A 69,053-nucleotide genomic window follows, 5' to 3' on the forward strand; every position below is an offset into this window, starting at 1 on the left:
TTGAAAGTGATATGCCAATCTGTGTCCTTGTCCTGCTGGACACGAACCTACCGAACGGGCGTTCTCCCATGTGGGCGTAACGCATGCCACTGTGTGCAAGACGAACGGACAGATCGGCAGGAAAAGATATCCTAAACGCGTCATGGTAACACTACAACACTCCAATCTCGCAAAACTAGTGGGGTGATGATGTCCTTGCCATCGGGAGGTGGCTTTTAGCCCCGTCTCTATGCTACGATTCGTTGGCTCGAACAAAATTCATAAACAGGAGGGAGAAAGAAGCGAAGAACTACTCGGTAAACATCAGGAACCCGTGTTACTTGCATGTCTCTTAATCACCGGTGGATCATGTTATCGCTATAATGCACAGTACACCGCTTAATTTTTTATTTTACAATAATCTATCATATATAATAGTTCATGTAACATCTTTAATCAAACAAATAGAACACTCAAACTCCCAAAAAAATTCTATGCAGCACTGCTGCAAACTCCCCTTCATGCAGCACCTCACCGATTCACACCACGTGTCCAGAGTTGGAATCTCAAAGAAACTTTCTTCCCACCCCACAACTGAGCTCGGCTCGGGCCATTCCCGAACGGCTCAGAGCCGTAATCGTTGTCATTGGTTTCCTTCTCCCGAATCGAGATTAGTGGCAATGGCGGGGCAGGCCGACAACTTCTTCGACCAGATGCTCTCCACGCTACCCTCTGTGTGGGCCGATCTGGGCACCGGCGGCAAGTCACCCTGGAGCTCGCCGCGGGCACTGCTGCCAAAAATCCGATCACGCAAGCCTTCAGTGATGAGTCGGTGCTGCTCGTGTCCCGCCTCCAGCAGCACCAGATCGACGGGGATAAGTCCTCCACAATCATGCTGCAGCTCAGCGACCTGCACTGCCACGACCTAGCTGGGGGGATCGGTGCCTGCCCCCTACACGGCTGTTGTTTCCCCCATTGCAAATTCATAGAAACAACAACGGCAACAAGTTGGTAGCTTGATCGCCTCTCGCCGCTGCTAGCTGTATCAGCCCCTCGCCTTCCCCATCCACACAAGCTAGAAGCGGAGAGATGGCAGGGCAGTTGAAGGCCAAGATCCTCGCCACGCCCGCAATCGCCGCGGTCGTCTCTTCGTCTCTGGTGGCCACAACCTCTGCGGCCGACGAGCCCATCCCGACGCCAACGTTGCCGTGCCGGCCTTCGTCGCCATGTTGGTTGTCGCTGGTGCCCTCGGTTACCTCTTCTACACAGCGATTACGGCTCTGAGCCGTTCGGGAATGGCCCGAACCGAGCTCAGTTGTGGGGTGGGAAGAAAGTTTCTTCTGAGATTCCAACTCTGGACACGTGGTGTGAATCGGTGAGGTGCTGCACGAAGGAGAGTTTGCAGCAGTGCTGCATAGAATTTTTTTCCCAAACTCCTAACAAACCAGTTTAGAACATCCGCTCCTAACAAATAGTCGGCGAGTGTGTAAACAATGCCGACTCTTCATACAAACAGAACTGCTGCGACTGCGAACATCCACGTCACCAGAACGGGCCCCACCGTAGTCTGGTGGGACCCGCCGAAGAAGAGCCCAGGCATGCCCGCGTCGTCGGTGCTGGGCCCGGGGGCGGCCACAGGGTTCGCCTGCGGAGCCCCGGCCGGCGCCGGCGGCAGGTTGACCAGCACGTGCAGCTTCATCCCGCCGAGGCAGTACAGCTGGTTGCCGCAGATGAAGTACCGATCGCCGGGCGCCGTCAGCGGCACCGTCGTGTTGCCATCGCTCCTGGAGAGGAGCGCGTTGGCGGCGCTGCAGTTCCCGAACCCCGCCTCGTCGACCTCGTCCAGGGTGTTGTACTTGGAGTACTGGAACACTGGATCACAGAGCGCGCGCAACGTGATTAGCCCGTGACTGGTGTTGCAACAAGTAACCAAAGCGTGCAATTTCGAAGAAGCGATCAGGTATGAAAAAAAACACACATGGATACGCGTGTATTTTCGCTTCTACGAGACAGGGTCTGCTGCCATGGTTCGTACCTAGAACGTCGCCGACGTAGAAGGTTTTGCCGTCGACCCATGACGGGATGTCGGCGCTGAGATCCCACCCCGCGCTGTTCCCGACGTTGTACGAGACCGCCTCGGCTCTCCGGGCCACGCCGTGGACGAGCAGGACGCACAGCGCGAGCGCAACGCGAGCTTGAGCCATGGAGGACGGGCAGTGCACCCTGATACGCGCTCTGCGCAGAGGCAAGGATCCAAGGGATCCATGCGTGCCAAAAAGCTGGGATATATACGAAAACGCAAGCTGTTGTTGAAGATTGGTTACCTAATCAGCTAATCTTTCGAGCGCGTTGAAAAAGGAGCTAGCTAGCTCGGATGCCTGTTGAAGGTTTTTGGAGGGTGCTGCACGCGAGCGACGCACACAAGTTAGCGACTGGTAGGGTTCTGAATTGGAAGGTGATGCCGGGAGGAATTCGGGGTTGTTTGGTGAGGTTTGGTGATGCAGTTTCTTCTGTGTTGTTGGTACTAGGTGTTGGCGGTTAAGCAGCTTCCTGCTCCGAATTGTGGCTGGGAGCTGATGTCATGCTCGTGTTCCTTGCTCGAGTAGGTAGTCTCCTTCGTGTTTCTGCTCGTGATTGAAACTGGCTGTTACTCCAATCGGGGCTCGATGAAAAAGCGCGTGGTAGAATCTTGTTGAGCAGGTGCGGCCTGTGCAGAGAATAGAATCTGCCAAAAAAAATATTTGGAGCACGTGCATGCATTGGTCCTACTATATGCACACCATAATCAGAAAAATAATTAATTAACTATGCTTTCTTTTCATTTAAGGAAAAGTGATTAATTAACCAACCACCAGCACGCTCTTCACCTCCCCATTCTTGGCGCTTCACTCGTGCAGATGGAAAGGCCATCTATTCTTCCCAATTCACCGAGATATATAAAAGCATTTTTTTTAAAAAAAATATAGACAAATCAGGCTAGAGTTAGAAAGCAAATTAGAATCCATGTTAAGAAAAAAAAAATCAGATCAATATGCTCCATGTTTTAAAGCAAAAAATTAGACTAGAATTTGTGTCTCCCTTACCCGCTCACGCACTCGAATAAATAGAGTAATATAAACAAAAATCAGCATCAAATACATTGAATTTCTTGAAAGCAAATCAAGAGTTTTGGAGCAAACAAATATAAAGATTCTGAAAAGCAAATAAGCGTAATTTGAAAAGTAAATCGGCTTGATTTGAAACGACAAATTAGAATGATTCTGAGAAGCAAACAAGGATAACTGCAGACAAATTATAAAACAATTTGAGACAAATTTGAAGCATTATATAGGCAAATTCATATGAATACATAGCAAATTGGCAGATCACAGAAGAGAGCAAATATATTTAACGTTGCGGTAAAAAGCTATTTGAAGTAGAAGGTAGGCACATTTAAAACATTATATGGGCAAATTCATACGAATACAAAAGCAAATCCGCAGATCAGTGAAAGAGAGCCATGGATTTGGGGTTGTGTCAAACGTGGCAACCTTGTAGCTTTCCTACTTGCCCGGTGGATGCCCTATGCTTGCGGGGACAACCGAATCGGGCAGTTGAACGCCTGATGGTGTGGTAGAGAAGCAACGTCACATCAGGATGTCAACCAAATAGAGGTGGAGAAGCGGCGCCACCCCTGGGGATGGCTAGATCCAATAGCCCCATGCCCTTCACTGCCTCCCCGACCACCACTATTATCGTCATCATCTACAACAATGTCCGCACAATCCGAGGCCTCTGTAGCCACGACAACTAACTATACTCGCTGTGAGCAGCATGAATTGAAGCTGACTAGCACGAATCGAGACCCTGCTGCACAAATCCAATAAAGACACTGCATGAATCATGGCCTCCACACCCACGGCAAATGGGAGGTGGCGACGAATAATCAGATTAGGTGGAGACGATGGCAACGGCGATGCTTACGCGAACCTAGGTCTTGTAGAGGTCGGTCTCGTCGAAGCCAGAGATGACCTCCTTGATGAAGTAGCGCGTGGGGTTGAATCAGCAGTGCTCCTAGAGCATCAGCGATGACTTGTCCAGCTTCTCCTTGGCCACCACCTCGCCCCCACATGGCGTGGCGCTGCCCGCGTCGAGGATGACCACTAGGTAGCTATTGATCCAGTCAATCACCTTCATCTTCTCAGACCCCCCATCGAGCTCAGACTCTAGCGCACACGCCCCCCCCCCTCCCTCTACGATGCGATGATATTAGGAGTTGAGGGGATTTGAGTGGAAGAGTTCTGGAAGGTGCGGAAGTTGTGCCTACTGCTACTAGCACTAATGATGATTCGTGATTTCGTGGTGCTTATCGTACACACCAGATCGAGTGGCGTGCGGGCCGAAACGTCTTAGCACGTACGACTAGAAACTAGTATTTTCTAAAAAAATTAATAAATAAAGTTTTATTGACTCTTATCATTACAGCAACATAATACAAACATATAAGAAATCATTTTCTACTTTTGCATATCTCAGATGCACACGACAAAAAAATGAGAAAAAAACAACAAACACAAATAATGAAGAATAAGTAATCCAGCTAGCGGCCTAGGGCGGTGCACCAATCCAAAATCTAGATTGATACCCAATTGTTCTGCAGGACGTTTGGTTGGCCACGAGTTTTGAGTGCCAGTTTACCCACGGAAAGGACACATCAATTTGCTTGTTAATTTCACCGCAAGCAGTGCGGTGATCGAACGAGCAGTTGTTAGTTCCAAGTAATATTGTTTTCGGTGTAGCAGGAGAGTAGTAGCATTGTGTTTTCATTACACATGTTAGCAGCCATCACACTCAAACAGCGAACTTAACGACACCTAACGAAGCGACCATCTTGACACGCTCGTGCTTAGCCGTGCTCCGATGGCGGCCTCGGTGCTTTTGCGTGCACGGCCCAGTGACGCACCGCCGTGGCCCCGGTATATTTTATAGGGATAATTTTGTTATTGTCATTAGCAGGATTCTAGTTTTGCTTTAATCATCATGTTTTATCACTTTTTATTTTTGCCAATGGTTTTATGATTTGTTGTTCGTTTTTGCCATTTATTTTTTGTTTTTTCCATTGATTTTGCAATTTGGTGTTGGCCTTTGTCATCACTTTTGCAATTTTTTTTTTGTTTTTATCACTGGAAAAACACTTGGAAGTGACAAAAACGAATGACAAATCACAAAACGATGACAAACACAAAAGTTGATAAAACACGATGACTGAAGGGAAACTAGATGTTTGCTAATGGCAAAAAACAGAATTATCCCTATTTTATATGGCCTGCTGGCCGTGCGCCGTAGGCGTAGCAAGTCCTCCGCCCAACCCCATGATCATAGCGAGTTTTTTATTTTTATATTTTCTATTATTAATATTTAAATAAATAGATTTTTAAGATAATATTTATATAAATAAGCGTCTACCGTTTTCTGAAAGAGCTGCAACTCTTTCAGAAGACGGTAAGGATATTATGGTGGTAGCATCATCTCTTACCACTTCTCACTTGATGGATACTCGGGTACTCTTACCGCTTTTTGAGAGGGCGGGTAGGCCCCACCTCCGCACCCGCCGACTGTACCGTATCTTACTGCTCACTGATAGGGCAGGTAGTCTTCATTGCCGCCTTCTCAAGGGACGGTTAGCCCCTCACCCCACTACTCTCACGCTATAAAAAATTGAAAATCAGCTAAAATAACCATTTAAATCTAGAAAAAGAAAAGAAAAAGAGGGTGAGGAGAGGAGAGGGAGGCAGCGTAGCGAAGTTCTACTATTTTTGATATGTGGATTTTGGATCTCAGTTTTCGGTAATTTTCTTAGACTTATGCTTTTATTAGTAATTAAAGTATCACTGGATATAGGGTTTAGCGATATAATAATAGTTATATTATATGAGATATAGGGTTTAGAAAAGTAATCAGAAAATTATAATTTTTTGTCTTTTATATTATATTGTAAAGATCAATTTCAACATGGTAGGATAGTCATCAGATATATAATAGTATTTAAAGTACGGTATTTTTGATTATCTAGATTTTACAAAAATAATGATGTAGGTAATAAGTATAGATATTTAGAAACTTTATTAAGTAGATGGATGATTAATTAGTTTAAATTGGCTAGTTTGCTTAGGAGCAATATTGATTGTAGTGAACTAAACGTATTGTTAGGTGATCATCGGTCATGGTAATTTTGTTAGAGTTTCAATAATCGGAAGTATAGTTTTTTGGTATTAACATTGAACATATTTTCGGATGTTTCCATAGATATCGATAAATTATATTTTTAAATGTATTATGGTAAAGGTCATATTGGTTATGATTATAGCTGTGTAGATCTCTTTGGATTTTAGCATATCGTCAAGGGACTCAGTAGAGCAAATAAGAGGACCATAGTGGACGTGTGCAAGTAGCTGATGCGCCATTTTCAACTAGATCCCTAACAATATGAGCTTAAACTGAGAGCTATATTAAGCCATGCTACTTAGAGGTACTTCAGGGAGCTCGTCCTGATTAATTAGACATCTACTTGGAGGCAATACGTAGATATATAATGTGAACGTGGTCTTCCTCTTGTGCTGCTAGCTGAGGCGTACCAAAAGGATTCAATAAAGATAAACATTACGAAAACAATAGTAGGAACAAGTCAGACAGTGGTGGATGAAGCAAACCTGGTAACTGTGAGGGATGAACAATACGTTGGGGATGTGTGGGAGATGCAGCCGAGAGGTATAGCCGATGAGAGGGAGCACATCCCTAACATAATTTAAGAGATGGAGAGGGAGGATCAAGAGCTGGAGGAGACCATTGCCGATGAGGATTCATCTGACGAGGAGGAAAATGCTCTTGTTCCTGCAGAGTGGAGGAATCAAGAATTTTCAAAAGTAGTGATAAGTGAGGGTCATCAGTCACCTTGAAAATGTCATGAGAATGAGATGTCCCTGGGTGCTATATATCATAGTAAGGAGATTGTTATTGATGCAATGAAATTCTGATCGTTGTCCCTTCGGAAGTAGTTCAAGGTTGTGAAGTCGAGCAAAATGGAGTACAACGTCAAGTGTTTGGTGCATGATTGTTCATGGTGGGTGCACGCATTTACAAGGAAGTGAATTGACTACTGAGAGTGCTCAATAGTTAATGAGCAAAACTGTCACATTGAAGAAATAGAGTTTTTTACTGGAATATGCCATCTGCTTTTGTTTTCAATATTATGTATGAAGAGATTATGGATAATCTAAAGTATGAGCCACGATCAATAATCCATGCTATTGATAAAAGTTTTTAGTACACAATAAACTACGCAAAGACATGATGAGCGAAACAGAAGGTTATTGAAGTAAGTTTTGAGACATACAAAGATTCATATGACAACTTACCACATCAATTAGCCACAATATATACGAGAAATTCTAAAAATTACTTTGATATCAAGTATTACTTCCCAACTGATGTAAAATGTAGAGAGGAGCAAGTATTACAACATGTTTTCTTTACGTTTGAGACAACCATCAACATAAAACTAAAAAATTCTCAGCCTAGCAACCTGGCGCAAAGCTGGTGGTCGGATCGGATGGCTTCGGTCGTCGGGGAACGGGTCTACGAGGACCGTTCGGTGACGCTCCGGTCCACGAGGCTCTATGCACGCGTCGGCCGCTGGCCACATTCAGGACGCTTTTTTGCGCCAACCGAACCAACGATTAGTTCACCTACCACTTGTAAAATTTACGGATTTTACCTCAAAGATGGTTGAGGGTGTCTCGACAGTGCCACTGTCAAGAATGAAGCTTTATTGTCCGTAAGCAACAATAAGGAGACAGTCGATGAGTAAGCCGAAAATCACAACTGCAACTCGGCAAACATACACACACACACCCAGACACTGTTGCAAGCAAACTATGGTGGAAGTACTGTAGTAGAGGCGTAGAGCTTAGAAGGGAGTTAGACACTACAAATGTGAATGCGTGAAGGGATCGAGACGAAACATGAATGCAGGAAACCCCAGCACTGCCTTTTCCCTGGCGACCTTCAGCCCATCAGGGCAGCAAGGCCCACGGCCCCGAACAGCAGGCCCGTCGCAAGGCGGGCCCCGCTGCCGGCTGCACCGTTCGTGCTCGAGTTCGACCTGGACGAGGACACGGGCGCCGCAGTCGTCGCGTCGTCCGCCGGCGTTGTGTTCGACCGCACGACGGGACCCGACGTCGCCGGGGAACCTCCGCCGGAGACGGTGACGGTGAGCTTCATGCCCGAGGCGCAGTGGCCGGTGGTGCCGCAGATGAAGTAGCGGGTGCCCGTCTTGGTGAGCGGGATGCTGGTGCTCTGGTCCCTGTACGACCGCAGCGGGTTGCTCGCCGAGCACGCGCCGTAGTCCGCCGCGCTCACCTCCTCCACCGAGTGCACCGCGTTGTACTGGAACGCTGCATGCCCCGGCACGCACTCACAAGATCACCAACGAGTTAATCAGCCCGGTCGAGGAAGCCGCGGTTAATTTTCATGCATGGTTCTGACGACGAGCTTTTTGGTGCTTACAGAGGGTGTCGCCGACGCTGAACGTCTTGCCTTTGGCCCAGGCGGTGTAGTCCACCCCGGTCCTCCACCCAGACGAGTCGCCCACCGCGTAGTCTTTCGCGGACGCCGGCACGACGGTGACGAGGAGAACGGCCAGAAGCAGGGCGCGCAGTGTGCCCGCCATCGGACGAGGCTGCTGTATTGAACGACGCGAAGATTATAGGAGAGTGAGCTGATCAGGACAGTGATCAATGGACAAGACTGCAGGGGCGTTGAGACCGGTGGTTGTTATATAGGCCAATCGGCTATGAGCTCTGTTTGTTCTGTCTTTGTGGACACTGATGTACGCATTTTGGGGTGGCCAAATGTCCAATTGCGCAACAACTTTTCTCGTCACTTTAGTCTTCGCACAAATGCGTACTACGAATGTATTTAGTGCCTTCCTTTTCCCCCAGGAAGAGAGAAGAAAAGGCCTAGAAACGATTAATGGTATACCAAATACAAAGGCACAGTAGGTGTCGTAGTACGTACTTAGCAAATGATGATGGTTGAACAAACCAATAATTTGATCCTGAGTTTTAATTTGATGGTGCAACATCGCCATTGAATATTTTGCTTTGCTTATTGAACAGGTAATATGGACAGCAACATGGCGCCATGCATAACTACCAGTATTGCGACGATAGAGGAAAATTCAAGAAATACTAGCACATAAAAGAAGAACAATTTTCGTTTCACCGCTGGGAGGTAATATAGCATTCGAAAGCCATTTAGATCTGCTATTTCTGACACTCCTTTTGGCCTCTTTAATCATATTTTTAGGGCGCAGCTACCTAGGATCGGCCACAAATTTTGCCTTCCGATTGGACTAGCGTGGGCATCTCCGTACCATAAAAAAAAGAAAAACTCGTACCACAACAAATGGATACGTTTAACGTAATATTCAACTTGAATCCTCCTTTCTCAAGGCAAAAAAACCGGTCCTGAATCCTCCTTCCTCGAGCTCGGCAAGTCCGATTTCCTTGGCCACCCCAAGGCAAAACTTGTGGCAAGATATCAACAAAATCAAGAGTTCACACACTAAATTTCCATGTCTGAGTGGTTTCAAATAGACAATACATCCCTTTCCTTTTGCAAGGATAACATTTGATGGTTCAATAAAAATAGCCATTTGCAACAAACTGAAAAGCTAAGCCAAAACCAAAAAGAAATTGCTACAAATAGGAAAGAGAATATTTCTGCAACAGTCCAAAATAGACAATGCAAGATACGAGCAACACTGATGCAACGTATTGATAATATATATGCAACCAAGATGATATCGTGTCATACCAATAGAGGTCCCCGTTCACCAATTTCGAAACTACATGTAGTTCGGCAGAGTTGCACTGATCAAGAGCTCGGTACCACCTGCCGGCATCACAACCACGAGCCCCTCGTCGGCACACGGCGAGACGCAGTATGAGACATGCACGGGCTTGCTCCCCTCCAGCGCCAGCTCCTCGAGACCGGCCTCGCGCCAGTTCGCAACACGAAGCGCATGGCCATGCCCATGACACGGCGTCTGAGCATCCGCCGTGCACGCCTGGACGTTCAGCCCGCCAGAGCCATCGCGGCCAAGTGGTCCAACAACCGTGAACCGCCGCGGGGGCTCCTTGGCGCCGAGTTTCTCGCAGGCCTTGCCGACGCAGGCCGCCGCAAGCCCGCGGTGGTCGGACACGTTGGCCGCCCAGAAGAGCACGGTTGTTGTGGCGTCAGCCGCGGCGGCGGCGGCGGATCCCAGGTCCAGGGGAACGGACTTGAGGCGCTTGGCGGCGCCTGGGTTTTGCAGGTAGCGCGTGTATTGGATCACCGGGTTGGCGACGAGCTTGTTCTGCGCTTGCAGCTGCGCGTGCTTGCGAGCCCACGACTTGAGGAAGCTGATGAGGGACAGCGGGTCGGCTAGGAGCAGGCTGGAGCTGGCGCCGATGGCGTAGCCGCCGTCCTGGAATCGTGTCAGCTGCAAAGAGGGACACGAAAATCGCAGTGCTCTTGAGTTCGTATCTCACTTTGCGGTTCGATGTGATCTATCTGTGACTGATTAGTGGGTCCAGGGCCCCAACTATCACTGTAATTGCCGACGTGTCAATAACGACCTTGAGAAAAGCAAGAGTCCTTGAGTACCTGCATGAAGAACGGGGCACAAATGTCGGGCTCGTCTACGTCCACGTCGGTCCACCACGCCAGCGCGGTCTCCTTCCTCTCCCGGTCCTTGCCCGTCGCCTCCAAGAACGCCGCCATGGTCGTCTCCGCCGAGGCCTGGACCAGCCTCACGCCGGTGTCCCTGAGCTTCACCTCCCACAGGCGCCCGTCGTCGCCGTCGCCGCGGCGGCGCAGCCGCCCGGCCATCTCCGGGTGGTCGACCAGCGCCGCGCTGAGCGACTCATTCACCCACGCTGCCCGCTCCCTCGCCGCGGCCTCCGGCTCGCGGACGCCCGCGCCGCGGTAGTATAGCACCGCGCGGAACCGGCGTTGCAGCTCCGCGGCAGACAGCGGCGGCCCGGACACGGTGATGGGCAGCGACAGCCCCGCCCCGGCGACGCGCGAAGGTACGGCCGTCCGGATGGACTCGACGTGGATGAGTGCTGGCGTTGCCGCCATTTCAGCGTGCTCGCTAACTAGCTGCCTGGCCTACTCGCCTATGGCCGCGTGAGACAAGATTACAAGAGCGTATCGGAGTCTTGGAGTGATGCTCAATTTATACGTGTTCTTGCTCATGCATTGTGCATTGATGCTTGTATGTGGGCTAGATAATATGCGTACTTCTGTGAATTAGATGAGTTAGTAGACTAACATATATCTTATACGATCAAACGGTCTACAATTAAAGTTGGTTCTCTCTCATCTTTTAATTATTTGGGAACTTCTAATCAATTTGTAAACTTGCAATTAATAGGCGTATCAGTATTAAAAAATATTAATACATTATTATTTCTTTTTGTCTATAGAGGTGCATTCTCAACTTTTTATTTTTCAATTATTTTGTCCCATTGATTTTTTTACCCCGCTATAATATTATAGATTTTACGTGTGTTCCACGTACCTGGTTACTAGTTTGGACTTGTGTTTGACTTGTGCGCTAGATATCAGTAGTTGGTGCTGGTGGAAATGGCAAAGTTTTGTCTTGTTTGGACGATGCAATTTGGACTTGGCCAGCTACTCATGGCAATTTGATGGTTTACTAGTGCATGGGCGGTTTAGGTCACGCATATATTATGTGCTGATTGCTAAGAGTTGGTTTTCCATGGACTTCCGATTGGCACAAGTTGCCAAGTTGGTGCCAGAAATTGGGGTGCATAATGTTGTCAAGGAAATCCTGAACTCTGAAGCGCAAGAGGGAGGAAAACACCATCTCAGCCGGTTTTGATCCGGATGGCCAGGGGAAGGATGGATGACATGCTGCAATCCGAGGATCGAGTCACGATCAACCTAACAAATCGCTGCGCATTTTTGTACGTAAATTACAAGCAAGGTCTCCCGGTTTAGCGTGAGGGTGCTCCGAGTTGTTCGGCTCAACCAGGGTCATAATGTAATGAACTATTAATTTTCTTGATATAATGATATATAGCTCTTCTATGTATTAAAAAAAATTAGACACTTGCCTTCTAAAATTTGAGGATAGGTTGTTGTGGTGCCTGTTTCTGGGAAGACACAATGACTTTTTAACATTTTAGCTTTTCGAATTGCATTCTTTCAACTTGTGTGATTCCTTAGTCGAGACTGCATACAGAATTGCTTATACTCCATTCATTTCCAAATACTTGGCACTATTGACAATAATTTCTTCCCCAAGTACTCGTCACTTCTATTGATCTCGATGCACAATTTCCTGGCTGCAGGGGCGGGCCCAACTTAGGGCGTGTTTGGATATCCTGCTGAGCGCGTGTATGCACCGGCGGATGCAGAGCGGAGCGGTGTGCGCGTGTTTGGTTGGCGCTCGTGATTGCACCCGCTCGTGCAGCTGCATCCGCCCAACCAAGCTCAGGGAAACGCCGGAATCGGTCGTTTCTGTCGGATTTGGCTGGGGAGGTTTAAAAATACTGTGTGTACGAATTTCTTTATTTAACTTTTGATTTTATTTAGAGGTCCAAAAATTCTAAATGTTTTCATGAGCAAATAGAGCCTATTAATAACCCATTTTAATTAGGTTGAACCCAAAAAGCCTAAGTCAATATTTAATTAAAATTCTTTAAAAATCATAAAAAAAATTACTAATATTTTTATGCAGTGATGTACTAATTTATAAAAATATTTTCAACTCTAGGTTATTTGGTAAAAAGTGAGTTTCTTTATAATACAACATATGCACATACAGACAACCAAACACAATCTCTTATCAATCAGACTAAATACATGCAACCAACAAAACAGACTCTACTGTATCTCCTCAACCTATCTCAACTCCGACTGTATGACTCATACGAGTCAGGCTGAGGGCATGCGAACAACCAAACAGGCTCTTAGATGCAATGTCATGGTATTGGCAGAAGGTTAAATATATGATTTGTATATGAAACATGTAATGTATGTATAATGTAAACTCGGCTAAAATTACTTTAAGCTCCTCCGTAAACAGCCTTCTGGCATCAATTTGTGTAAGTTCTCGTCTTAAATATTTTGTAACTTCTCTTAATTACTCGAGTTAGTCCCTAGTGTGGACAATTTGAGTGGCTTTTGCTATTAAGACCATCTACCCTTTTTATTGGACACTTTTCATTACAGGGTAATTATGTTCTTACCACTATTTTAAAGTGCAATTATGATCTTACCTTTATTTTTTTGACTTCGTAAATTTGCCTCTCTTTTTTCAAACGAAGAGCCGTTTACCTCTTGTTTCAATTCCCATTTGAGACAACACGATTAAAGGAATTAAAAAAGAAAAAACTGTAGAAAATAGCTATATAACCGTAGTGCCCTCCCTCATTCCCTTCTCTGTCCCGTGACCATCCTTGCCTTCCCTCTCTCACTCTCGTCCCTCTCCATTGGTAGTCGGGCGAGCTCGGCGCGCGAGCGGGCGACGGGCAAGTGGCACGCGGGTGGGCGAGTAGGGAGGGGCGGAGGCGCATCTAAGGCGAGCAAGGCAGCGCAGCTTGGGGCCGTCGTCGTGCACTCCTCCATCCTCGTGACGTTTCTCCACGCGGGCCACCCCCGGCGCGCTCTCCTCTACCCGAAGTCCATGGTCGCCGGCACAGACGACGTCTCCCCCAGCGCCCACGAGCTCTCCGCCGCTGCCAAGGCCTGCGCCGTGCTCCGCGACCTCCGCGCAGGCGCCTGCATCCACGGGAGCGTCGTTGTTCGCGGGTATGGCGACGACGGCGTCGTGCTGAGCGCGCTCGTGGACATGCATAGCCACGTGGCTGCGCCCGGCGCGCGGAAGGCGTTCGAGGAAATGCGCGTCCCAGACGGGATGAGAGGCTGTAGAGACGTCGTTGTCGAATCTGCACTCGTGGACCTGTACGCGAGCCATCGATTTGTTCAATGAGATGATCAGGGGAAGGGTCAGACCAGATTACATCAGTTTCGTTGGTGTTCTTTTTGCCTGTAGTCATACTGGGATGGTTGAACAAGGAAGGAACTACTTCAACTCGATGGGCGAGGAGTATGGCATTGCCCCTGGTATTGAACACTACAATTGCATGGTCGACCTCCTTAGAACACTGCTTATGTTGGTGACTCTGAGATATGACATACTGCCCTATGTTTATGAACTGCCATTGCAAATTGACACCGGCTAGCATCTTGTAATATTCAGGTCATCGATTGATAGAAATCATGCTCAATCGAAATTCGATCAGATTTAAAATATATGCCAATTCAATCGAGTTTTCTTGTCAAAATTCTTTCAAAATACTTGATGTTAAAACAGGGGCAAATCACAAAATAACAAGAAAAGTAGAGGCAATAGTGTAAGGGCATATATGTCATTTTATAGCTGAATTCATACCGTTAAGTGCCCTTAACGGAATGGGAGCAAGTGCAAGTTTCAGTTTAAAAAAATTAGAGTAAAATTAAAAAGTCAAAAAAAGTAATATCACAATTGCAATTCAAAACAGGGGCAACCATACAATTACCCCTTTCATTATCTCCTATTCGCACACACATCCTGATCTGCCAGTTCCTAATTGCTCTGTCACAGACATGGGCTACAATGGGCTGGGGGTGGACAGTGGACTGGACATAACTACAGGGTGGCCCCTCACTGGTGTTGGCATATATGTGAGTAGGTCACCGTCCAGAGGGATCATCGAAGAACCAAAACACCAACGACGTTCTTTCTCACGTCTGTCTTCCTCCTCTAAGCTTCTCTTTTAGATCCCCTCCTCCTGCTGCTGATCTCCATTTCCCAATCCCCTTTCTCTCTGTTGAGGGGCACTATTAGGGACCTCCGGCACCCCTAGCTTCGCTGGCATTAGCTCATGAGCACCAAACCCATGAAGCCTCCAAAGCCCCTAGGCTCCAGAGTTACCTTAGAGCCTGCGGCCTCCGGAAACGACCACCCCCGAAGCATGGGAGGACGCAGAGTCGCCAAGTCTTCATAAAGGTCAGCCCGAGGGAGTTCGATCGCCTTTTGCCTGCCATAGTGACCAACATTAAGTGTCAGTCACCTCAGCAGCCAGTCTGGCAGACGAGACAAGGTTAGCGCCGCATCGACGACCAAAAATGGTCACCGCCACTTGATATCCCTGGGCCGACTATGGTAGATAATATCTAGAGCGCGACGGGCGCAAATCTTGGTACACACGCGCGCGCGAGCGCATAGAGGTTGATGCACAAACACATGTGATGCGCAAACACATGTGATGCGGAGGGAGAAGGGAAGTTCTGTGTGCACGAACGCACCTTCCTCGTTGTGGTCATTGTCCTTCTTCACGATGAGCCGTTGTGCCATAGCCACAGGTTGGGTGACGCGCGCGGGGGAGGGTGCCCGTGCCAGCGGCGACTTGGTGGGGGAGCAGGGTGGCAACAAGAGGGGTCCCGCGAGTGGTTGCCTTGCTGGATTCGGAGGAGGAGGTGGAAGGGAGAGAGAGGGAGGAGGATGAGGAGGAGGCGGGGCTTATAAGAGAGGAGAAACGAGGTACATATACTGATAAAGGGTTTGGGGATCAGAGGCAACAGAGAAGAACGGCATGTTAGGATGGGTTAAAACCATCTATCAGGAATAAAGATATCAGGAATAAAGAGAGATAATAGTCGTAGAAAACACTATATATATTTTTTTAAGTAGAAGGTTCAAAGTCCAAACTGACACCAAAGCAAACACGCGTTACACCACAGGTGGCCGACTACCAGACTACACGTGAACAGGGACAATTCCGTAATTTGGCCCCGCACGGAACACCCTCCCATAGTCCTATACGACTCGTCGTTCCCGTCGCCTTCAAAATTTCCCCGTTTCCAATCCCGTCGCATCCTGCCTGCCCCCGCGATCGACACCCCCGCCCGATCCGCTCGTCGAAACCGCAGGACGAGAAGGCGCGAAGCAGGCAGGCAGGCCGGCGATTCGCCCCGCGGGCTCGATTCGATATGAATCCCGAGTAGTAAGACCCCCACACTCCTCCTTTTTCACCGCCGGATCCGCGTGCTTTTGTTCCGAGGTTTCTATCTGTTCGTATCGCTGTATCGCAACTGTTTGGTGATGGAGGTCGTTGCATGTTTCGATTCGCTAGAGATGCGTGTTGAGATGTTGCAAGGACGCGATCAGGCTTGCGTAATTTGGCCTTTCCAGGATTTTTGGATCTAGATCTGATGAGCGCACCTGGGGTTGTTCTGTTCGAATCTGATTGCTTTGCTAATCATGGTGTTGGTATGGTCATGATGCGATCTGCACCCACGCCATTACGATACACGATTCGTTATGTGTGCAGATCTATCTTATTTTTTCGGCCTTGGCTGCTCGTTATTGTCGCTGCTCATTGAAGAATTGCAGGAAAATAGCTAAAGTTTCGGAAACTTTTAGGGAATTGAATCGTCATTAGACAGTTTGATATGGTTTCCTCCTTGAGTACGTATCTGGGCAGGATCGTACATGGCAACTTACTGTGCATTTTGTCAAGCGTGCGTTGCATTATTCATTTGGAGTTGTTCAATTGACTTTGTGCCAACGCGTGCAATACGTTGTGCATTTGCCTCGTTGAGTAGTATGATCGAGGCTCAATCATGCAATTCCAAGGCGTGGTTGAAGTGTGTTCAATGACTTTAGCCCTTGTACATCCAAAAAAATTATACTAGAGGAGTAGAGGTTATTAAAACTAGTGTGACACAAATAGGATGTTGGGCCTCTTTCACATTCACTAGATAGAGGTCATGCCATGTGCTCTTTGAGTTAGTGTACGTAATCGGATTCAATGCAAAATTTGGACTTTTGCCACTAATACAGCGTTCTTCTTCTCTGTTAGTATTTTTAGCCTTACATGTTATTGATTTCACCTTGGACTGTAATCATGCAATTCCAAGGTGTAGTTGAAGTGACTTCAGTGAATTTAGCCCTTGTATAGCAAAATAAATTTACACTAGCGGTTATTAAAACTAGTGTGACACAAACAGTATTTTGGGCCCCATTCGCATTCACTAGAGATCATGCCATTTGCTCTTGAGTTTGTGTATGGAATTGGATCCAATGCAAAATTTGGACTTTTGCAACTTATAGGGCGTTCTTCTCTATTAGTTTGTTTAGCCTTATATGTTATTGACTTCATCTTGGACTGTACAAGTAGTTTTATGTGGGAAAAGAAATGGTTGGGCTGTGAAGTGACAAATATCATATGAGGTGCCACTAAATTAATCAATTTGTTGCCATTGTTGACCTAGTAACATTACTTTGTGTTTTTATCGATTTTCAGCGATTACCTCTTCAAGCTTCTGCTTATTGGTGATTCTGGTGTTGGGAAGTCATGCTTACTCCTGAGATTTGCGGTACGGATTTTATGTCCTTCTCGTAGATGTGAATTTACTTCTGCATGTTATGGCCCAAAATTACATCGCACTGTCAGCATGAAACTTGTAAACGTGTGATTTTTTGGAAGTCTGTAATATGCCACTTCAGTACTGACATTCAAGCCAAAATTTACTGGAGGCATGCTCAGAACAGATGGAACCTTCACATGTCTTATAAACTCAAAACTATAATGATGCTTTTTACGGTATCATGCTTGCAAGTTTCTGCACTGTTTCCTCCATCACAAGTGTATTATGGTGTTTTTAACATATGCCCTTGTTTTCCATAGGATGACTCGTACCTGGACAGTTATATCAGCACAATTGGAGTTGACTTTGTGAGTATATTTCTGTTTGGTTCCCTCTGGATATAAAGTTCATGCTATGCACAATAGTAATTTCATGATTGCTTTGCAGAAAATACGCACAGTTGAGCAGGATGAGAAGACCATCAAGCTTCAGATTGTAAGTCCTAACATGTTAACTTCTATCATTGTCCTATTCCCCAGCTTCCAGATGTATAGGTGACATTACAAATTTGTGGCTCTTTGCCACATGACACTGTAACCATTAGAATAGTATTTTCTTGGATTTCATGTGAGAGAGTGTTGATGAAAAGACCATTTTGCCCTTTTGCAGCAGTTTTGGCTTGGCGGGACTATTTTTAATTTGGTTATTCCGAAAAAAAATATCAAATTTGAGAATTTCGTTTCCATTTTTATTCATTCACCGGTGGATTTCAGAATTTTAAATTTTTCAAAATTTCAGTATTTCAAATTTCAGAATTTTCGTATAGATATTCTGTATGTAGTGAGATTCGAGGATTTTCAAATTTTTAGAATTTCACATTTTCAAAATCGAATGTCAGAATTTCGAATTTCAGATTTTTCCTATAGATATTCTATATGTATGAAATTTCTGAAATCCGCCAGGAATGAAAAAAAATGGAAAACAAAATACTCCAATTTGAAATTTTTTCGGAATAACCAAATTGAAAAATGATCCCACCAAGCCAAAACTGCTGATACAAACCCGAAGTGCAAAATGGTCTTTTCATCAACACTCACATGAAATCCAAGGAAATATTATTCTAATGGTTATAGTGTCATGCGACAAAGAGCCACAATTTGTAATGTCTTGTGGCTAAATACTGAAAGTTCAGTGTGAAATGGCAAATACCAGCAAAGTTCAGTTCCCGTAGCAAATTTCGCCATTAAATAACCGTGGGCTCAAAATCTACGAAGCTGTTTTATATCCTCATAAGTCATGCCTACTTTGCTGTCTTTTTGTAATAACTCCTGTTTAATCATTGCCAGTGGGATACTGCTGGGCAAGAACGTTTCAGGACAATTACCAGCAGCTACTACAGAGGAGCTCATGGCATTATCGTAAGTTGTCCGCCAGAGCTAATCAGTATTCTTCAATGTCCTATGACGCTTTTATTTATAGAACCCATTTGTATTTTACTTGTGCACACGCAGATTGTGTATGACGTGACAGACCAAGAAAGCTTCAACAATGTAAAGCAATGGTTGAACGAAATTGACCGCTACGCCAGCGACAATGTAAACAAGCTCCTTGTTGGGAACAAATGCGACTTGACTGCAAACAAAGTTGTGTCATACGAAGCAGGCAAGGTGAGTTTTAGGATAAACTAGCAGATTCATGGTTGGAATGGAGGGAACATAGTGTAATACTACTTGTCAATTAAAAGAGTAGTCATGGAAATTGGATTTTGTGATAAGGTTTGGCTAGGTTATATTCAGAAAAAGAAATGGAAGTTGGAACTGTGGCTTAACTCTTCTCGATTGTTCACTTTCAATACATAGGTTTGATCTTAGTTTGCTCATATATCTTTTAGGCGCTTGCTGACGAGATGGGCATCCCGTTCATGGAGACCAGTGCCAAGAACGCTACTAATGTGGAGCAGGCTTTCATGGCTATGGCTGCATCCATCAAGACTAGGTACTTTATCACAACTCAAGAGAGTACTCTCGAGTAACGCTGCTAATATCCTAGAGTATTGAGATCATAACCAAGTTCTTTATGATCTCAGGATGGCCAGCCAACCGGCTGCATCTAATGCCAGGCCGCCGACGGTGCAGATTCGTGGCCAGCCCGTCAACCAGAAGACATCCTGCTGCTCGTCCTAGATTTTTCATTTCTTTCAATTCGTGTAAACTTTGATGCACTGTTACTGCTGTTTGCTTGCGTTGCGTTTGTATTATTCCCTGTTAATCGCCTAAATAGCATTTTCATATAATTCAAATGATTACTTGTCTCGACCGACCAGTTCAGTATCCCTTTATGTTCTCACATCCAAATTTTACCCTACTGCCGGCACCACTATGTCAGCCCCCTCGTGGAGTTTTGATCTCAGACAATTGTTAACTCAGTTCTGCCCCGCAGAGTTTGACTCGGCCACAAAGAAGCAGATTGCATGCACAGGCCGCTGGGCACGCTACACGTGAAGCCATCGAATCAAGTGGCTTCAAACTTCACCAAGGCGACTCGCTACTTCGTGTGGGAAAGTGCAAGTTTAGACACCTAATCTAAGGTATTATCACAGACAAGTTCACCGTTCCTATCATCCTATGGGATCCAGAAATAGGAGCACCGTGAGATCAATCCCACGAAAAGAAAGGCTAGACAACACATTCAAATTTAGAAATCTTGCCAAATGGTCTACGAGAACATATTTGTAGTGCAAAAGGAAACGGGTATGGAGAGTGCAAAAGATTATTGCAGGACAAAGCTCTCCTCACACTGCACAATCGTAAAAGGTACTATGCAGATATATAAAGTCGAGCGTCCCATGAAACGGCGACAGAAGATAGATATTATCACAAACATGAAAGTGGCCACACATTCCGTAACAGCTGAACAAAACTAGTTTGAAACATGTCTTGAAATATATCCTGTTACTTCTAGTGGTCATCATTAGTAAACTAGCTAGATCTAGCTGATAGAAGTGGTCAACGCTGTGAGATTCAAATTTCTTTCACACAAAACGAATGGAACAGAGCTAACATTCTTCACTGTTCATAGTTCATACCTTTGTTCTGACGATGGATCGTGTAAAAGTAATCAAACAAAGCCATCCCTTTGTTCTGACGATGGATCAGATCCTCCATTCTTACACATGACATAAATACATTGATAATTAGAAGCAGGGAATACAAAGACAACTAGTTGATCATAAAATTGAAAGAAGCATATGTTTCATACATACACGGCAGATGCACTGCTCAAATAAATCTTTTGCCTATTGTACTGAATTCTATACATTAAATACTAACAATGAAAGTGGCCACAGCAACAAGTTTATAGTAAAGTGCAACAATAACCGTGCAAAAGAACAAAACAAACTGTGCACTGGCTTGTACCAGAATGATCTGATATGATGCAATAGGAAGGAGATCAATGCCAATGAACCTAAAACTATATTTCACATTCTTGCTAGCCATAAATCATCAAGTAACTAAGCTAAATTATGGCCAACTCTGCAACATGCCCACTATATCAAAATTCTGCACTAACTTAGCATAAAGCGACAAAAAAAAAACATTATGTGTTGCACAAAAACACATAGCGATCTCAAATCTGTACATTTTCCCTGTTTAACTTCTCTGCGGATCTTCCACAATTCAAACTACCACACGAGTGCAAAAGTAAAACTATGGACACATTCTTATTCTGATGACTGGTCAAACAACACAAAACTGCAGTGACAACCCAAAAGTGGAATCGAGCTAACTACTTTGCAGAAGTTCATCTCCATAGCAGAAAACAAATAAATTACTCAGATATTAGAAAGAAGTCGGATCACAACCTAAAGCTCTATTTCACATGCTGCTATCCACAAATCACCAAGTAACTAAGCTCAAATTATAGCCAATAACGTCCAGTCGTCCACTATTCAAAGTTTTGCACTAACTTAGCATACATAGACCAACTAACCATTATGTGTTGCACATAAACACACCGTGATCTCAATTTTATACACTTTCTCTGTTTAATTTCTCTGTGGATCATCCCCAAATTCAAAATGCCGCACAGACGCAGAAGCAAAATTGGGAATACATTCTCACTCAGATGAGAGATCAAACAACACGACGCTGTAGTGACAATCCAAAAGTGAAATCCAACTACTGCAAAAAAAGTTCAGCTCCACGGCAGTAAACAAATAAAACATAGCATCACTCGAGGCTAGAATGCTAGATTGAGCAGGATCACAAACCTTACGGCCCTTCTACTCCTGGACCTCGTCCTCCCAGTCATAGCTGTCATCGAAATCACCAAATGCAGCCTCCTCACTGCAGCAAACACCAGAACAACAGACCGCAACATCAGCAACAACGCTAGAATCACACGATCGCCGACACAAACCGAAACGAACAAATCAAGTGGCACGCACCATTGCCGCATGTAGTCAGGCCTGTTGCTCCCGACGAGGCGGAGGGTGCGCTTCCGCTCGTTCTTCCTGCACGCGGACAACGAACACCACGGATCAAACCCATCCAAATTGCGAAATTAATCCCACCAAATTCACCGTCGCGCGCGCGCATACCAAACAAAACAACAAGGAGCAAACTAGGAGCGCAGAGCAACAGGGTACCTGAGGCGTGGACGGCGGCCGACGAGGGGGCGGCGGTCGAAGGGCGACTTGAAGCGGTTGTTGCGGAGCTCCTCGTCGTCGTAGTCCACCGCCCTGTCCATGTTCGCGAGATAGCGCTTGACGTTCTTCACGGCGACGCCGCCTCCCCCTCTCGCCTCGGATTTGGGGATCCCGCGCGGGTGGAAGCCCTGCGTGATCTCCAGGAAACGGTTGCTCCCGTACCCATCTGTAGAGCACGCCGATCGAGACAACCAACCCAAATTTGTGAGAGACGAAGCAACAAAGCCAAATCCGCGAGAGACGAAACAGCCAAGCCAAATCCGCGAAGCAACCAAACCAAATCCGCGAGAAACGAAACAACCAAACTAAATCGAAAGCATTAGCATGATCAGATACGATCGGGCAGCGTACGCACATCTGTAGTACAGCACCATGGGTAAGGGGAGGGGAGGAGCGGGCTCGGTGCGGAAGCCCTAGCCTTCTGACGCGGGGAGGCCGAAGCCTGAGACGATGGGGTGGGCGGTTGCGGAAGTGGTCGGCGAGGAGGGCGAGGTAGGATGGGTCGCAAGACGATGGAGGGGGTTTTATAGCAGAGCCCTCCACCCCCTCTTTCTCTCTCCGTGCGTTTGCAAGGAGGTCACGTGATCTGTACGGATCAAGAAGACAGGAGCTCGCCCTGGGTTGGGCACTTGGGCTTCGAGTTCTTTCTTCTCAAACAAGACAGCTGAATGCGTGCGAACTTTGGTGGTATTAGGGCCCGTTTGGATGGTTAGGCCAACTCCAACAAACCTTTCAAATTTGCAGATTTAGGTGCTACAGTATTTTACAGGTTACTGTAGTTTACTGTCGTCGTTCTCAGTTATGATTAACAAAATAATCAGTTACGACAGTACAAATAGTTAAGTTACGATTACATGATAAAAAAACCAGTTACGATAGTAACTATATTGCTTTTTGATCGTAACTCGGGTGTGCACAAAGATGACACAGTTGCGATCACAGTTACGACTAAGAAAATAATCAGTTACGACAGCGCAGATAGTTGAATTACGATCACATGGCAAAAAAGTTAGTTATGATAGCAACTATACTATTTTTTTATCGTAACTGGGGGTGTGCGTAGAGATAACCCAGTTGCGATCACATGATAAAAAATGTATAATTACGACTAGATAAGGTATCCAGTTATGATCATATATGTTTGTAGTAACTGACCTATCTTTTAAGTCGCAGCTATACTATTTTTTATCGTAATTATAGGATGACACAATAGTAAACTACATTACATCTATACACATAATAGATATACAGTGTGTATAACAAGTATAATATGTAGCTAGCTATAATATAGGTTATTCTGTAGCCAGGGTACGTGAGGCGTTCCGCGCCATTGTCCATGGCGCGGACCTCAGGAATGACGCGCCCCGGGCTCAGGGGTCCGCGCCATGGACAATGGCGCGGGTGTTGGCCGTGTTCGCGCTACAATATCCGCGCCATTGTCCATGGCGCGGACCCCAAAGGCTCGGTACTGGAGGTGATGCTAGGGGTCCGCGCCATGGACAATGGCGCGGGTGTTGGCCGTGTTCGCGCTACAATATCCGCGCCATTGTCCATGGCGCGGACCCCACAGGCTCGGTAGTGGAGGTGACGGGAGGGTCCGCGCCATGAAAAATGGCGCGGGTGTTAGCCGTGTCCGCGCTACAATATCCGCGTCATTGTCCATGGCGCGGACCCACTGCAGATCAAAATAGGAAAAAAAAACTCACAATTTGAGCAAATGGGTTGGGTCGGGTCATTCGGGTTGGGTCGGATGTGTGAGTTGAGTCCGGCCATAGAATAAGATATTCTATAGCTAGTTATATATAAATTATATATATATATATATATATATATATATATATATATATATATATATATATATATATATATATATATATATATATATATATATATATATATATATATATATATATAGTTCTATAACTACTGAAAGAGACAGGCCTGCTGCAAAGGATATTGATGCCTATCAAAACAATATATGGCCCAGTGTTCCACTTACAGTCCTATAACTACCTGAAAGAGACAGGCCTGCTGCAAAGGATATTGATGCCCAACTGTCAAAACAATACATTATCCTAGAAATCTTTATGACTAATTAGAGATAAAGGCTATTGTCATGAAAATTTCCCAGTCTTCTTCTTCTTCTTCTTTGGAAGAATTGGCTATGTGAAAGATGAGAACATGCAACCGAACATAGTGCTCTTACTTGTCCCTGCAGAATTGCCATGGGTTTGCAATTGTTTCGAGGTAACTGTAGCTGCAACTTTCTAATGGCGGCCGATTTGCACATCCTCATGATAGAAATCCATCCACCACAGAAGCATTTCTGCCATGAACAGAGAAGGATCAGCTGAATTTTTTGAAGGGCGGCAGCTGCAACAGACTTCAGCAAGTCAGTGAAACAACTGATACATTGCTCTAAATCCTCAGCATATCAGACCTCAAGTTACTCACCTCTGCAGCGATGGTCTTCGAAGAAAGCACAGGTCCAGCCTGCGCCTTCGCATGCCGCCACTGCAAATGTCGGGTGTAGAGTAGCCTATGGAGGAACGAGACTGACGATTAGAGGGATGAACAGGCGTCTCAATAAAAATTTTATGAAATCGATAGTCATTTCCTATTTGGATCATCTAACGCACCTCAAACTTAAACGGAAACAAAAATAGAGAGAAGTTTTAACGAAAGAAAATCGAGGTAACACGATTCCATGAATAATATATAAACCATAGGTTACATTTAAGATCAATTAATGTGTCTTAGCACTCAAAAAATCATAACTTGCAAAGAAACAAGAAAATATGAGTACCGAGCAACGAAACTCTCTAAGTTGATTGTATAAAGACGAGAATTCAAGATCCTATCACATAAGCGTGCGTATGTAAATTTTATACATCTAGCAATAAGAAGAATGACCTCACAAGGTGCTGAATTTCAACCCAAAAATTAAAGCGAAAATCAAAAACAAGAATCGAAAAACTTACAAACTTACAAGTGAACTAATAAAGGGAAACAAGAATGAGTGAAATTCAAGTATATGCAAAAATATAAACTTCATTACTCAAATAGATCAGTCTTATTTTAAATGGATTACAAAAAGTTATCTTAAAAAACTCTCACCTATTATATAGGCTAAGCACTCATCTTCCTCTCATCTGAAACCCTAGCACAAGGCTCTCATGTAGATGGCTCAAGGGACATAAATTTGACCCCTAAGTTTCATTGACTGTTCCTAAAATACCCCTATTTTGTAGTACATTTCTACCTACTATCAGGGATATTTTGATTCATTTTCTCCTTCATCTATCGGACGATCATGACGCCTTGACGACTTAGCTTCACCTTGACGCAAGCTTCACGATGATGTCATGTGCATTCCATCTGCTCGTGATTTTATGGCCAAACCATGAAACCAACTTGCACACTTCTCAAGGCGTAACTCATAGCTGCTTGTTTTGACCTCAAGCAAATCTTCCAATATTTTTGCATATCTTTCATCTTATGATCTTGATCGACAGCAAGTCTTTTCCGCTCCTGATCCCTCGGGTAGTCTTGTTACTTGCACTAGCATCCTATTCACTTGACTTTGTCAACATGTCATCTTTATCCTTTACCTCATGCTTTGCTTGACCTTCATGTGTATAGCTAGGATCACCCTTGACTCTGCACGACCTCCTTGATCGTCTGGCACCAAGCACCTCGCTTGTCCTTGATAACCCGCCATCGACCGTCAAGTTGCATACAATACCTGCACATCATTATATAAGCAAACATGCATATCCAAAACCATATAACATCATCACATGTTAGTCCAAATAAAAATCAAGGTTAAAAAGATCAGACGTAACAAAAATATGAACACCAGATGGTCCAGCATTCACACCAGTGCAACACCAGATCATCCGGTGAGTACAATTCTACTGGAGCCTTATTTGCATTCCTCTCTAGAAAAATTAGTCTTGTGACCACTTCTGGTGCTCATACTGCTAACATCGGACCATCCGGTGCCTTCAACTTGCCCTCTGCGCTGAAATTTTTTTGGTGTTTAACATAGCATACACTCGGACCATATGGTGAGCACAACTGCTCCTGATACACATATTTTAGCCCTCATAGAAATATTAGTTTGGTGTGCACCCATTGCCAACACCGAACCATCCGACGCTCTCTCCAAATTTAGCGTAAAAAATCCTTGTTTGCAAGAATTAGTCTGGTGCTCACTCTCCCCCACACCGGACCTTCTGGTGAATGAATTTTCCTCTGCCTCTGTGCTGAAAAAACTCTGGTGCTCACAACTACTACACCGGACTATCCGGTGAGGTCAAACACTCTCACACCAAACTATCCGGTGAGTGTAAACTTTCTGGTTGTTCCTTTGTAGCGCCGCCACGCCCTCCCGGGCATGGTCCAGTCGAACCAAGGATCTCATCGCCGCCCTGCATCGTCGTCCCCGCGCACCATGATGCTTTGGCTGACCGACATCGCCTCTCTCGGCGCGTCATCGCCTCAGTCGTCAGTGCCCTTGGTCTTCGTCATGTCGTTCGGGTGTTCTTCGCCAGCTTCTTCGTGCACCGCTGCCACGCTCTTGGACACCAGCGTCACCGGTCCAGGTCGTTGGTTCCACCTCTACCATCTTCGTCCAGCACAACCTCATCGCCTATGTTGTAGTCTCCTCCTCACTCTGCGCAGCGCGACCATTGAGGCCTTCTTTGCTGGTCTCTTAGACACTAGCGTATGGTTGGGCTTCCTTCCTTTGGGCGCTCGATAGTGGAAACACCAGTCCATGCCTTCTTTACCGATGTGTTCCTGGGATTGGCAAACTCGATACTTGCCTCAGCCTTGACAGCCTTGACTGCGTTGACTTTGGCATCGACCTCTTCCTCGATAACCGCCTCGTTCCAATCATCGTCTTCTTCCCTGTGGCCTCCCTGCGCCCGTCACCATGGTGCCCCTTGCACCTGTGGCTTCATGTGCGGCTCCCTCGACCATAGCACCCCGACTACGGCTACGTCAACCACTGCTATCTCACACACGACATCCACGACCATGGCTACTCGCCTCACTCTTGGCTATCTCGACATAACACTTGTAATGCAACGACATTACGAATGCGGGGAGATGTCAGTCTATCGACTTACTACCTTCGACTTCTTCTCTAGTCTGACTGTCTGCGATGCTCCCGCTACGACTACGGGAGGGGGGATGTTAGAGTATATTTGATAGTTAGGTTTGTAATCCCGAACTGCTATATGTATCTGGGAGGATTTTTACCCCTTAAGTCTCTATACTCTATTCCTGAGAGACTCAATGCAATACATCGATAACATTCAACCGATCTTCATCCTCTCACAAGCGACACGAACCTCGCCAAATATGATGATAGACAAATATTATGAGGTATCCGTGTCAGTGAGAGTGTTGTGCATCACGTCCCTCCCTCTCCCACTGTATCCTCCACCGCCACTATCTCCATACCATCCTCCATCACTGTCGCCTCCTCACCCTCAATCGTCTCTGTTGCCTCCTGCATAAGCACAAATAACTCATAAGCAAATTCGGAGAAACAAACATGCATACAGGTCATGGGATCCACAATATCCCCTCCTCCTCCCCCTGATCTCCATGTAGCACCGCCGCCAACTCATCCGATCACATCGCCCACTAGCGCGTACCGTAGATGACTAGCCACTGTGGTGTGTTGGGTGCTCCCGATGCGAGCTCGAGGGTTGGCATGGTCGGCGAGGTGAGAGCGTCTGCGCGTGGCCACACTAGCGCGCGGCAACACCGGGGGCGACGATAATGAGGGACACCACTGCGACGACAGCGAGGAGGAGAAGGCCAGAGACGGAGGCAGTGACCATCGCTACAGATTTGGGAGAATGAGAGGGTGTCGTGTTAGTTGGGGAAAGGAGAATGCGCACGGGAGGATGAGGACGAATCGCTGCAACCTTGAACAGCAAAGCCAAGAATCAGCGGCTCCTAAGAGGTGGTTGACACAGGCAGCAGTGCGGATGCTGGGATTAGCAGCGACGAGGACGACGTGCCGGCGCTGCCATCGGTGGGCGTGAGATCGGGGATGGGGAGGGGACAGTGATGATGATGCGCGCATGGAAGTGGAGGCGTGGATGGGGGCGAGGAGGCCGGGATGGGTGGTCGTGAAAGAGGACGCAGATATGGATTTCTTTGGTTTCTAGTTTGTGTGCCTTTTTCGATTTTTTAAGATTTTTTCTTAATTTTTTATTAGATAGATGGAGAATGAAAGGTGGGAGGATATGTGTCAACTGCAGTTTTATATAGTAGAGATTAAAGAGGGTATGATGCTTTGGGTCTACGGTGTAGGATCTACTAGATTCGGACCGACATGTATCTTAGGGACTGAGTCGTCCTAACCTAATATTCGTTTATATGCTGGTTGAGCTTGCAACCTAGACGGGTCCCCAAACCATGTCATGTTTAGAGTGACGCACACGACTCTCTCTGCAGTCTGGAGACCGAGGGCCTATTTATTTGTTATTTTTGTTTTTAACTTTTTTGAAAAGTTATACTTTTGACTTGTTTTGAAAAAATCGGTTTTGGATTTTAGCTGCTAGTTTTTACAATAAAATTTTAATTTCTTAACACACAACTTCCCAGAAAAACTATTCTTAACCATCTTCTCAGTTTCTAGTTATTTTCATAAAAATAGATTTCTAAATTATCCAGAAACTATTATTCAACGATCCGTTTATTCAGACTTCTAACAGAGAAGCTAGAAATAGTAGCACCGAACAAACAGTGACTGAGTCCGGAGACTGCAGCCTCGGTGCTTCCTCCTGCGCATTTCCTCAAGCACTTCGCGCGCGCCGCCGCCGCCATCGCCCTCCGCTCCGCTCCGCTTCCAACCAGGCACCAGGCCACCGGCCTCCGCCACGCGTCCAACCGGAGCCGCCCGCCTCCACCCTCCCGCGTTGCAGAAGGTGCGGCTCAAGTGGGTGAAGAACCGAGGACTGGACCACCTGATCGCGCGCACCACCTCCATCCGGGCCTCCTGCCTCCTCCTTGACCACCTCGCGCGCTTCCCCGCCTCCGCCCCGGTGCCCGCGCGCTCCCTCGCGCGCCTCCAGAAGCCGCTCGGCCTCACGGTGCCCGTGCTCCGCTTCCTCCGCCGCCACCCCACCCTCTTCGCCGAGCAACCGCACCCGCGGTTCCCCACGCTGCCCTCCTTCTCCCTCACCTCCGCCTCCCACACCCTCCTCGCCCGCCTCGCTGACGCCTCCGAGCGCGACGCGCACCTCCGCCTCGCTCGCATCCTCCTCCTCACCCGCTCAAGGTCGCTCCCGCTCGCCTCCGTGCTCCCGCTCCGCTTCGACCTCGGCCTGCCATTCAACTTCGCCGCCGCTTTCCCTTCTCCCACCCCGACGTCTTCGCCGTAGCCAACAACCACATCTCCCTCCTGTCCGCCTCCGGCCTCCCCGAGGACATCGCCGTCTCCTCCCTCCAGCACCGCCACGCCGCGGCCATCGACGCCGCGACCTACCGTACGCTGGTCCCGGCCGCCGTCCTGGTCGAGCGCCCCGCTCGCATTCCCGATGCGATTTCCGCGGGGGTACGGCGGGATGAAGAAGGTCAAGGTCTGGATGGAGGAGTTCCACCGGCTTCCCTACATCTCGCCGTACGACGACGCGTCAGGGATCGACCCCGAGAGCGACATCTACGAGAAAAGGAACATTGGCTTGCTGCATGAGCTGCTCGGGCTGACGCCTGACGGTGCACAAGATGGTGAGGAGGAACGCGATCCGGCTGCTCCGAGAGGAGCTGGGCCTGCCGCACAAGTTCACTAGGCTGTTCACGCGGTACCCCGGGGTGTTTTACCTGTCGTTGAAGTGCAAGACAACGACGGTGGTGCTTCGATAGGGGTAAGAGAGAGGGAAGCTCGTGGAGCACCATCCCCTAGCGGCGGTGAGGGACAAGGTGCATTATGTGATGCGCACCGGGGTGCTGTACCGCGGGAAGGGCTTGTCCAAGCTTGTTTTGGATGAGGATGTCCCTGATGAAGTGGGTGCACTGGATGAGAAGCTTGAGTTTCAAGGGGAGGGGATGGATGAGGATGCTGATGTCTAGTGCTTTGGAATTGAGATTGTGGATAATGACGGCCCTGCTGATGATGAGGATGATGAAGGCGATAGCGATGGTTGACGTGGACTGATGATGATTCTTGCGTTCTGAATTTTGCTGTTTTGAGATTGTGCTTTCGCTCATGAATTCCAGTGACTGAGTTCAATACAACTTTTTTTGCCCTGAAGGAGAAGTTCTGCAAAGCTATTGTAGACTACTTTGAGTATCATGTTCCATCAAAACTTTTATGTAGGCTATACATAGCTGCTGAAGAACTAGTAAGCTAATTTAGATATTTAGTTACTCTTGTTGGTTCTTGGTTGGGGAGGTAGAGCATATGTTTATGGATCTGTGTATAGCATGAGAGTTGCCTGCAATTCCACCGTATGGAAGATAGTGAAGCCTATACTTCTATGTATCAATTCGTATGAAGGTTGAGGTATGTGCTAAATCGAATGGAAGTTATCTTAGCTTTTTTGATTAGCATGTGTGCATCCTCCTTGTATAATGAGATAGATTTCCTTGCCAGTTGCCAATGCTACAATTCTAGATATTGTATTTGTTACGTGAGTGTAAACTTTACATGATGTTCTCACATTCTATAGGGGAAAACCTGACACAATTTACGTTTCAATACCATCTAGTGCTTGCATTGCCTTAACCTTTTATCATAGAATGAGGTGGTCAGCTAGAAATAACCGAAGCCAATTTGATATGTAGAAAGTTGAATTCTCGCTTCCATCGTAAACAGACACTCGAATAAGACTACCCCTCACTTAGGTCTTGGAGCTTTTGGGAGAAGCTTAACCTTCGTTAGAAAGACACTAAGGTACTGTTAAAAAGGTAAATATAAGTTAATATTGTTGGCACTAAGCTGTGTGGCAAGTTTTGAGTTGATTTAGTTAAGTTATGATTAAACATGCCACCACAGCTTGTTTACTTCAGTGTTTAAGTCACACTTTAATTTGTTGGCACAAACAACACTGCACTAAAATTAAGTCAAGCACACACTTGACACTTTGGCAATTGGCAGGATCATGTCTTCAAGTTAGATCTTGTTGTCACCAAGGTGACAAATTGGTAAATGAAAAAAAAAAAAGATACTATGGCATTTTTGACAGACATCGATTTGATCAGACCCAACCAACCTAATCCAGTTGGATGTAAATTAAGATCTTGCAGAAGGTCTTATTGAAATTTGGATTTGGCCCATCTGAAGCAATAAGCTAGGGAGAGCTGAAGTAAACATCTACTTGCTATTTTACCTGGGAGAATGTAGCCCTTCTGTAATTTTGCTCCTTCCGCTTAATATATAGAGCTGGCAATGCTGGATCAGAAAATGAGGTTGTCTGAGCTCATGTCAGGTAATGAAAGAAAAGATCTCACTCTCCTAACCTCTCTGTAGGCTCTCAGCCTCTCACCAATGATGGGCATGGGTGTTGCAAAGTCGCTGCCCCTTGCTCTCACAATCTCTCCAGCTAACAGTAGTGTTGTTGATCCAGGAACCTTTGCAATCCTGATGGCAACATTTGAAAGACAATGGAATCAAATTTGCCATGTTGAATTTCCTGTTGTATGACTTGTATCTCTCTCTAAATGTGGTGTTTTTTTGTTCTTCCTGATTTTGAATTGCCAGTTGCCACCATGAAGTTTTCTTTGGTAAACTTCAATGTGATCATACCTACAATTTTTGTACTTGACTTTATACCAAAATTCTGGTCGTTACTGGGACTCTTAGTTGCCTCTTTTGAAAAATCCTGGGAAGTTTCACTATCTGTTCCCACTCCCTAGCCACTTAGATTTGCAGCTAGTACCTTCAATGATGGAAAATCATGTGAATATGCTCCTGTACCTCAATTTGCTATTGGAGCGAGGCAGTTGATTTTGTGCTGCAAATCTGCAGTAGGCCAACCTTACAAACTGCAATCTATGTGTGATATTAAGCCAGCTTCTTAGCTCCATGTTGGCTTGATCTAAACCGGAATTTTGTTTGTGCTCTGTTCTAATGCATGTATGTCCTTGTATATGCTTTCTTGAGTTTGTAAGTTCTAAAAAGGTTAAACATAGGTGTTATCATGTGTTGAATACAACATCTCATCTTTTGTATTTGCTTGTTGCCATTGTATCTCTTGTGAGATGTGGCTGTTTTGGCCGATTCATGTAGAGTGAGCACTCACTTGCAAACTGGGATGAATTTACCTCTGTCCCATTATCATTCACGTCTCACAATCTTAGTGACATTTCTTGTTAGCTCTGCCTAAAACACATTGTATTTGTGCTGTGTGCATAGCTGAGCAAGGGTTAGATCTGTTCAAACTATTTCCATTGCAACCCGGCATAGCTTCAAATTGTTTCCTAGCAAGCACCATCTGATTTGAGTTAACATATTTTCAGGTTGTAGAATGCCCAACAGTACGGGAACCAAATAAATTTGTACGAAATTAGTATTGTAAAACCTGCCCAACAATTGTGATCTGTATGGATTTTAGTTCATCTCTTTGTATAACCTAGAGGAAAGCAGATGGAAACAAGCACTAGATTCTTTTGTCATATATATCGAGACAGGGATTGGTTGTCCTATTTGGATTAGACGATTAGTGCCTTTACTAAAATTGAGCATATTGTCCTTGCAAACAAAATTCTGGAAGCCGAGCTCAATTCCTGTTTTGAGCTCTGGCTATAAGTCTCAAGAGCTAAAGGTCAAGCTTAATTTCACTGATGCTTATGTATCATATTTTATTCTATTACAAAATTTAATAAAAGTATGCTACTTATATATTGCAGTAGTTATCAGCCTGCCGTAGTTTCACTGTACTCTACTTGATCGTGAGTTTGCAACAGAAAAGGGATTATTTATTCTTTCCTTCCATCGTAAACTACTTGGTTTACATATGTTGCATAATAGTTATTGAGCAACACAAGGTTTTGATATAATTTTGTTATACCCAGTGCAGTTTCCCATGATCTGTAATATTATTTATCTTAGCAATCCATTCTGAACTGACCATTTTACTACTTATTTGAACTGTTTGGTGCGTAGGTGGCGCAGTGCACCTGATTATTGGCTGATGTGCCAGGATTTGAAACATCAGCTATTTTTCTAAAGATGCTTCTCTGTTAAGTTTCATACTTTGTGCTACCGCCCATCACCCGAGACGACAGCTTATGCGGTTTGCATACAATCTTATTCCTCTATTTGCTCATATTTATTAAACGCAATCCAATTATCTTGTGTGTTCCATTTCCTATGGAATTACTATCATGGTAGCAGTAGCAGGCTAGCAGCACACACCTTTGAGGTATTGGTTTTGCCTTTAACTACTGACATAATAAATTGATGATAGGCAGGAACAACATTCCAAGAACAAAGCAATGGCTAGTGGCCTCTCCGTTTATTTCCTTTCCTTTTTAGAATTATTGGTCCCTCAGATCGGTGTTTCCTATATTTATTTGTTGCTTGCATTATTACTCAATTACCATGTCATGGCAGCCAGCTAGCCACTCGTGTGGACTGTGGACCCAAGGATTACCATGACAGGAGATAAATCGTAGGGTACCTTTTAATTAGGAGATAAGTTTGGTATGTTAAGATTCGAGTTGATTTGTGTAGAGATAAGTTTGGTAGGAGATAAGTTAGGAGTTGAAATTGATTTAGGATTATAATTTCTCCTCTCTATATAAAGGGGCAGCCGCACATCATTGTAATCAAGCGAAAGAAGAATTAATCCAAGTCTTTTTAATCTATGGTCTAATCCCCTAGTAGCCGACGCCATCTAGCTATCCTACTAGCTGATGTTTACCTCTCTGATGATCCTTGGATCATAACATACCGACTCTTGGTACTGAATTCTCCAACACGGCAGCACGGCTGAATTACTCAATACCGACTCTTGGTACTGTATTCTCCAACATGGGATATGTTATGTTATTTCTGCATCTTATAAAACTGCAATCTCCAACATCCCAAAATTTGGACCTTTTCTGCAGAAACTCAGCCAGCCTAGTATGTCAATAAACAAAAAGGGGCGTATGTGTGTGATGCTGCACGACAGATCTAGAGGCTGCAGCTCCTGCTTGTCGTGTGAGTGCAACCATGATGAACTGTGAGGCAAATAAGGCACATTGAGGCCAAAGATTCTCCTGAGTTGTCATGGTGACGGCGAAGGGGAACCCACCCTCCCCCCTAGCCTCACGTTCTCACAGCCTTTTTATCAGGCTAAAGTAGCTGGGCATCATGGGAGAGATGAGAGCAGATGCATGCCCCAGAAGACCAGAATTGCACTCTGCAACTTTCCTGGATTCCAATGCCCAGATGGATGGAGGGCCAGAGAACAACCAGAAAAGGAGGAAACCAATTTGTTACCTGGATAGACTCAATAGACATACTCTATGCCAATTTGCGATGAACTTTTTCAAAAAAGAATTGGCCCTAGGGGGCCACTGGTTGTTGCTTGAGTAGGGGTAATCCCAATATCTCATTCTAGCTTAACTGATGGGACCAGCTGATATTAGAATGCAAAGCTAATCATTACATCATGCCTCCTCCTTGATGATGATCCTTGGCTTTTGCACCCGTCCTTTTCTACTGTTCACAGCATGCATCATCTTGCCTAGGGCAGTGTGCATATTGGAAAAACTAGTAGAAAGAAATCATGCTGAAATGTTCAGCCGTATACATAATGAAACCCTAAGCTGTTGTACCTAAACTAGTGAAGCGACTAATAAAACCAAACCATAATCCAAAACATGTTTACCCCATGATAATTCAACCATGCCAATTCTTAAACCTGCCTGCATGAGCCTGAAAGGAGGTAGTAAATCTGATCCATGACACTGTCAATTTTTGGCTCTGCTTTCCGTCAGTCACATGAGAACGAGGAGTTATCATGAAACTGAAGGTGCAAGGTGTGCAGGCGGTGCATGGAAACTGCCACTGGAAATCTGGTTGCAGAATTGGGCAGTGTGGAAGCGTAAGAATCCTACGTTACCTGCTGATTGCATGCACATTCGATGGATTGTTGTTCAGGATTCCAGGTCCGTGACTCGTTTCAGCATCTTGGATTTTTCTCCCTTCTCTTTTTTTGCCTGTTCTGTTTTTGACATGTCCCCTTTGTCGATTGGCAATACATCATTCAGATCTCTTCAAGTCGGGTCGCTTTTTTTTTTATTTTTTTAGAACAGGGCCCTCCTAAGTGAAGTCGGGTCACTTCAGTTTAGACCTCTGCATGCAATGTGATTTTTTAGGATTTGATAAATGGTTGCGGACTAAGGCATCTCATCTCGTAGTCGATGCACAGTGGGTTGATTTCTTGCCACTAGCTGGATGAATTATTTGGCCTCTGATAGGGGGAGAAAAAAAAAATCAAAATCTATGAGGTCATGCATTTTTCGTAGGTTCACTGCGACAAGACATATTTGTGCAAATTTGAGCCTGCCATTTTTCTTTACAAACAACTTGTTTGTGTAGATGAAGTTTAGGTTTATTCGTTTCCGACACAGAAAATTGAACAAAAATACATGCCTGTCTGAAGGGATCGAGTCTAAGATGAACCAGCGCACACTCATGCCTGCTATCCCGGAAAATAGGAAAGTTGCCTTGAATGAATTAATATTAGATCAACAAGTTGTTTTAGTTGATGAGTTATCATGTCACTTTTCATGTGCTTCATCAACTGCTAAACGTTTCATTTTGTTGGATGGAACTGGGTTCTTAGTTTTATCACGCGACTACACTTTCCATCTCAGTTATCTGATTCTCTCCAAAGCATTTTGTAAAGGAGTAAGCTGTACAGCGACACAAGGTGATGGATCAAAAGGAGGTTGCGGCAATCCTAAATTGTTTCGGTCAACAGACAAAACTAGTCTCAAAAGTAGGACGGGTACGGTGCCATATGGTCCTGCAGGGGTCATGAGGGGAGGGAGAAGACAGAAAGGCGAAAGAGGAGGACAGCCTACGCTGGGTGAGTTGACGAGTTGTCTTCTTGTCCTGGCAACCACCCCAACATTGTGCCATCACGGGCAATCACGCCCGTTATCGTATACAAAGCCACCTATGCGTCGTAGATCCTTCGATTAGTCTGCTAATTGCTGTCACTAACATTGATTTTGTATGGCATATACCGATAAGAGACGCCATTGATTTTGTGGATGTGACTTGCCCTCCTTTCCCTTGCTTGTCTGCTTTCTTTACAGGCTAGCAGCTTGGAACGCGGGGATGCAGTAGCAGTTTTTGCAGCGGTCTGCATCGTTCTCTGCTAAACTTGGTGGTCGATTTGCCTGCGCAATTTCACGGCCTTTCCATCAAAGATAAGCTCAACTTTGAATCGAAAAAGGTTTTCATCTTTCCTGTAGGCTGGAGATGGCAGTATATTCGCAAAAAAGAAAAAAAGAGTTAGATGGTAGTATGTGCTTGAACTTGGAAAATAGTCCGAGAGATCACGCCACTACGAGATGCACGGTTTTCTTTCTTTAAAATCTCCAATTCTTTTCTCGTTCGTTAGCAGCTCTACGGTAACATGCCATCTATTTCTATTGTATCATAGATTCATTCATAGTTTGCTACAGACTATGCAATAAAGAATTGAATTAGCGCTTCATTTTGGCCTGCTAAATATCAAGATATCCTTTTCCTCGCTAAAGTGGCACGATAACCATGATTAAAGGGCGAACAGGTGATTAGGCGCTATAAATGGCATCCCCAGAAGGGATGGTGACAGACGGGGCCCTTGTAGTCCAAAAGAGTTACAAGATGGTCCCGCGCTCCGGGCCCAAACGTCTTCGAGGCTCCGACACATTTCAATGCAACAATTAATTCACTTTCGGTGATACTTGTAGCCTTAATTAAAACCAACAGTTTCTCATTCCGGATTAGAAATAATTTTCTTTTCTGCGTAATTCCCTTTTTATATTATTATTTGCAAACTGTCCAAGATTCTAAATCTAAAACGTTTACATTTAAGTAAGTGTAAAGAGAGCATGTTTTCACCAACAATAAAAGATCTGATCTAAAGAAAATATATTCGTAAGTGTTTTCTATTCCAGACATACATTATTAAGATACTACAACAATATTAATAATTTTTTGGTTGGCAGAATCTTTCATTTGTACCGTGCATTTTATGATGCTAGAGCTCATAACAGATTTTTGTGATATAGAAAATACTCCCAGTTTCTCTCTGATTGCGAACAAAGCTGTGTGATTAGGGAAAGTAAATTGGAGATTAGTGGCGGGAAAGTTGTTGCAGGAGGGTGTCTTCAACCATCCATATCAACTAGTTGTAAAGATATTCATATCATATTTTTATCTAGGTGAAGCAGCGTTATTGTGAGGGAGAGAAAAACTAGTTACTAATATATGTAGTGAGTTTATAGCGTATTTCTAGATATATGTATCTTTTTAATATCTTATTATATGTGGATATGTATTAAATTTTGAGAGATGATATAGTATGTTTACTGTATCTATTGTGTTATTTGTAAATGAGTAGATAATTTTTATAGTCCGTGGTTAACTGTATGGTCGGAGACGTAGAAGTGTAGGCTATAGGAAACTAGCAGGCCACGCCGCAGCCTCTTCCCTGTCTTCCCTGTCCATTTCATTAATTTCCAAAAGGTAAAATAAAAGGTAAGGAAAGAAATATCATCCGCCCCCACCTCCGAGCTGCACGTTACCATGCCTTTCGCTTTTGCTTTTGCCCTCCTCCATTCCACTTCCCCTCCTCACGAGAGGAGAGAGAGAGTGCGTGCGAGTGCGGAGTTACTCGGAGTCTAGTACAAGCGAGCAGTAGTAACGCTAGTGTGCGGTGGGGGAGGCGAGTGGAGGAGAGCCAAGAACACGGAGAGCACCCCTGCAGCCGCTCCGGGATCTCCACTTTCCCCCATTCGAGGTGATTCTTTGGTTCGAGTTCAGTCAGTTTCTTGGGTTGGTTTGGTTCTTGCTTTCTTGGGGAAGCTCTGGTTTCCGCTCGTCTTTGTTAGTTTCTTTGGGCTGTTTGTGTGTGGGAAAGATCTGAATGCGGGTGGGCGCATGTCCAGGTAGAGCCCCGGGGATTTGAGGTGCGGTTCTTTGGATTTTGCGGCCGTCTGGGAATCGTGGGATTTAAGGAACCTAGGGCGTAATTTGGTGGGTTGTTGTTTTCTTAAGTAATGTTTAATCTGGTGGATTGAACGTCAATTTTGTGGTTGTGCAGGGTGGAGTTGTTCCTACTTCCGGGAGTTGCTTCGCTTGGTGGTGCCCAGAATTAGTGCGGAAGCAGGTTGGATTCTTAAACCCGTTGGATTGAAGGGAAATTTTTGGTTTCCTTCAACTCCTTTGTGCTTCTTGCAGGCGGAGTGCTCTCTGTGCTGAAATCTGCTCACCGGGTGCCAGGGAACAGGCCGACCTTTCTGTGGGAGATAATTGCTTGGGAATTTGCTTAGAAGCGACCGAATCTTTGTTGCTGGTTGTGCACTTGTTATGCTGAAGTTAAATGGAGGCAGCAGATAAGATTGCCGAGCCCAAAGACCCTTTGGTGGTCACTGCTCTGAAGGTTCAGAACTTGGAGCCACCGATACCGATAAAGGCGTCATGGAAAGGGAAGAACTCCCAGCAGCATGATGAGAAGGATTTGCCAGCTGATGGCGAGGAGAGCTTCCGGAGCCTCGATTCCTCAGATGAGGGTGGCCGGAGCTCCTTCTCTGGGGCTAGTCACCCTCCCGAGCCTATTGATATGGATATTATGAAGACAGTCTATGTTGCAATTGACGAAGAGAAGTCTGAGCCACCAGTGTGTTTAGTGCGAGGACTATCATTGAAGGGGCCTTTCATAGATGACTTGTCCATCCGTGTTACAGGTACAAAGGCAAATGTGGTGGTAGGTGCAGGCAGTGCTGAAGGTTTGGCTGAAGAGAGGAAGGTTTCTGGTTCTGCAGTGCCATCAGTCGGCACAACACGCTCGTCTCAGGCTACTTCTTTGCCTCAGGACTCGGAGGAGAAGGAGTGCGTTTGGGATGCTTCACTCCCTCCCAGTGGCAATGTTAGCCCTCACAGTAGCATTGACAGCATGGGTGTGGTCACTGCCATGAGCACCGTGAACAGCTGCACAAGCACGTATAAAAATGAAGCCATAGCTAGTGAAGCAATGCTTACTGTGGAGAGAAACTGTAAAAGTGTAAAGGGTGTCCGAGGTGACTTGCTGGAAAGTGCAAAAACTAGCATGAGTCGAGCAAGTGATAGCAGTGGCATTAGTGATGACAGCAGCTGGAGCAATATCACTGGAGGTGTCAGCAAGCCTCACAAGGGGAATGATCCTAGATGGAAGGCAATTCATGCTGTACGAACTCGTGATGGTGTGCTTGGGATGAGCCATTTTAGACTACTCAAGCGTCTCGGCTGTGGTGACATTGGCAGTGTTTACCTCTCAGAATTAAGTGGGACACGGTGCTACCTTGCAATGAAAGTAATGGACAAGGCATCCTTGGCAAGTAGGAAGAAGTTGAATAGGGCTCAAACTGAACGGGAGATTCTACAGCTTCTGGACCACCCATTCCTCCCGACTCTGTACACTCATTTTGAGACCGACAGATTCTCTTGTTTGGTCATGGAATTCTGTCCGGGTGGCGATCTGCATACTCTGCGACAGAGACAGCCGGGAAAACATTTCTCTGAGTATGCTGCAAGGTAATCTATATTAAAGCATGATTCAGTTCATTAGAGATGTATAACTTGTTTGGAGTAGAGTATCTGATTTCTTCAGTACTAGTTTAGTGTCAATGTAATTTTGTTTAGTGTTACCATCCTAGTCTTATGAAGCTTTGTGGAGACGCTAATTTTGCCCAGTTATGCTCTCTGCAAAGTTTCTGAATAGACTCTTATAGCTTTTCACGCAATGACAGGCAGAGAACTAATGTATGATCATGAAATATCTATATTGGTACAAAGTGCACCCAGGGAGGTGACCATAAATGTTTCCGGTATTACTTTCATGAACTGAAATTTATACAGCAGGGTCCATGTCATGAGTAGCAAGCAGCAAGTAGCAAGCAGCAACGAGTAGCAGAGATATTAGGTCATATTACATTCTAGTTTTTTTTAGAGTTTATACAGCATTTGAATTCACCCATACGTTTGGCATGCAAGCCCAAATCAACATAACTTCTCCTCACCAAGCTGAAGCTAGGAGACCAAAACACTCATATCACTCTAGCCTATTACAGACTAATCAGGCCCCATTCTCGAAGTTGCAGTGCTTCAAGGTCCAGCTTGTATTGCCTGACCTGATCCATCCACTTGTTGATCCAAGATCATCTCTGGCTTTTGTATAATCTTTTCCAGTTTGCATACAATAAGCTTGAAGGTCGAAACATTTTCCTGGCAGCATAAGATCTCCAGCTTGCTACATTCTAGTTTTGCTTCACAATTCAGTAGTTACTTGTCATGCTAAGTAGCTTATACTTGCTAATTGCAATCATTAACATTGAGTGCTCTGGTTCTGGGCAGGTTTTATGCTGCAGAAGTACTTCTGGCTCTAGAGTATCTACACATGTTGGGAGTTGTTTACAGGGATCTGAAACCAGAAAATGTTCTGGTGCGTGATGATGGCCACATAATGCTTTCAGATTTTGATCTCTCCCTGAGATGTGCAGTCTCACCTACACTTATCAGAGCATCCGCTTTTGATTCTGATCCCAGAAGAGCGGGTGGTTCTTTCTGTGTACAGCCTGCTTGCATAGAGCCTACGTCAGCCTGTATGCAGCCTGCATGCTTCTTGCCCAAATTCTTCGGTCAGAAGAGCAAGAAAAAGACTAGGAAGACAAGGTCTGAGCTGGGACAGAGTGCTATCACCCTGCCCGAGCTCGTCGCTGAGCCAACATCGGCTCGATCAATGTCATTCGTTGGGACTCATGAGTACTTGGCCCCAGAAATAATCAAAGGCGAAGGTCATGGAAGTGCTGTTGACTGGTGGACTTTCGGCATCTTCCTGCACGAGCTGCTATATGGCAAAACCCCATTCAAGGGATCAGGCAACCGTGCCACCTTGTTTAACGTGGTCGGTCAGCAGCTAAGATTTCCGGAGTCACCGTCCACAAGCTACTCTAGCAGAGACCTCATCAGGGGGCTTCTGGTCAAGGAGCCACAGCACCGCCTCGGCGTCAAGCGGGGGGCGACAGAGATAAAGCAGCATCCATTCTTTGAGGGCGTGAACTGGGCTCTCATCCGGTGCAGCACTCCTCCTGAGGTCCCAAGACCCGTGGAGGCCGAGCTGCCAGTAAAGTACGGAGTGGCTGAGGCGATCGGGAGCAACAGCAAGAGGATAGTCGGCGCGGACGTTAAGTCGGGCGGGAAATACCTGGACTTTGAGTTCTTTTAGAGTAGTGCCCAGTGGCAGCTATTGTTTGCATACTGTTGGTGTTTAGTCAGTTTGGCGCTGTGTGATTCGATATGGTGGTGTGTGTCACCATCGCTGCGAAGTTCTCGGATCTGATGTGACCGGAATTAGATAGATGTGTTTGCCTTACTATAATCTCTCAACATTTCACATTTCACATTTCTCTAGCTTGAAGCATTTGCTACCTGGTGCATCGATGAAAAGATGAAAGCAGTGAGGGTGGCAAAACATTCTCAGGATCTAACAGATGCAAAAGAGAAAGAAAGAAAATTGCCGTAACAGATATGCCTACTCTTTGCTGCTGGCTTATGCTCTGCAGTATACACCGGTTGGCCCTTTGACGAGTCTGGGGCGCTGGGCTAGTCACTAGTGTTTCCGTTCCGGAACTGGTGCTGTTGCTGCGGCTTGTGCGTCAGGCGTCTGTGAACAAGTCACTGGGATACTTGCTCCACCGTTGCCCGTGGTCTGTGGACTGTGGCGGTGTGGACGTTTGGGGGGCACATGGCCAATGTGGACCGCGCACCGGCCGAGCCGCCAGCGGGCTGGCCGCGCGGCCACGATCATCCGCGCCGGATGATGGCTGCCGGCTGGGCTTGGCTCCGCCTACACAGATTAGGCCTTCTGAGCAACGTGTTTCTACGCGCGACGGCCTAACTCGTTCGGGCGTGACAGTAATCCCAGATTGGCCTTGTACATGGGGCACGCTGGGCTTTGGAATCGCCAGCCGTCCGGCGGTTTGCGATGGGCCGCGATTTTGGAAGGTTGCCGTAAACTTGTGATATTGTCTCAACTCTCAAGTCAAATGCGTAATCGTAGTGGTCAGATAGTATATGTCGACAACCTTTCATATTTCAACTTTGCGTGTTCTATCTATCTATTAGCTACATACACCTTCGTAGTGTGGCACGTGTAGGTAATGTCTCACTAGTATACAAATTGGTGACAAACTGACATACATACGATTTTCTCAGAGTGAAAATACACTCCACTTGACTTGTTACGTCATCTATACTCCTCTAGGCTAGTTCAATTCGACTTGTTACATTGTGAAGTTTCTGTTCGGTGTACAGTAATTGATATTCACAGTAGTAATTTGCTCAAATTTGGAGGCCTAAAGTGCATTTGGGCGCAAAATAACAACCGCAAGCGGCGAACCCCTCCTCCCGCCCCCCCCCCCTCCCCACCATAGCAGCAGCAGAAAACGCAACCTCACGAAACCGCCGCCGCCGTCTTCCATTCCTCCGGCGCGTCTCTCGCCATGGTGAAGCAGTGGCTCCCTCTCGAGGCCAACCCGGACATCATGAACCAGGTACTCCCCCCACCTTCTCCCCTCTTCCCGTAATCAGGGCTCGCTCCCCCTCGACCTTTCGCTCACGGCGCCGTACGCTACACGATCGGTGCAGTTCATGTGGGGACTTGGGGTCCCCGAGGACGTGGGATTCTTGTCAAGAACTCTGAGAGCAGAATCTTCAGTTTCGTCAGATTTCTCCAGTTGTCAATTTTCTTCAGAAATGAGGCTTGTTTGTTGTTGCCTGATGAAATGTTAAGGCTCAGGATGGCCGTCCAGATGAGATCCAAGGGTGGATAAGTGAAGCGGGTTAATTGGGAGAAGTACTTCAGTTAATGCAGCCATAAGAGCTGTTGTAATTCAGTTAAACCGTTAAATACTGTTACCATCCGAAAACTACCGCGTAGCTGAACTGGATGTTAAAAACTGGTTGTGAGGTGAATGGAAAAAAAGAGAAAATCATTCCCCAGATATCTTCTCAAGTAGTTAGGGTTCTTAGCTTTCTGTTAGCTCATTCCCGTCTGGAGAATCTTCTCCATTTTCCACCAAATTCTACAGAATTTGTCAGGAATTTCTCCTCTGCATCTCGAGATCCTGACAATGTGTATCAGAGCTGATTCATCCTCGGATTAATTGGTCGAAGATCCGTCGAAGACGCAGGTTGGAACGGCTGCTTGCAGTTCGTTCTGTAAAATCCCGACGTCAGGTGCGTATCCAGGCTGGAGGCGACGGAGGGAAACCAGATTCAGACTCGGGTTGCGTGGCGCGTTCACGTGTAAAATCCCTTGGTCGATCTCTGGTTTCATGCGGCGGCGGAGTCATTTGAGGCTTGGAGTGAGGATTTGATCCGAACTGACCTCAGTGACTGGTTGATGGTAATGACTCGTGCTCAGAAAGTGCAGATCGGCATGAGTTCTAGTGAGGAGGAGAATGTGGTGCACGAAATCATGCAGATTAAGGAGGATATCACAGATCTCAAATCTATGAAGGTTGAGATGCATTCACTGAAAGGAGAGATGTCTGAGATCAAGAGGATTTTGATGGCTATTGGGTCTGGGATCGCCCCAAATGGAGATGCAATTGCAGAAAGGAGGGAGCAGTGCAGTTCTGTGGCTGAACTTGTGACAGGTGTTGGGAATCTGGTGAGTTCTATTCCTCTAGCATCTACATCTGTGGCAACTATATCTGGTGAAATTAGCATGAATGAGGGAGTTGTTGGTTCTAGGATCAATTCTGGTGGTGTGAGGTTTAGGCCTGCTATGGTGACTAGTGGTATGGGGCCTTTGTACACACAATCAGTAAATCCAACTGTGTATCCACCACCTGGGCTGGGAATTAGGTATGATCATGTTGGAGGATGTAGCAATATGCATCAATTCAATCCTTATGGAATAGATCCCAATGCAATAGCTGGGCATGGCAGAGCTCCTGGAGTCATAGAAGTGGAACCCAGAGGAGGGGTTAGCAATCAGGCTTTTTCATTCCCAAATGATATGAGCTTGCAGTTATATGCAGACAAAAACCCAGCTCCATATGCTGAAGCTATCATACGAGGACCAAAATTGGAATTACAGTTGTTCAATGGAGATCAGCCTGTAAGTTGGCTTAGACATTGTGAGAAGTTCTTTGAGGTTTCTGGAACACCATATACACAATGGGTCAATCTGGCCACTGTTCATTGTGTGGGAAGGGCAGAAATCTGGTTTAATGGACTGGGCATTCATTGGCAATTTATCAATTGGACTCAGTTTTGCAGAATGGTTGTTGATAGATTTTCAGAAGTGGGTTCACATGAAGCTGTAGCAAGGTTCCAAAACCTGCAACAAATGGGTTCAGTGACCAGCTACATTGATAAATTTGAGGAGTGTATGGCATTTTTAAAAAGGGATCATCCATATCTGCAAGAGGCATTTTTCTTAAGCTGCTTCATTGGAGGATTAAAGGCTCATATTAAGCATCAAGTCACTTGTCATCAACCCAGGAGTTTACTGGAGGCATTCTGGTACTCTAAGCACTTGGAACAAGCAGTGATCACCAAAAGAAGTTTCCCTCAACCTCAACCTAGCTTTCCTGGCAAACCAGGAAATAGAATGGTTGCAGTTAAAGAGGGAGGCCAACAAAACACTAGCAGAGACAGAAACAAATGTTGGTACTGTCAAGAACCTTGGACACCCCAGCACAATTGCAAGGTGAGAAAAAAATTGATGGCATTGGCTCTTGAAGAAGGAAGTGATGTTTCTGTTAGGGAAAAATTAATGTCTCTTGCCATGGATGAAGGAAGATTTGAAGAAGAAGTGGAAACAGTAGAGAATGTCCCTGCGATTAGATATGTCACTACTCCAAGTAGCCCTCCAGAACTTGCTCAGACAGAAAATCCTGATCAACTGATGCAAATCTCCCTCAATGCTGTTTATGGGATTACTGGACCAATGACATTCTCTTTAATTGTGAGAATTGGAGATAAGCAGGGTGTTGCACTTGTTGACAGTGGCAGTACAAACTCTTTCATGGATTATGAGTATGCTTTGAAGAATGAATTCAAGCTGAGCTACATAGCAGCAAAAAGAGTTACTGTAGCTGGAGGGGGAGAATTGGTCACAGATGCTCTTGTGCAGGAACTGCCTTATTCAGTGGGTGATACAAATTTTTGCAATTCTTTTAGGTTGCTTAGGCTCAAGAGTTATGATATTATTCTGGGAGGAGATTGGATATATGAACATAGTCCCATTGGGTTGGATTTGCAAAAGAGAGTACTGTCTATAGCAAAGAATGGAAGAACATTGATATTCCCTGATCACACTACACCAAAAAGCAAGTGTATGATTAATGCAAAGAAGTTGCAAACAATGGTCAGAAAGGGGGTGCTAGGCTGTGTCATCCATGTGAAGTTAATTCAAGAAACTGAGTCTGAGATAAATACTAAACCACTTAAAGAGGTTGAAGAACTGCTTTTGCTTTACCCTGATGTGTTTGAGGAACCAAAAGAGCTACCTCCAAAAAAGAGCAGTGGGCCATGCTATACCCCTGAAGCCAGAATCAGCACCTCCTAATCTGAGACCTTATAGGGTACCACATCAACAAAGGGGAGCTATGGAAGAAATCATCAAGCAGCTACTGAAAACTAAAGAAATTAGGCCTAGTGTCAGTCCTTATTCTTCACCTGCTGTTATGGTTAGAAAAAAAGATGGGTCATGGAGAATGTGTGTGGATTATAGGCAGTTGAACTCTATCACAATCAAGAATAAATTTCCCATGCCAGTGATTGATGATATACTGAATGAGCTGTTTGGTGTTAAAATCTTTTCAAAAATTGACTTAAGGTCAGGTTTTCACCAAATCAGAATTGTGGATGCAGATATCCCAAAAACAACTTTTAAGACACATCTGGGGCATTATGAGTATACAGTTATGCCATTTGGGCTCACAAATGCACCAGCTTCATTTCAGTCTCTCATGAACCAGATCTTTTCTGAATATATTGGTAAATTTGTCCTGGTTTTCTTTGATGACATTTTGATTTATAGTGGTAGCCTGGAAGAACACATCTTACACCTTAAGGCTGTCCTGGATACTCTGAGGAAAAAGCAATTATTTGCTAAGTATAGCAAGTGTACTTTTGCACAGCCACAAGTTGAATACTTAGGGCACATAATTAATGAGGAAGGAGTATCCACTGACCCTAAAAAAATCAGAGATGTTCTCAATTGGCCAAAACCTGAAAATGTTTCACAGCTGAGAGGATTTCTTGGTTTAACTGGCTATTATAGAAGATTTGTAAAGGATTATGGGAAGATCTGTAGGCCATTGTTTGACTTATTAAAGAAAGATGCATTTGTGTGGCAAGATGCTCATACAGCAACATTTGAAAATCTGAAAAGGATTATGACAACCTGTCCTGTACTAGCATTGCCAGATTATACTCAACCTTTTGTGTTGGAAACAGATGCTAGTGGCTCAGGATTGGGTGCAGTTCTGATGCAGTCAGGAAGGCCTATTGCATACTTTAGCAAAACACTCAGCAACCGTGCCATGGCTCAATCAATTTATGATAAGGAAGCAATGGCAATTATTGAAGCACTTAAGAAATGGAGGCATTATCTAATAGGGAGTTCAATTATCATAAGAACTGATCAAGAGAGTCTTAAGTATATTTCTACCCAGAGGCTTACTGAAAGTGTTCAACATAAGTTGATTCTTAAGCTCATGGAGTTTGATTATAAGGTAGAATACAAGAGAGGGAAGGAGAATTTGGCTGCAGATGCTTTGTCTAGGAAGGTAGCTATGGAGTCAAGAGATGACTGTCTTACCATTACATATGTCCAACCTGAGTGGGTAAGAGATATCAAGGATAGCTACAATGAAGATGACAAATATCAGCAGATGCTAGGAAGGCTAAGCACTGAAACTGATCCACTGGGCAGGTATTCTTTAACAGATGGAATACTGAGATATAAGGGAAGAATCTGTGTGGGACAAGGAACTAATGTGAGGAGAGACATCCTTAACTCATTCCACTCCTCAGCAATAGGAGGTCATTCTGGAAAAAGAGCAACTTACCATAGAATCAAGAAATTGTTTTATTGGTCTAACCTTAAATCTGATGTGGATAAACTAGTAGCTGAATGTCCCACATGTCAGATCACCAAATCAGAAAACCTGCATATACCTGGACTCTTGAACCCATTAGAAGTCCCAGATATGGCTTGGACCCATATTAGCATGGATTTTATTGAGGGGCTGCCTAAGGTGAAGGGAAAAGATGTTATCCTGGTTGTTGTTGATAGGTTAACCAAGTATGCACACTTTTTGGCATTGTCACACCCTTACACAGTTCAGCAAGTTGTTCAAATTTTCATTGATCAAGTGTTCAGGCTGCATGGATTTCCCCTTGTGATTGTATCTGACAGAGATAGGATTTTCACAAGCAAACTATATCAAGAAATATTCAAGTCTGTTGGGGTAACACTCAGGTTTAGCACTGCATATCACCCCCAATCGGATGGGCAAACCGAGAGAGTGAATCAGTGTTTAGAAAATTATCTAAGAAACATGGTATTTCAGGATCCAAGAGATTGGTTAAAGTGGCTGACAATGGCTGAATGGTGGTACAATACCTCATACCACACATCTTTAGGTACTACCCCTTTTCAAGCTCTATATGGTTACCCACCACCACAGATAGGAGAACTATCTATTCCATGCAATGTATCTGAAGAAGCAAGGGTGACAGTGTTGGAGAAAGAGAAAATGTTGAAAGAGCTGAAGGTTAACTTGACCAAGGCTCAAGAGAGAATTAAACACTTTGCTGATAAGAAGATAACTGAGAGGGAGTTTAAGGAAGGAGACATGGTATATCTCAAGATGCAGCCCTATAGACTTAATGCATTTGGACTGAGGGGATCCATTAAACTGAGATCAAAATTTTATGGACCATTCAGGGTATTGAACAGAATTGGGCAAGTGGCCTACAAATTACTACTACCAGAGGGATCCAACATTCATCCTGTGTTCCATATTAGCCAGCTGAAGAAACACCAGGGAGCTAATGCTATACCATTGCCAAATCTGCCACTTGTAACTGCAGAAGGGAAGATCAAGACTGAACCCATTGCAGTGCTGGACAGGAGAGTTGTACCAAGAAACAACATTGCTGTCGTACAGTGGTTGATTCATTGGGCAAATCTATCAGTGGAGGATGCTACCTGGGAGGATGCTAAGTTCATTCAAAGCACATTTCCAAAATTTCATCCTTGAGGACAAGGATGCTCTCAAGAAGGGGGAGTTGTCAAGAACTCTGAGAGCAGAATCTTCAGTTTTGTCAGATTTCTCCAGTTGTCAATTTTCTTCAGAAATGAGACTTGTTTGTTGTTGCCTGATGAAATGTTAAGGCTCAGGATGGCCGTCCAGATGAGATCCAAGGGTGGATAAGTGAAGCGGGTTAATTGGGAGAAGTACTTCAGTTAATGCAGCCATAAGAGCTGTTGTAATTCAGTTAAACCGTTAAATACTGTTACCATCCGAAAACTACCGCGTAGCTGAACTGGATGTTAAAAACTGGTTGTGAGGTGAATGGAAAAAAAGAGAAAATCATTCCCCAGATATCTTCTCAAGTAGTTAGGGTTCTTAGCTTTCTGTTAGCTCATTCCCGTCTGGAGAATCTTCTCCATTTTCCACCAAATTCTACAGAATTTGTCAGGAATTTCTCCTCTGCATCTCGAGATCCTGACAATTCTGCGACGTCTACGGCCTCGACGACGAGATGCTCGCCATTGTGCCCCAGCCCGTGCTCGCCGTCATCTTGCTCTACCCCCAGGTGATGCCCGATTCCTAGTTGGCCCTGCGTTGGTCGAGGTTGCTTGGAGTCGCGTGTGGGGAGGGACTAGTCTTTTACCGCATTTTGGTGGGCAGGATCGGAACAAGGAATCCAAAGCTTCGACTGCCTCGTCAGTGGAGACCAAGGTGAGACTGAATTGTATTCAATACAAGTTGGTTTGCTATCGAGTATGCGCAGCGCGTTTCATGAACCGAAATTAGTGTTTTCCATTAAAACCTGGCAAATGATCGGGTTGATTAATCTACTAATTTCTAAAATGATTTTGTGAAACATTGCGTGCATAGAAATAGGCAATGGTGAAATACGACCATAATCCATCAGCATAATTTAGGATTGGACAATGGTGAAACATCTTTTTGGTATATTATGAATGGGTCATTAACATTTTTCTTCAAATATATGCATGTTCATGTTTGTATTTAACAAACTCAACTAGCTTATTTATTCAAATAAAATCGGCTGGTTTTATTTTCCAGTGGCAGTTGATTCCTATCTATTACGATCTAGAAGTTCCAATATATTTGATGTTACTATAGATATAACACTTGTTCATTAGTGATGCATAATTTGCATATAAATCAATCGTTTTAGTTTTGTTGAATATTTGAATCTATGTGAGAGATAAGCTCAATTTAATTTTGTATGGCCTCGAATTATGCAGGTGAAACTTAGCAGCAAGATGGTTACTGAACTTATGTCAACTATCTACAGTATATATGCTTATTTTCTCTTTTGTCCTAAAATTAAATGATGCAGGAGCCCAGCAAGAAGGTATATTTCACAAAACAGACCATTGGGAATGCCTGCGGAACAGTTGGCATTATTCATGCACTAGGGAATGCTGCTTCCAAAAGCAAGCTAGGTATTTTTTTTCCATGAGTTTTAATATCTTATTTAACTTTTCATCTAGAGTGTTTTCATGCCTCAGAAGGAGACTCTGATATAGGAGAGTTTATTTACTGAAACACCAAACATATTTGAGGACTAATTGCCCAAAGCCCCTAGGTGATCCCACATAGCGGTTTAATCATGCAATTCTATCAGTCTGGCCACAAAAGACATAGCGACTTTCAGCTCATCTTTGTTATTTGGTATTACAGTCCATTTGATCACCAACACTAATTTGCATGAATCCTTAAGAACTCCAGACAATCACCCAAGAACTTTCCTTTGTAATGCTAGCTATCTTTTACTGTAGCGAGATTTGATTATTACTTTTTATTTTTGCAGGTGAGGGGTCATATTTTGATAGGTTTTATAAACGAACTGCTGACATGGATCCTATCCAGGTTAGTGGCCCAATTTGTTTCAATTCAAGTGCTTTCTGGTTATTGATGAGGTCTTAGTTTCTTTGTTGAACTAATCTATTAAGTACTTCATATTTTCAGCGTGCCGCATTTCTTGAGGAGGACCAAGAAATGAGGATGCTCATTCTGTCGCTGCTACTGCTGGTGACACAGAGGTTATTATAACCACGCCTTTCTCTAGTTTTTCCCAAGTACATTAATATTTGTACCAGAGTACATTTATTATTCTGTTGAGTGTACACGGGCCATTGTTGTAATTTTGAATTGTCAATGATTCTCAGAATCACAACCTTGCTACTTACCGGTAACTAGCTGGGAACCAACTGCTAAGATCAGGTTTGCTGACCAGCCATTGCAGGTTCCCAGCTAGTTTTCCGAATCTGTCTGTTAGCCAGTTCACCCTTGTTCCTTGCCATCATGTAATATCGCAGTCAGTCTTAGTAACTGCCATATGTGCTCAATTTTGTTGATCATGTGTCATTGTGAGTGGGAATTAAACATTGTCGATTCATTCACATTATCAGCCGAGAGGACTGTTATTAAAAAAATGAGCACCGAGGGGGAGGGCGTCCACCTGGGATTTCATTAAGAGGATGCCAAGCTTCGAACACGGGGCCGGCTCTGTGAGACCGTGCTTGACTGACCGTTAGCACCGTGAGAGGCTTGGCAAGATGACTGTTATTAAAGAACTGACAATCAAAGTTATTTGAAACTCTGGTGGAATATCTGCTTATACAGTACATAATCCTTACTCTAAACTTGTTTTTATCTTTGGTTGCCATCTGACAGATCCATACTTTATTATGCAGGCTAAGGATGGGGTAATTGAACATTATGTTTGTTTCTCTTGTGTTGATGGTAAGTAAAAAACGACCATCTACTATCATGCCATCATTAAGTTTTGTTACAAGTCTCCAACCATTAGTCTGTTGATCACTTCTCAGTTCTCATAGCCTTTTTCTTATTCAGGAGAACTTTATGAGCTTGATGGAGGGAAATCACAGTCAATACCTCATGGCCCTTCCTCTCCTGGTACCTTGTTGCAGGTAAATAAATCTACTCGTTTCATTTCTTTCATCAGCTACCCTGCATTTGTTTCTTATTCTTAGATTACGACATAGAAAGACTTGATGACTACAAATTTATGCCGTAAGCATGTGGTTTGTGGTTGTGACGTTGTTAGCTCTTTGTTCTCAGCGAGTAGGACGGTACTGCTTTTACCCATGCTGTAGTTAATTCTTATGTTTGAATAACTTAGCTTGACGGTATGCTGCTCAAGAACTCACGACAAATGCAGAGTAGCCGGGATACAGATGATGCTTATGATTTTTGGACATCTTTTTTATGCAGGATGCTGCAAAAGTTATAAAAGCAAGAATTGCAGAGTACTCAGAGTCAAACAACTTCAATGTCATGGCTCTTTCGATGAAATGATAAAGCTCCAGACATGACTCCTATGCTTCCCACATGCAGAAGCCTCAGTTAAGTCCAACGTAGCATTCTTTAGTCTTATTCTGCTGCCTTTGTTTCTGATATTCGAACACGGGAAAACGAAATAAGATTTGGGGTTGGGGGGGGGGGGGGAGGCAGAAAATTATCTACATAGAATGTATTCTCTCATTGCTAGTTTTACTCGGAAGATTCCACATAGAACATTACAAAAAGATTGTTATGTCGATCGGCGGCGCAACCCATTTCCCATGCTACTAGATGCCCGCTGTATGCTACTAGATGCTTACGAATTTCTAGAGACGGAGGTTCAGCGCCGTGATGGCTGTCCTACTCCTACGCAGGCGCTCGTGGAAGTTACGACATGCAGCTCAGCGTGAACGCTCGTGAGGAGGCTGACGCTGGCCGGTACATCGATAAAACGTCCCGAGAACGAATTTTAGATGGACGACCCCGAAAGCTTTAATATGTGCAAAATTAGCAGCAAAGAACTAGCAATCGACAAACAGCACAATGTTAGGGGTTCACAAGGATCGCCGTGCTTATAGATGAATTCGTGAGTTCTTCGGATCCCAAGTTGTGACAGCCTAGGCGCAGTCTCTCTGTCGTAGACGTGTCCGGCAACTGGTTCGAGATTCTCGTTCCCATCAGTTCAGAGAGGCTCTTCCATGTTAGTCGTCTGAACTCGGCAGAGTCTGCGCTACAGCGTGTCTGGGTCACCGCTCACCTCTCTGAGCTCGTCAGGGACTCGTCAATCAGACTCGTCGCTTTCCGGCCAAGATAACTTCTCCATTTCCGGAAAATTAGCTTTCCTCTCTGGGCGTTTTGTCGTTTTGGGTTGGAGAAAAAAAAAACTTCCATAAGCAAACGCTCCCTTCAGACATGCATGTATGGCCACTAGTCCTGCGCGGTGTATCACGTAATTCGTAGTACACAAAGTGCAGCCCTGAGAAAATGTCTGAAGAATGCATTTCAGATGAAGCTAGCATATCGCCTAAACACTGCATTTTATTCCTCGTCATGAACATGACATCCAAACTAGACATCAAACATGCAGTACGTCCGCCACTCTGATCAAGAAACGCACCACACAGCAAGCCCCAAACATGCACATACAAAGCACAACACAACGACTAGCTAGCGCAGCGACCGAGACACTACAGCAGTGTACGTAGCAGCAGCCGTAGGCCAAGCCGGCGGTGGTCGTGCGCCGCCGTCCGTCGCTGTCGGAGCAGGACATGATCCGCGCGTTTTAAGAACTCTGCGCCTGGTCGATGCGGTGCTGCGCCGCCTCCTTGATGTCGCGGGCCTTGGACGCGAGCCGCGCCTTGGCGTGGTCTAGCTGGTCGGCGCCCGGCGGGTGCTTCCCGGTCAGGTACTTGTACATCCACGAGAATACGGACAGCGCAGCCACACCGAGGCCGCCGGACGTCATGAACCCGGCTGCCATGAGCGCCAGCGCGATGGCGGCCGGCACGAGCACCGGGCTGAAGATGACCAGCACCGGGGTGGCCACCGTGAGCGCGATGACGGTGCCGGCGAGGATGAGCCCGGACAGCACCAGCATCGACCCGCTGGCAGTCGCGGCCGCCGCGGCCTTCAGAGCCGTCATCATGGCGCCCTGCTTCTGCTGCGCCTGGCCGTGACCGCCCCCGCGGTAGGGCTCGCCGAGGCCGCCGCCTCCCATCACGCCTCGGTGCTGATCAGCCATGTCCAGAGCTGGCTACCACGTGCGCTAACCCAATGTTCTGGCACTACTACCACTGCTACTACGAGTGAGGTGGACGAGGGCGGGGTTTATACAGGGAGGGCGCGCGTGGGGATGCGCCGAGGCGGGAGCTGTCGCGGCCGCGTGGGACGCATGCGGGACTCGTGTCGCGCCGCGGCGACACCCGGCCTCGGCCGCTTTCCTGAGGCGATACGCACGAGGTTAATGGACGTGCTGCCTGGTTGCCGGGCGACGGCCGAATCCGACGCGGGCCGTAATCTGAGCCGTTTCCATCTTCCGTGCGTTGGCCAGAGACTCCAGCGCAGAACATTTGGTGTGCTGGCCGGGTCGTGTACCCATCGGCCCATCCATTTTTTTTTTTTTTTTGACAAATCGTATCCATCTCACCTCGACAGGCCGTGCTCATTTAATCATTTTTCCACAACTGAAAATGTTGGCATGGGCTGATTCCGACGCTGGCGTGGAAAGTCAGGTGGACATGGAAATTTGAAAGGTGTGACTACTGACTGGGATCCTAGGCAAAAGTTACACAGAATTCAACGGTCAGAAGTCTTGATTAGTCTAGTTGTTATGCTTCCACTTCTGGATGGAATCATAACAGCTATCATCAAGCTTTTGCCGGTCATCTAATTGCGAGGTTCTTTCTTCCCTTTCTAATTGACAAGGGCATCTGGTTGGCCCTAGTAAGACTAGGGCTATCAATATGTTTAGAGATAGTCACGTCAAACACTAAGCATCTCGTGTGTAATATCCGATGTGTAACTTCCAGGATACCCAGTCGTGACACTGCATTATCGGACCTTCGTTGTCACTAACACTCGGGAGGGGCCACGTCGGAGCACGGATGAACGGTGGCTTGTTCTTGGTCATCGAGATCACGAATATATAGAAATGTAGATTGAAAAAGAGAATGAGACTTAGAAATTGTGTTTGATCGATTGGAATGATTCCCTCAATCGGTCATGACCCTCTTATATTTAAAGGACAACAGGTCTTAGCCATACAAGATCAGAACTCCTAATTCAAATAAATAAGATTTACATATATGATTCGACTGTGTCTTCTGCTCTCTAAACTTTCTATAACTAATACTACCTCCGATTGCAAATGTAGGTCGTTTTAGACTTGTGCATAAGGATTAAGAAAGTAGATCAAATGTCCTTGTTGCCCTTTATTTATTCTGCATTGAAAAAAATAACTCATTAATTTATGAGAGTGGTAGTATTCATTGAACAAGGGTAAGAAAGGAACAAAAGAGAAAAAAGTGCATAGAAGTTTGAGAATGACTTATATTTAGAGAATAGTTGAGGAGGCTAAAACGACCTACATTTGCAATCAGATGGGGTATATCTTTCTTAGTCAACCACGTAAACTCCCATATATTTGCTTGAGTATCATTTATTGCAATTCATCATTCTTAGATTCGACTAAATGCTTGACCCGAACATCTGCTCGCATGCTATCTTCTCGATCTAACTACCTGCTTAGAGACCGATTGCTCGATGTATCTATATGCTCGAATACGATCAGTTCTTTCACGTGATCGAAGACCAATTGCTGAATTCGTGTTCAGATATCACTATGGTCAGTGGTTGCCTAGTCGTGGTCACCTGGTCGGTGGTTGCTAGTCATCGGTTGTGGTCGATGCCCAATAGTCTGGTTGTAGTTGTTAGTCGTTGGTCGTGATCAGTGGTCACTGGTTATTGGTTGTGGTCATTAGATGTGGTTACTCAAAAATCGTAGCCCGAGATCACCTTAGCCGGAGATCATCTTAGCTATAGACCACCTTAGCTAGAAACCAACTTAGCCAGAGATCTTCTTTACGCATTCAACCAGTACCAATAATATCCTATTTAGATCTATCATCACTATCATAATCACTGTAGGCATCAAATCTTATCTTCGACAGTTTCATAAGATAACTTCTTCCAGTTGGACTTCAGCACAGTTTGATTTTCGAAGTGAATTTGTAGTCAAATTTGTTCAGCGACATTTCTCATCTCCAGCACGGTTGTTACTTGTTAGCCACAGCCACATCAGCCCATTTGGCAGGTGCGCAGCCATTGTGTCTACGCTATATACATTTGCTTGCACGGTCTCTTTTGGAAGAAAATTCATTTGATTGCAACAAAATTATGGCGTAGAACCTTTTCGCTCCAAACTAAACTTGGCTTTGTCTCCTCCTTTTCTTTTTCTTATTCCCTGCTTTCTCTCTCTCTCTCTCTTTTGAATTGGTTGTACAGCACATGCACATCACCCTCGTGGTACTTTGCCACATGACCTGGACTCAATCAGATGTCATGCAAGTTGGCGAGAAAATTCATTCCAGTTGGCTGGCAAGGAGGCGCGTATGCCTTATCTTTCCAGCCCCCTTTCCACCTAGAATACTGAACAAGATGATAAGTTGATCTGACACTATAGTATGATCCATCGATACATTGCCCAAGGCCAGCTGTTAAGCAACACAGTAGTATTGCACACGGGATATTGCCTGGAAGCAGAGTATTTCTCCTGTGTGCACGATGGGTGCTTATCCCTCTTTACATCTTGGATAAGCACGAGTCATAGATTTTTATTGTTGATTAGGAGTAAAGATGAGGATGGCTCCATTCGTTCCTTGCGCCTCCTCCCTTTCGTCCCCAGCGCAATCGCAAAGCAGGATGACGACTTCCTCGCGCCTCGCCTCGCCCCCTTGCTCCACCGAGCTATCAGCGCTCGATGACTTTGCCTTCTATTTTAATTTTGGGGAGGGGGGGGGGGGGGAGGGGAGGGGTTAGTTAATCCTGCTGCCGTGAGCAGGCCTTCTAGTACGTGCTAACCCTCGCGTTTGTTTATTGATCGGCTCTGGAATTCTGGTTTCGAGGACCATTTCGGTCGAGTTCTGGTCCCTGTCTTAGTTGACTTGTCCTCCTGCTGGCCGCTAAGATATTTATATTTATCAGATCATGTCGCAGTCATTGCTTGCTGGTCACTTGGACGTAACACTGACTCTTGGCATGGTTAAAGATCATAGGGGATTAATTCTTCTTAATCTCATCATCTCCCTACAGATTTTTGTACAATTTTAGACCCGTTTGGTTGCAAGGAATGTTTTGAGATTCTGCAGAATCACTATCGAATCACTATCAAACGCGCCAAAACGTAAAACGTTTCTTATTTTTTAAGACTAAGATCATTTTCGATTCACTTTCAGATCATTTTTCTTTAAAAATCTAAATCCAAAGTCTATACCAAATGTTTTCAGAAAATTAAAGGGATTCATCAGAGAAATAATCTGAAATTTGGCAAACGAGCCCTTACTCTCATCCTCACAAGATATCACATTCACCACACCACTCTGACGGCGACGCCAGTACTGAATGAAATAACCTTAGGCACCGTAAATTCGCAGGCAAACACTTGGTAATCATACAGGTTCTTCCACTTGGGCGAGTTGCACCGAGCAACGGCACCATCCGGAGCCCGTCTGGATCCCAATTCCAACTGCACCACCCAATCGCTTCGACCTTATCGCATTCCATCCGGTGGAGCTTTCACTGGGTCGTGCGCTCTCCGTCGCATGCGTTGTCCGTCGTGCACCGTGCAAGTGCAACACTGGGTCTTGTCCTGTTCTTGCACCTTGCTGGTCGTCAATCCATCATTGCACTTGCACACCTCATTGTCACCCGCACCCGGTCGCTGACATGAGCTTCGATCGGCGCCTAGCTGACCAGCTGCTCCACGCGCGGCGCCATCGCCACCGGCTCGACCGGCGCGGCGGGGAACCATGACTGCGCCGGCCTGTTAAGCTGGGAAGGCGGGGGCACCAGGGCCATGGCCATGGTCGCGGCTGCAGCCTCGCCTCGCTTCCGCCTCTTCGGCGAGCCGGACAACGAGGAGGAAGAAGATGAAGATGAGAAGGACGAGTCCGACGAGGTCGCGGGTTCGGGCGACGGCCGCTTGTCGCCGGCTGCGGCCGCGGCGGTGGCGGCGGCGATCTCCGAGCCGATGCGAAGGGGGAAGTTGAGGAGCGCGCGGGAGCCGCGCATGCGGTAGGCAGCGCGGTCGTAGGCCAGCGCGGCGTCCTCGGCGGTGTCGTACGTGCCGAGCCACACGCGCGCGCCGTTCTTGGCCGGGTCCCGGATCTCCGCGGCGAACTTGCCCCACGGCCGCTGCCTCACCCCCCTGTAGTGCTTGCCCCTCGCCACCGCCGCTGCTGCCTCCTCCCTCTTGGGCGTCACCCCCTCCTCTGTGCTCGGCGTCAGCGGCTCCGGCTCCAGGACGCCGAAGCACGAGCCGTCGTACGAGTACGAGGAGTCCGGGGACGGCAGCGGCTCGGGCTTGACCTGCACGAAGGAGCCGTCGGGCAGCCAGCCGTAGGCGAACGCGTCCTGCAGCGCGCCGAAGACAACCATGTCGTCGGAGTCGTCGGGGCGGAACGGGAGCGAGTCGCTCCACTGGTCCGCCACCAGGCTCCCGAAGCTCGTGCTCCGCCGGTACGCCGGCCGCGCCCCGCTTGAGCCCTTCCCCTCCGCCGCCGCCGCCGCCATCGCCGCGCCGCGCGGCTCCTCCAGGAGGTGCTGCCTGATGCTGTCCAGCACCAAGGCCTCCGACGCCGGGTTCCGCAGCATCCTTGATTGCCTCCCCTCTGTCCTCTCTGTGCTAAGCCGGTGAGCTCTCTGTTTGGTTTATGAGCTGACGAGTGCGAAGTGAAGTGATCGAGTTGAACGGTAAGAGTTGAGGCGGGGCATATATAGCGGGAGGCGCGTTCTCACCGGCCTCGCGGTTCGTTGAACTTTCCAAACCTAGAGCCACGTGGTGGAATGGCTTTTCTCACGAGTAAATTAACGCGAGGAGAGGCCCGGTTAGGCGACGCTAATGCTACTCCAATTGTGTTTAATCTTACTCGAAGTGCTTTGCGGAGAGGTCGCTTGCTTTTCGCGCCCGTCTGCTCGTTGGTTGGGTTAGCAGTCTCGTGCTGGTGGGCGTGGCGTCAGCAATGAGGTCGTCGGCTCGGGGGAGCGTCGCCCTGGCCCGGTTCATCCCGCCGTGGCGTGGGCGCGCGGGGATCGTGCATTCGTGCTCCCAGCAGCAGCAGCGCTCTTGGCCGTGCTCGTGCCATCTCGATGCTTTCTAGATGGTCCAACACCACACCTGCATCCTCTCGCCTCCTCTGGTTATTGGCACGGCGATCCCGTGATGACAAAGCGCAGTGCTTCTCTCCCTGTTTTGCTAACACTAAAGCTCGCCGAATTTTAGCTAAGCTGGCTGGCCCTGGTGTTCTCTGCAGATTGCTCCACCAGCCATGCATTTCCCACGCGTTTTGTTGCTGTAGATTGGCTTCCTCTGGAAATTCCTCCGCCGTAACTAGATGAGAAAAATCCTTATTTATCATTGAAAAATAATGACAAATTCCTATTTTCCATTGTATGAACCTTTTCATTTGTCACTATTTCTAATTTTTATTCCTTTCTTACCACTATTGTTCATTTCACCAATAAAAAAAAGCACATTAGAAAGAAAGTATCAACTGCAGTCTAGTCAACTTGTTAGTTTCATATCTATTTTTCTACAATAGTAAACATAACACATAAGCATACTAAAATTATCTACACGAAATTTTCTAAAAAAAATTAACTCTAGCTTTTGCTATGTCTAATCATAGTCACAAATGCAACTATACAGCTCCACTAATGTTTGGCAAATAACACAAGTTCAAAAATTCACATCTCATTATCTATTTATCTAAATTCATATCCTTTGTGAAAGCATAAAGAAATTTTTTACAACTCTATAGTATATCATATTCTAAGATTCGATCTTTAAAGAGCTCTAAACTTTGATTAGCTGTAGGTGCCCGCACCCGAGGCCATTGTCTTCCTCACTAAAGGTAAATATGTCTTTTCTATGGGTGAAGTAAACGAAAGTGATTAGTTAAAACTAAAAATTAGAAGCAGTGGTAAATAAAAAAAAGTTTATTTCTTGAGATAATAAATAGAGAATCTATTTATCTTTTGATGATAAATAAAAAAATTTCTCCCACTGATGTAGAGATACTAATTGACAGCGGGAACCCCGACAAAAACAAAGGATCTGTGTTGAATGCACGTGGCCCTCAAGTTTGCCATCACGAGAAGAAATAGCGAAGAAGCCATGCGGTGCATTGCTTCTGGACCGTCTTGCTGTTGCGCTCGATCGAGAGGATAAAGATGGTCTTGCTGGGGCCCAAACCCATGAGAAAGGCATGCAGTGTGGAGCTTAAGAGTTAAGAGTAGAAAGAGAGTACCCTGCACCGCAACTTGTTTTTAAGCCTCTACTGTGAGATATACTCGTAAGTATCTGGACGCATCACCTGCAACTTTTGAAGGTATCGCGGGTCTTTCACTTGCTAAGCTGGGTTTTAGATGGAGTACCAGCATCTAGAAGCCAGCTATAAGCCCATAAGACGTTGATGATGATGCATAATTGGAATACAAATACTGGCAGTCTTTTGAACAACTGCGGTGTGCAATGACAGGAACCGAATTCTAGAAGGTCGCAGTGACTTGACATGGTTAACTTTTGCAGAAGCGTTACGTACGCCAATGGAACCCTTGCTTGCTGAGACAAGCATGGTACTATTAGATAGTTATCTAACAGCGGAGCACGTGATTTTCTCCGGATCACGACTCCGGGGGATGCATGACCTTTGTGAAGGTCCTCCAAAAGAAATAACTCCTATATCCGCAGAAGTTTATGATAACACTCGATCGCCACATGCCTGTCTTGCTGAGCGGAGTGTAGGTGTTTGTCGTTATGGAATCGTACGCATAAATTAGATGGCAAAATCACCACCGGCATCGTATTCTTCCCAGCTAATGAGTGCACATGTGACATTTTTAGATACTGATAAATTTCGCTTGTTAGACAGTGATCCTCTGAAGCAACTTATACGGTCTGTATCAGCAGAAAACCTGCTCTATGGAGGCCGGCCAGGACGGTTCTTATTTTATATTGACCAGTTTCAGGATTTCAGGTCATGGCTCGATACCGAATCGAATCTCAAACTACAGCATCCGATCCGGATCTATTCCTGCTTCCAGAGGCAACTTTGTCTCCAACGAAATATCCTCGGCATCACAGGCCACAGGCTGCAGAGAGCAACAATATACCACTCACTATTAGCACTCTAGTAACAGTAGGGTTAGACTAGTCAACGGTCAAGACGGACTTTGACCGTGGACTGAGAAATTGGCGGGCCCTACATCTGGGCTGGTGACGAGTATATCCACCGGATGGAGGTCACGGCCGCAGAGGTTGAGGCGCAGCAAATACTAGCCTTGTCCTGCGTGCGGGATACGTCAGGGTCCACGTCCTCAGCACCTTCTCGGCTCCTTCCTCCTCCTCCTCCAGTCCCAGTATTTCTTCTGCCCGCAAACGTAACCGCTACGTACTGCAGTGCAGTGCTTAGCAACAGCAACAACACTGTAGATGCCGATGTGTGTAGCCACAGGACTAGTTAAGGGGAGGAGAACTGGAGAAGGACATTTTGACTCCCATAAACTTGTCGATCAATTTCTGAGGCGATAGCAACAATACTGTTTAAACTGGCTTTAAAGACTTTTGTCTTCTTCTTCTTTTTTTTTTTTTGAGGGAAACGACCCCGAAGGGTCTAAGTGCTCCATTAATTTCTGGAATGCAGAACAGAGTTTACAACCCTTTTACAGAAACACCCTTGAAGAAAAAGAAAATTACAAACACACTAAGGAGTTCCTGGACATGTTTCCGTCGCAGAAGTCGCAGAAGAAGACGATGGCTACATTGTCTCCAACGCCAGATGCCGCAAGGGTGGCGTAGACCCGAAGGCCACCAGGCAACCACCAACTTGTGGAAGAGGACGTCTTCTCTTGGACTTGGCAGTAGGAACAGTAAGAACGCTGAAAACACCATCCAATTTGAGAGCCTCCACCGAGGAGGTTGATCGGAGAAGATTACTGTCGGCGAGCTCAAGACATCACATATAAAGCCGACCAAGTAGGAGTGGAGCCAAGAACTCTAAATCAGTGTCTTTTGCTTAGATTAGAGGCTGCAACTGGAAGACCAGAAATAGGAGCACGAAGAAAAGAGGGAGAGGATCTCACACACTGAGAAGGAATTTGGTGGCGGAATCAAAAGACATCTTGTCTACCTCCTCTAGAGAAAACATATGCACTAGTACTTACTGACGTTTTTAAGACAAATCAACGGCAAGAAACTGAAACTATGAGAAAGGAAAAAACAAAACCTAAGCTATTGTTGTACAAGAGATGAGTCCCTTATCTAAATTGATGCCGACAAGAAGCAGGAGAAAGAGGGGAGAGACCGGATTTGGCCTTACAAGAAAGCTTTGTGGAGAAAACTGCTGGGGCGAAGGGTGAACAGTAGAGTGCTCGTGGGGTGAAGCCGATTGAAGGACTGATTGGATAAGACTTTTGTCTTTAACGTGCTGAAGGCTCCGGTTCTTAGGCCATCTTCAGTAAATATTTGAAATTTTCATTCTCAAAAACACTATTACAGCATCCCTGGCACTATTATAACACCTCTTATTTTTTCATCTCCAGTAGTTACCCTATTTTCTATATTTTACTCCTCTTTTTCTCTCTCCGGTCCCGCTATCAGCCTCTGTGAACAGCACAGCTACAGTACTGCTACAGTACCCGACTCGTTTTTTCTCCTCGGAACCGCTGTCGGACACTGTAAACAGTGTTGCTACAGCACACTACAGGGCCCTGCAAAATACAGACATCCGCTCCCCGCAATACTGTAGCATCACTGTAGCACTGAATGGGGTAGCTGCAGGAGATCAATTTTATAGGGCTACAGTATTTTGTGGAGTACTGTAGCACTGGATAGCTCCACTGCTAGAGTTGGTCTTAGTATATCAGTAGCAGCGATCTTTTCCCTCTTATTTTTCACTGTGATCTGCGAAGCATTTATTTTTAGACAGAGAAAAGTACTCCGTCTTGTTCATGGTGATCCTCAGTTCCCCTACAGTCGACGTGCTAAACTTTGTGGAAAGAAATGTCAAGGGGCACGAAATGACGGTGCTTTCTATTCGGTGCGAGTAGACCTTTCCAGGAATAATCCAAGATGGAAAAGAGCTCTTCTCTGCGATGGTGAAGAAAGGGAGGCACAAGTTTAGGAAAAGATTCAAATGAAGCTGCTTGGTGCTTTCCACTCTGCATTCGGGCGTACTGGTTGACATCTACTTCACGTAGAAATCTGCAGTGATCTGTGAACTCAAACCGTGGCACATAGCTTCCTGTGCTTCAAGCTTGATCCCAAACCCCAGGACCAGGAAGGGACACCTGTGCATTCTGGTGGAACTTTAAAAACTTCCTTCTAAGTAACACTACGTAATGATAAGGTGAATATATACACTAGTGCACTGTTGTGTTGTGCTGCTCTTATCAGACGGCTCAAATATCATGACTCGAGAATTTGCTTCTACAAGGATGATTTTGTTTAGTCTCAGCAGCACCGTTTTTCTCATTCTGCGGTCCCTTATCCATTATCCATAATCATGCCGCAAACGAAGTGTTCCATCAATTTGTGCAAAGCCCTTTTCACACTCCCCATCTACTGTCAAAACCGCTTTCTTGTCCGGAGTCCTGATGTGACATGCCTAGACCAGAAGAGTTTCCTGTGAGCTCTGCCGCCCGGCCGGAACAGACCGGTGCATGCACCGAACTTGCCGTTCTACCAAAGCCAAGCGTGCGGAATGCACCGAGAAAACGGTTTAGGGCAAAAATACGCCATCCTGCACTACACTCGCCTGCGAAACCCTCAAGCGTTCTGCCGAAAAGAATAAGATGATTCGCGCGAGAAATTGAAGTCTACATCAACTTTGGACTTATGCTCCTTCGATGCTGTTTCCAGCAGTAGAACCTCCAGTAATTGCGGAACCGTTTTTCCACGCTCGCTTGAACTGAAGCCTGATGGCTAATGGCGTGCTGACAGGCCGTGATCGCACGGCCGTCTCACGTGGATGCAGCCGTAAGGGCATGTACGAGCGAGAGGGCGACACGTGCGCAGGCGTGACTTTTCCTGTCTTTCCAGTAGTGGATCCTCGTGTCGTATTCGAAAACCTTTATGGGTATTATATTTTATATCTTTTATTATTTTTCTCATTTTTAATTTATAACCATCCTTTGTGAATAGTATTAAGAGAAAGAAAGAGAAACACAAACTTACCGATCCTTTTACCAATCCAACCTCTGCCCGTATCACTATAGCGGTTGGTGCTGTCTCTGATGGAGGGTAATACGAGGCCGCAGAAGCGACATCCGTGCACACACAGTAATATGGATGGCCTTTACTATCTCTGCTAGAGACTTCCTAAATTAGAGGAACGTATGGGTTATGTTAGCTAGCACTCTCACTCATTAAAAAATAGTACATATATTTTAGATATAACATGATCTCCAATATATATATTTGATGATTATTTTCTTTTACTTAATATATATATACAATTTAAGAAAGTTTTACCAAGTATTATCCAAAATATCAAATATTTATGAGGGGAGGAAGTACGTATTGACAGCATACACTGAATCCGGAGCATAATTACAGTACATGCTTGATCTGAATCCTGAGTCCTGAGGCACTCCTATAGTTTTATGCCCCAAAAATTGTGCTTGTTTTTCTGTTTACCCTTTACAAGCAGCGTCGTGCGACGGGTACGACGCGCTCCACGTATTATTGGTGATAAGTCCACATGCTAGTGGCCGGTAGCATATATATTATTTGTGGAATCGACAGGGACATGGCGCCAAGTCGACTGCGCCCCTGGTTCATTGCACCCATGCCGGAAAACGGAAGGGCCACCTGAACGGGAAAGATCTTGATGTCACTGCCTTCGCATGGAAATGAAAGATTGGCCTCTCGTGCAGCATATGTATACTGCACACGTACAAGACAGATCCATTTTATTTTGTGCTTGTACTACATGGAACCGGCGAAGTGATTTGGTCTGCCCATTCGCTCTAGGAGGGGCTCGACACATATATCCACTTAAAACATTTCATTGCATCTCTCGAAATCTCGTTTTCTTGCACGTCCCGATAGAACAGAGTTGTTCAAGTATCGCATGTTTCTAAGGGAGATGATCATGCACGGATTCCAATGTATACTTTCAATTTTTTTAATCTTTCATTTTTCCTGAAGGAAACAATTAATTTTTTTCCCATTTTATAGTAGTTTGGAGAAGCTGTTCAAAATTAGCTCTATACAGTATGCAAATATCCAACCCCTGTATACAGGCTTCAGCTGGTCACTGGCACTGGCCAGTGCGTGCCTGCAATCTACATGCAATGCACACCAGAAGAAAAAAAAAAGCAAATTAGGCTGTCACCCCGTCTAGATGCAATGAACTGCATGCGTTGATCGGCGTCCAGATCACACCTACCACGCCAGGGCTCATGGGAGGACCAAATTCCGTTGTCGCTTTGTGCTTTTGTGGCCTGCAGCAACAAATAATACTAGGCGGATTGACGCCTACACCTTAAACCCTACACCGTACCCTTTTTTATTGTATAGGACATGATAAAATAAGATTAAAAAAATTGAGTTTACTAATATTGGGCATCCTAATATTTATTTATGAATTTATCAATATTTAACACATTTAATTAATTTTGGGGAAAATAATGATACTGTAATATATGCACATAATTTTAACATGTAGACGACCGTAATACGAATCTAACTAAAATTTTCATATTTTTTGAGTTTTAGATATTCTCCTATGCATTTTAGAATATTTTAGCCGATTTATCAATATAACTATTATTCTTTTTGTTATTTTTCTAGAATTTTGTAAAAACATTATATGTATGTACACACACATATATACGTATAAACAATTACATATTCATATATATACAAGCATATGTGGGCTAATATAAATAGTAGCTATAATAACTTGACTCTAGAACCCCTCTAATTCTTTACCCTTGAATATATGTAATAGATTTGCCAAGTGGCTGCAGGCGGCTGTTAAATCAAAGCGGTCCCCTCTGGCTCGTGTGTTAATATCTCATGGCAGCCATTTCTGCTCGAAACATAATTCTCCAGCCTATTCAATATCTCGATGGCAAGTAGATTGCCCTGCGCCCCTGATTGGTTTTGCCTCTGAGAAGTGTTCCTCAGGTTCACTAGTGCGTCATGTTCATGGGCACAGCAGTTTTTTTAGACAGATAAACTTGAGGCACCACTGAATATAGATGGTAACATAGCATGTGCGGGCGCACCACTCAGAATTGCAGCATGCGGCGCCGCCGTTTTATGCAGATAGACCGCTCGCTTATGCTGTAGATTGGCGCGCTTTGTTGTACCTGTCTCGTCTCGAATAAATATTATATTGAAATATTATTTGATTTATAGTAGCTTCAGTGGCACGTGGTCTGAGAGCGTACTGATTTTTTCACCGTTAGCATATGTTATCGGAAGGGGATATTGGATTTTTCTGAACTTATGTATGTAATATACATATATAAATATAAATATATATTTGTATGTATATATATTTATATATATACTAATATATTAGTAGACAGTAGCTACGTCAGTAATACGAATATAACAAAATTTGTTTCATATTAGCGTACCGATTTTTTCACCGTTAGTATAGGTTACCAGAAGTGGAAAGTTGGATTTCTCTGTACTCATGTATGTAATATACATATATAAATATAAATAAATATTTGTGTGTGTGTGTGTGTGTATATATATATATATATATATATATATATATATATATATATATATATATATATATATTGGTGGACAGTAGCTACGTTAGTAATACAGATCTAACAAAATTTATTTCATATTTTTTTTAAGTTTTAGTTTTTTTTTCTTTGCATTTTAGATTGTTTCAATTGATTTATCAATATAACTAATTTTCCTTTCACATTTTTCCTAGAATTTTCCAAAAATAAAAATTCTATTATATGTACACATATATATATATATATATATATCTATATAGGACACCTATTCTATACTCCTAGGAGTATGTACTCCCACATGCAATATACCACCTACAAACACTTTATACTTTTTTATCATTTTTAGTATACTCTAATACTAATTCTAAGATACTCCAATATGAGTTGTATGAAAAAAAATTCAATGTTAACCTTTCATTTTTGCTATATACTCTTTTTTATACATAAAAGAAGTATATACGCAAATTAAGATAAAAATCATGGAATTTCATAAAAAATTTCGTGGGATTTGTATTGTAGTATCTTATAATTACTAATGAAGTATATTTAAAGTGATAAAGAAGTATAACTCATGTGTAAAAGTGGTATATGAGAGGTGGGAGTACATACACCCAGGAGTACATACTAGTTTTTCTATATATATATATATATATATATATATATACATACATATATGTGTACAATAACGGGCACCGGCACAATAGTGAGCCCTGCTACATTAGCACGAAGCGCTTACGTATTCTGCCACCGTTAGTACAGTAGTATATGATACGTGTGGGACCTGTGATTTCATGAAAACACAGTTGATACTGCCAACATCGCCGGCCTGCCTGTTCAATGTTCAGGAATCAGGATGTGCTGATTTGTTTATTTATATAAGAGAATATTTTATTATTCCAGCCTTAATGCTGATTTGTTTTCGCAATCAGCGCTTACGTATTCCGCTACCGTTAGTACAGTAGTATATGATACGTGTGGGACCTGTGATTTTATGAAAACACAGTTGATACTGCCAACATCGCCGGCCTGCCTGTTCAATGTTCAGGAATCAGGATGTGCTGATTTGTTTATTTATATAAGAGAATATTTTATTATTCCGGCCTTAATGCTGATTTGTTTTTGCAATCACCTTCACTCTCTTGCATGACGTAGTCATCTCTTTCATTGAGATTTTTGAGACGATTTTTTAATATGAAGGCAGACTCTTCTATATCAATGAAATAGGCACAATCTCATGCGTGTTCGTTCGAAAAAAATGAAGGCAGGATTCGATATTATTTAGGGATTTCATTCTTTGTTTAGAGAATTTATGGATTTTATTTATTCAAAGGGATAATGTTCGAAGGATCGGAACGTTTCAGGCTGAGTGGTGTAATTGGGTTGGCTTCCGTCGCCACGCGACTAAGGCCGACGCCGCCCAACGAGCGCTCCACGGCACGGGACACGCGGTGGCGGAAAGGCAAAAGGCCCATTTGTAAAAGCACCGCCGTTCTCTGTAGCCGCTCGGTTTGGGCCTCTACAGCTGTCGCGTTCGGGCCGTTACCCAGGGTCACACGACTGTAGACAAAGACGGAATTTTTTATTTTGTATTTCGAAAATAAAAAATTACAAAAAAGACGTCCGTTTGAAAAAAAAATGCATAACTAGGCTACTTTCTCCGCTGGACGGGCAAAAGACACACGTCACTCTTCTAACAGTGATAGGTTAAAAGAAAATACAGTATTCGAATCATGTCACTCTTCCAACAGTGATAGGTTAAAAATATACAGTATTCGAATGCTCTCAACATTTAAAATACTATCAAAATAGTTATGAAAATTTTTGAAAAAATTTATGGTGTAGAGAATACTTTAATATAGCTCTGTTAAAAAACTCAACTCAAATAATTATGTGTAGAATGAGAAACAAAGAAGAAAATTTTTATTGTAAAGAGTGTGGCAGACTTTGTACAATAAATTTGTTTTTTTTCTCATATTACAGATCATCTTTTGATCTAATAGTTTTTGGAGATCTATATCATAGTATTCTCTCCGCTACCATTTTTTTTTTCAAAATTTTTCATTAATATTTTGATAGTGTTCTAAATTTTGAAAATAATATAACGAAGTTTTTTTTTAATTTCTGTCTCCCTTCCAGATAGTAGTGTTCTGCAATTTTTTTAAACGAATATACAGTTTTATATTTTTTATTTTTAAAATTTCTACTATATAAAGCATGAGTTTGTTCGCCTTATCCCCTCTCACCCTTCCCCGCTACCCATGTAATAAAAAATCAGAAAGAAAACTGGTCTCCCCTAATCCCCTCTACCTAATAAAAACTAGAAAAAAACGATTAGATCACCTCAAACACATCTAACTTTATGCGTGACAACCACCGCTCTTCCACCGCCGCCCCGCCTTCTGCTTTATATAGTTACGAGTTGAGTGCCCATGCGTTGCAACGGATACAAAATTTGCACAAGATAACATCAAGCATATGTATAGATATTGCTTACATTAATGGATCTAATGAGTGATTTCATGTGCTATCACATGTTAGATATGCTGCTCATTTGTAACTTTTTTTTATTTCGAGTACCTTCGAGGATGAAAGATGGCTTTGTCCT

At 44.9% G+C, this 69,053-nt stretch overlaps 9 protein-coding genes and 2 pseudogenes across 9 annotated transcripts; 5 read left to right on the forward strand and 6 right to left on the reverse strand.

Annotated features, from left to right (window-relative positions):
• Positions 1 to 1,342: 1,342 nt before the first annotated feature.
• On the reverse strand, positions 1,343 to 2,562 carry LOC133888705 (stellacyanin-like). Its single transcript, XM_062329046.1, has 2 exons — positions 2,015 to 2,562; positions 1,343 to 1,851 (listed from the first exon to the last, which is right to left on the reverse strand). The coding sequence occupies exons 1-2, from the start codon at positions 2,181 to 2,183 to the stop codon at positions 1,484 to 1,486; spliced, it is 537 nt and encodes a 178-aa protein (XP_062185030.1). The 5' UTR covers positions 2,184 to 2,562; the 3' UTR covers positions 1,343 to 1,483.
• A 5,181-nt stretch (positions 2,563 to 7,743) lies between these two features.
• LOC133888884 (mavicyanin-like) lies at positions 7,744 to 8,878 on the reverse strand. Its single transcript, XM_062329263.1, has 2 exons — positions 8,524 to 8,878; positions 7,744 to 8,411 (listed from the first exon to the last, which is right to left on the reverse strand). Exons 1-2 carry the CDS (start codon positions 8,684 to 8,686, stop codon positions 8,023 to 8,025), a joined length of 552 nt encoding a protein of 183 aa, XP_062185247.1. The 5' UTR covers positions 8,687 to 8,878; the 3' UTR covers positions 7,744 to 8,022.
• A 731-nt stretch (positions 8,879 to 9,609) lies between these two features.
• LOC133889048 (uncharacterized) lies at positions 9,610 to 11,234 on the reverse strand. Its single transcript, XM_062329489.1, has 2 exons — positions 10,666 to 11,234; positions 9,610 to 10,501 (listed from the first exon to the last, which is right to left on the reverse strand). Exons 1-2 carry the CDS (start codon positions 11,140 to 11,142, stop codon positions 9,866 to 9,868), a joined length of 1,113 nt encoding a protein of 370 aa, XP_062185473.1. The 5' UTR covers positions 11,143 to 11,234; the 3' UTR covers positions 9,610 to 9,865.
• A 2,483-nt stretch (positions 11,235 to 13,717) lies between these two features.
• Positions 13,718 to 14,276, forward strand: LOC133889547 (pentatricopeptide repeat-containing protein At1g03540-like). Its single transcript, XM_062330026.1, has 2 exons — positions 13,718 to 13,995; positions 14,087 to 14,276. Exons 1-2 carry the CDS (start codon positions 13,718 to 13,720, stop codon positions 14,274 to 14,276), a joined length of 468 nt encoding a protein of 155 aa, XP_062186010.1.
• Positions 14,277 to 15,852: 1,576 nt separating this feature from the next.
• On the forward strand, positions 15,853 to 19,767 carry LOC133888606 (GTP-binding protein YPTM2-like). Its single transcript, XM_062328908.1, has 8 exons — positions 15,853 to 16,079; positions 17,382 to 17,454; positions 17,766 to 17,813; positions 17,893 to 17,940; positions 18,792 to 18,863; positions 18,957 to 19,112; positions 19,337 to 19,440; positions 19,532 to 19,767. Exons 1-8 carry the CDS (start codon positions 16,066 to 16,068, stop codon positions 19,626 to 19,628), a joined length of 612 nt encoding a protein of 203 aa, XP_062184892.1. The 5' UTR covers positions 15,853 to 16,065; the 3' UTR covers positions 19,629 to 19,767.
• Positions 19,768 to 19,801: 34 nt separating this feature from the next.
• Positions 19,802 to 22,690, reverse strand: LOC133888607 (uncharacterized). Its single transcript, XM_062328910.1, has 5 exons — positions 22,509 to 22,690; positions 22,094 to 22,319; positions 21,893 to 21,958; positions 21,716 to 21,791; positions 19,802 to 20,610 (listed from the first exon to the last, which is right to left on the reverse strand). Exons 1-4 carry the CDS (start codon positions 22,525 to 22,527, stop codon positions 21,728 to 21,730), a joined length of 375 nt encoding a protein of 124 aa, XP_062184894.1. The 5' UTR covers positions 22,528 to 22,690; the 3' UTR covers positions 19,802 to 20,610; positions 21,716 to 21,727.
• Positions 22,691 to 26,552: 3,862 nt separating this feature from the next.
• On the forward strand, positions 26,553 to 31,731 carry LOC133889548 (protein WHAT'S THIS FACTOR 9, mitochondrial-like; annotated as a pseudogene).
• Positions 31,732 to 37,885: 6,154 nt separating this feature from the next.
• Positions 37,886 to 41,739, forward strand: LOC133888318 (serine/threonine-protein kinase D6PK-like). Its single transcript, XM_062328511.1, has 4 exons — positions 37,886 to 38,130; positions 38,434 to 38,499; positions 38,571 to 39,902; positions 40,722 to 41,739. The coding sequence occupies exons 3-4, from the start codon at positions 38,713 to 38,715 to the stop codon at positions 41,590 to 41,592; spliced, it is 2,061 nt and encodes a 686-aa protein (XP_062184495.1). The 5' UTR covers positions 37,886 to 38,130; positions 38,434 to 38,499; positions 38,571 to 38,712; the 3' UTR covers positions 41,593 to 41,739.
• A 1,064-nt stretch (positions 41,740 to 42,803) lies between these two features.
• On the forward strand, positions 42,804 to 53,090 carry LOC133889695 (ubiquitin carboxyl-terminal hydrolase 3-like; annotated as a pseudogene).
• Positions 53,091 to 53,092: 2 nt separating this feature from the next.
• LOC133889694 (oleosin 16 kDa) lies at positions 53,093 to 53,771 on the reverse strand. Its single transcript, XM_062330152.1, has one exon. The coding sequence runs from the start codon at positions 53,697 to 53,699 to the stop codon at positions 53,241 to 53,243; it is 459 nt and encodes a 152-aa protein (XP_062186136.1). The 5' UTR covers positions 53,700 to 53,771; the 3' UTR covers positions 53,093 to 53,240.
• Positions 53,772 to 56,974: 3,203 nt separating this feature from the next.
• On the reverse strand, positions 56,975 to 58,435 carry LOC133888272 (ethylene-responsive transcription factor 2-like). Its single transcript, XM_062328447.1, has one exon. It carries the CDS (start codon positions 58,325 to 58,327, stop codon positions 57,419 to 57,421), a length of 909 nt encoding a protein of 302 aa, XP_062184431.1. The 5' UTR covers positions 58,328 to 58,435; the 3' UTR covers positions 56,975 to 57,418.
• Between the last annotated feature and the right edge of the window lie 10,618 nt (positions 58,436 to 69,053).

This window comes from Phragmites australis, chromosome 13 (assembly GCF_958298935.1).
Source record: "Phragmites australis chromosome 13, lpPhrAust1.1, whole genome shotgun sequence".
NCBI classification, from domain to species: Eukaryota; Viridiplantae; Streptophyta; class Magnoliopsida; order Poales; family Poaceae; genus Phragmites; species Phragmites australis.

What these genes read in the sequence shown, in the direction of transcription:
- LOC133889048 (XM_062329489.1), bottom strand. Translation starts at nt 11,142, where the DNA reads ATGGCGGCAACGCCAGCACTCATCCACGTCGAGTCCATCCGGACGGCC. An exon ending in GTGCCCCGTTCTTCATGCAG is followed by an intron (nt 10,502 to 10,665) that starts GTACTCAAGGAC and finishes CCCTCTTTGCAG; the next exon opens with CTGACACGATTCCAGGACGG.
- LOC133888318 (XM_062328511.1), top strand. Translation starts at nt 38,713, where the DNA reads ATGGAGGCAGCAGATAAGATTGCCGAGCCCAAAGACCCTTTGGTGGTC. An exon ending in TTCTCTGAGTATGCTGCAAG is followed by an intron (nt 39,903 to 40,721) that starts GTAATCTATATT and finishes GGTTCTGGGCAG; the next exon opens with GTTTTATGCTGCAGAAGTAC.
- LOC133888607 (XM_062328910.1), bottom strand. An exon ending in GGCCGCCGTCCACGCCTCAG is followed by an intron (nt 21,959 to 22,093) that starts GTACCCTGTTGC and finishes GTCCGCGTGCAG; the next exon opens with GAAGAACGAGCGGAAGCGCA. An exon ending in CCTGACTACATGCGGCAATG is followed by an intron (nt 21,792 to 21,892) that starts GTGCGTGCCACT and finishes TGTTTGCTGCAG; the next exon opens with TGAGGAGGCTGCATTTGGTG.
- LOC133888272 (XM_062328447.1), bottom strand. Translation starts at nt 58,327, where the DNA reads ATGCTGCGGAACCCGGCGTCGGAGGCCTTGGTGCTGGACAGCATCAGG.
- LOC133888884 (XM_062329263.1), bottom strand. Translation starts at nt 8,686, where the DNA reads ATGGCGGGCACACTGCGCGCCCTGCTTCTGGCCGTTCTCCTCGTCACC. An exon ending in CAGCGTCGGCGACACCCTCT is followed by an intron (nt 8,412 to 8,523) that starts GTAAGCACCAAA and finishes CGGGGCATGCAG; the next exon opens with CGTTCCAGTACAACGCGGTG.
- LOC133889694 (XM_062330152.1), bottom strand. Translation starts at nt 53,699, where the DNA reads ATGGCTGATCAGCACCGAGGCGTGATGGGAGGCGGCGGCCTCGGCGAG.
- LOC133888606 (XM_062328908.1), top strand. An exon ending in AGACCATCAAGCTTCAGATT is followed by an intron (nt 17,941 to 18,791) that starts GTAAGTCCTAAC and finishes AATCATTGCCAG; the next exon opens with TGGGATACTGCTGGGCAAGA. An exon ending in TGTCATACGAAGCAGGCAAG is followed by an intron (nt 19,113 to 19,336) that starts GTGAGTTTTAGG and finishes TATATCTTTTAG; the next exon opens with GCGCTTGCTGACGAGATGGG.
- LOC133889547 (XM_062330026.1), top strand. Translation starts at nt 13,718, where the DNA reads ATGGTCGCCGGCACAGACGACGTCTCCCCCAGCGCCCACGAGCTCTCC. An exon ending in GAATCTGCACTCGTGGACCT is followed by an intron (nt 13,996 to 14,086) that starts GTACGCGAGCCA and finishes TTTTGCCTGTAG; the next exon opens with TCATACTGGGATGGTTGAAC.
- LOC133888705 (XM_062329046.1), bottom strand. Translation starts at nt 2,183, where the DNA reads ATGGCTCAAGCTCGCGTTGCGCTCGCGCTGTGCGTCCTGCTCGTCCAC. An exon ending in CTACGTCGGCGACGTTCTAG is followed by an intron (nt 1,852 to 2,014) that starts GTACGAACCATG and finishes TCTGTGATCCAG; the next exon opens with TGTTCCAGTACTCCAAGTAC.